The sequence below is a fragment of the Chanos chanos genome, chromosome 10 (genome assembly GCF_902362185.1).
Source record: "Chanos chanos chromosome 10, fChaCha1.1, whole genome shotgun sequence".
NCBI lineage: Eukaryota > Metazoa > Chordata > Actinopteri > Gonorynchiformes > Chanidae > Chanos > Chanos chanos.
Genome location: NC_044504.1, coordinates 37,629,237 through 37,690,184, shown reverse-complemented (window position 1 = coordinate 37,690,184; position 60,948 = coordinate 37,629,237). Strand labels below are relative to the sequence as shown.

Genomic DNA, 60,948 nt, shown 5'->3' with positions numbered 1-60,948 from the left:
ATGTTTAGTGAACACAATGTGCGATATGGCCTTGGAGGTCCATTATGTTCATTAAGCGAACATTCCGTCAATTAAACCCTAGTCCTTTCACACATTGCTCCATTGGAAATACAGTTGTATGTATCGGGCTTTTCTTGAGGACTAAAGTTCATGTTTTATTTTGTGCATGTGCAGATATATAACATTGCCAGTCACTTCACTGTCAGCTGTGCCTGTGTTTGTGTGCTGTATGTAATAGGTATGTAGCTACATGGTAGATTTCCTTTCAGTTCAGCAGAGTGCATGTGGTAGTTATACAGTTATATACCTTTCATCACTGAATGCGTTTATTTGATGTGTTTCATCGCTGAATGTATTTTCTTTTGAAACAGAAAGAAAGCGCGTGTATGCTTGATGAGAGATCTTACATCAGCATTCGCCACTCTGTCGACTGGTCCCTGTGTTCTATATGTAACAGTGACCGTTAATGAGCCTCAAAAGGTAAGTCCCGAGTTCTCTGTGTTTGATCAACTGATCCCCCTTAAATGTACTTAACCTAGACAAATGGTAAGTATGCACAAATATAAATAAATTCATAAATAATGTCAAATATCTATAAAGAAGACAAGGTCTTTTTGTCAGTGGCTTGGTCAAGGATGCTGTCAGGAGCACTAATCCTAGCATGCATGTCTTTGTGGTGGGAGGAAACCAGGGCACCCGGTGGAAAGCCACACAAACATGGGGAGAACATGCAAACTCCACACAGAAAGGACTCCTAGGACCGCAGGGATTTGAACCCAGGGCCTTCTTGCTGTGAGGCAACAGTGCTAACCACGGAGCCAACGCGATGCCCACTGTGAAGCTACCTGAGGTGACTCATACTCCTGATATGTGAATTCAAATCCCCAAGCTTCACTTCTGCTGATTGTAATCCAGTCCTCACATAAAATGAGATATAAGTATAAAATGACATTAACTGAAAATTACATTCTGGATTGCTGTAATATATCCAATGAGAGACTGCTCATGTTGACACCTTTTTACTGTGTCTCTTATTTGTATGTAATACCACTGAAAACCTAGCATTGTTCACGACCTCTCGCATCTACCCTCTCAATTTCCCCATGTTTTGTATTATCCGTCTCTGCTTTTGTATTAGGCCTATTTCAGGTTATGAGAACATTTCTGTCTTTTTCATCACTCACACTGTACGGTTTCATTCATGTTGGATCTCCTTTGCCCCTTTTTTATGAACCTGTTGTTTCTGAAGTAATACAGTTGATCTGTCCTCTCTTATATTGACCAATGAGACTGTGTTTGTCCAGCTCTGCAAACTGAACCAAATCTGTTTATGGATGATGGAGAATGTAAAGCTCATTGTTAACTGTCTGTCACAGCCTGCACCTCATTTTGGACTCTTGTTTTGATATGTCTTTGTGCTCCTGTTCTGTGTCTGTCTCCGCCCCTTACCTGATCCTGTTTGTCCCATTTATTAACCTCGTTACTTTGAACCAATCCTGTTTTGCCCTGTTTAGTTCTCCCTCTGTATTTAAGCCCTTGTGTTTGCCTTGTCCTTTGTCTATCGTTGTTTGTGTTTGTATACGTGCTGTTAGGCTGCACCTTTTTGTTACTGGCTTTTGTTCCTGTTTGCACCTGTTTATTTATCTTCATTTTGTAAGTAAAGTCCTCCTTTTTTGTCACCACCATCTTTGTGTCTTGTGCTTGGGTCCTGCACCACTCCGCTGTGACACTGTCAGAGGTGAAAAGTCTTGCCTGATGCCTATGTCACTTGCCCCCAGTTTTCTCTGCTGAATTGTGTGATGTTCTGATGTTATATTTTCTTGCTGCACTCAGAAAACTGGTTCACTCCTCCCTCTGGAAATTATTGACAGCTCCAGCATGGCAAGATGTTTCTCTACTAGTCATGGTGTCATACTCCCATCACCTATTCTATCTGGGTACAGTGCAGCATATGATAATACCCTGTGGATATCCTCGTGACCAACTACTTGTTTCTGTGCACTTCCCTCCATTATCAGCTAGAGTACCAGTTTCTCTGTATAATCTCTGCTGGTAAGTTCTGGAGAGCACCTGTATAATGGACTTTGTGTCAGCCATGCCTGTCTGTAATCTTGCTTTGATAATGAGGGCCAAATCATTTTACCGTTACAAATGCGCTATTAAAAATAGACAGTAAAAAACAAACCAGCCTAATTTAAGTCATCAAACCAGCCTAAGTCATCAAACCAGCCTAATTTAAGTCATCAAAAATGACTTAAATTAGGCCTAAATCATAAAATGATACACAGCACAAACATGCAGCCACAACTTTCAAATATATTTAGATGACTGAAAATTGATAGCCACATAGGGATGGTTACTACGATATGTTTTACAACCACCTTACACAATGAGATTAAGGCTGACCTGGCACAAATCTAAGGTCCACCACCTTGCTACAGCATGAGAAAAAACACTAGGGATGGTCTCACTAAGCTAAATTTAATGCTAATTCAATTTTAAAGTCCTTTATATTGAAAACACACTCAATATCCACTACTAAAATGATCAGGTCTGTAGATGGGTGAAAAAAGGACTCGTGTTCTGCAGTCACTAAACCCCACTTCAGAGGGATTTTACATTTCATATCAATTTTAATGAGTCATTGGTGTTTTTGCTAAAAGATGCTTTTAAGTGAATCTCTTAACAGATTAGTCCATAAAGCAATATGACAGTTTTAACAGATCAGTTAGGACAGATTAAACAGATCAGAGGTCAGTCATAGGTGTATCAGTCTCTGAAATAGAAAACCATACTTTGAGAAATGGTGTTGAAAGTCATGACCTTTAAGTGAGATGAGGAAAAGTTGGATCAGGAAGGGAAAAGTGGTGTGACATTAAAAGCACACTCACTGGCCAAAACAAGATTTACATCTCAGTTTACGTCTCAAAGAACCCGAGGCCTTTCCTTTTGAGAGGTAGTAGTTTTTAAATAGAAACAGTTTAAAATCAAGGCCAAGGGCAACTGTGACAGACTTACTTGTTGTCTTCCTGCACAGTTGTGTGTGCTCTATGTGTTTTTGTTTTTTCTCTCTTTGTTATGTGGCTGTAGACTCCTGTAGGTGGTGTTTGCCTGGCCTTTTTTTTTGTCCTGATTGAATGACAAAATAATTGAATGGGATACAACAGGTAGGATGATTTTCGACCACAGATATGAAATGTAATGAGCAAAACCATGCTTTTTCTTACTACAGCGCCCCCGAGTGGTAAAATGGGGCAAAACCAACTATATATATATATAGATATGTCCCATCATGACGGGCATCCTCTCTCTCCCCATACATGCTGCTTACACAAGTATTTATTTGGGGTCATTGTACTGGAGAGCATTCAGCATTTTATTCTTTGTGTGCACGCGTTTTAAAGTAGGTTAGATCAGCTGCTGTCCAGAAGACACACTGTATCTTTTGTTTTATTGGGACTGAGGTAAGATCTGCCCTTTGAGATGACAGATTTCACTTTTATTCTCAAAATATCAGCTTTAATGTAGAGGTCAACCTTGAGATTTAACTCAAAATTTCAAGAACAATGGTGGAACTGAATGTCAAGATTAAACCAGAAATTTCGAGAATAAACAGAGAATTCCAAGTTTAAAGCCAAAGTCCGAGAATAAAGCCGAAATTTTATTTTGAGAATAAAGTCTATGTCAAAAGGCAATTAAAGATTAAGGTTATTTAATCATTGAGATGATTAAACTGGAAATTTCGAGAATTAAAGCAAAAGTTTGAGTTAAATCTCAAAATACAATTGTATTTTTTCTCTCTAGGTGGCCTTATACTCTTCCTAAATAAACATCATAACTAGGATAGGACAAAACAATTTGTTTTCCGTGTGCCTGTGGTTGAATATCAGCAGCCAGTTGTATACCTATGATCCTGTGAGATTTGTGGGGTCCAGTTTTTGCCAGGGAACTGACATGTTCATTTTCTCTCTTTAAGTTAAGTCTCCGTGATTGCACACACACACACACTTTATAAGTGTTTTAAAAGGACACTTTAGATCCGTCCATGTCTGCAATTGAAAACTGCGATCTGTGTGATGTGACCCTTACTTGGTTTCAACAGATAACAGATCATCAGCAAGGTTTTTTGTTATACTTTTACTGTAATTTCATCAGTAATATTATAGGCATTATTCCTCAGAAAAGCTCAAATAAAACACCATAAACATTTTTGTTCTGATTTAAAGCAGAATGGTCATAAATCAATTAGTATATTCATTCATTAAATTTATTAGTTTAGTAAAAACAAGATTTTTTTAGACATTTGAGGGGTTTTTTTTCATAACTAATCAGAAAAGTTATCAGAAACACAAGCAAGACATTAGCCTCTAATTTGTGTTGCCATGTTTTTATCTAGCTATGTGGTCTCTGTACAGATATTCTAGACTTAACTCTAGACTTATACCCAAGTAATGCGCATTTTTTTGTCTAAATATTTTCCCCTCCATCCCAACACAAACATACTGTACACTTAAATAGCTATACTCACTTTACACAGCTGATGATTATACAGATGTGAGACCATGTGTTTGACATTTGGTCAGACAATCAAACCTACCAATTCATTGTTTTGAGGGCAGCGTTGTGTCAGAAAAGATGAGTTAATTGTCTCTTTCTGTTGTCTGTCTATGTATTCCATGGTTATGGGGCTACTAAGCGGGAGTGTGTGTTACTGTTTGGCCAAACCTTGTCTTCAAGGCCTTCAGAATCAAATCATGATTCTCCAGGGCAGAGGGGCAACCACACACAAAGTTCTGGATCAGACTGTAAACAAACCTTACGTTGTGACTAATATGAGACACGCGTGTGGTGTTTACACAAGACTGATAACACATGCTCACTTAGCATTTGAAATGATTTGTGAGTTATTTACAATAGTTTGACTTTATCTTAGTTCATTTAAAAATGGTTGATAATAAAAGTGTATTTGAAGGCCTTCAGGACTGTTATCCAAATTCTACTATTTGTATTACTGTTCTGCTGGGAGGGTTCAAAGCAAGTCAGTGCTTGTATAACTTGTAATAAATGTTTATGTGATGTGAAATAATTCATGAAGATTGGATTTGGTTAATCAATGATAGCCTCAGAGTTTACTGATTACCTTCCTTGTTTTTGCATCACAGTTATACGTGATGATGGTACATTACATAAAATGCTTCCATAACCAGACTTCATAACCAGCATTATGAGTATACATACCACTCAGGACATTAATGAGGAGTTGGAAATGGTTGCTTTTTTGTGCTGAAAATACTTTGGTACTGAGGCCTTCATACGTAATCTTATGTGGCTTTCCACCTATCCACACAAGAGCATAATCCACTTGCTAGAAACTTTCTCTCTTTCTTTCTTGGGCAGCCGTGGCCTAAAGGTTAGAGAACCAGGCTCCTGCCGGTTTGATTCCCAGAACCAACATCCATGGCTGTGTGCCCTTGGGCAAGGCACTTAACCCCAATGCTCCCCGGAGGTAAGGAATGCTGCCCACTGCTCCTGCGTCTGGTGTGTGTGTTCACTACTGGTGTGTTGGATGGGTTAAATGCAGAGGAAAAATTCAGTGCTCACTGTTCAGTGTGTGTGTGCAATCACAGAGATTTACATTAACATTCTTTCTTTCTTTCTTTCTTTCTTTCGTTTTGACCTTTAGACTGTTTGTTACAACGACACCATCTTGGCTCCCTGCCTCATCAGTTTATACCCAATAAAAATTCATATACAGGATTTGTCAAACTGTAAATTCATACAGCAATTGCCAAAGCAGTTCTGCCTGATTTCTAGTTTAATGACATAAGAAAATGGATTGACACAGTTTTACTGCATTTACGTATGACAAATTGGTTTTATTTTGCTTAATACACACATGTTATGTATGGAATGGTTTACCTAAAGAAGTTAGAGAGGCAAACTCTCTCAATTCCTTTAAAACAAAACTAAAGACTTATCTATTTTCTCGAACTTATGCATGATATAATTTTGATTTGACTTTTTTATAGACATGTAAAGCCCTTTGAGACTATAAATAGTGATATTGGGCTCTAAATAAATATTATTATTATTATTATTATTATTATTATGTTGGACTTGTTTTAGCCAATCATTTTATTGAATATTACTAAATAAAACTAAATCTTACTAAATGATTTTATTGTGCAGTGAATGAAAAAGGCCTTTCAAGTTTGTCCACTTTAAGGAGTACTTTACTGTTGGTCTTTATGGACAGGAGCTCTGTGGATATCTGTGAACACTTGCTGGCATCCCCAATGGCATGTGGCCACCTAAGTAGAGGAAAAACCCTTATCCTTACAAATGGTCATACTGCTGAAGTAGAGGTTACCTTTTAAAAACTCACTACATTAGAGATATGTTCATTTATAATAAAAGAAAAACAAAAATGCTTTATGGTGTTCAGAATTATAATTTTTTTTATGAGAATTCTTAAAGTGAAGGACAAACATGCAAAAAGTAATGGTCTATTGTCTTTTACTTTTTTTTTAGATATTATGATTCAATTTAGACTCAATACAATGTGTCCCTTTTTTTTGAAACACTGGTTCACACTGGCGTGAGCATCAAGGCTATAAGAAACAAAAACTATAACATGCGTGTGATGACTCTGAGGGACAACCATGAATCAACAGTATCTCCAAATGTTATGAACACTAATGTAGTGCACTGCTCAAAAATGCTGGTAGATTAGGATTCCATATCTGGTTTTGAGGTACTCTTTTACAGTAGAATGGCTGAAAATCAGCACAGGCTGGAAGCCAGACCCAGTCAGCTGCTGACAAGACATTTTGACAGTTAAAGCCATCATGCTTTGAAAGGCTCAGAGATCAGGTCTGGCTCTTTCGACAGCTATCACAGCAGTAGAGACACAATAAGAAGTGAGAAAGAACTCCTGTTAAAAGACCTCACTCCTTCATATTCCTCTGATGATTGCTGTGTGAGGTGAGCATAGTGCTTTAGCACAACTGCTTCTGATTTGACAGGAGGGCTGTGATTAAAACAAACAAACAAACAAACAAAAAACATAAAAGCAAAGTGGGAGACCACATGGTTGGATACAAACACAGCAAAGACAAAAACATAATTTTTCCTTGTCTTCACTGTGTATCTCAGCTTGTGGGATTCCTAAGACATGTCAGATTTCCCAGAGGAAATATGAACCAATATTAACCTTATATGAAGGTTTGCTTTCCTTGCCCTGTCTAGTTTTCCCTTTGACAGTGCCAAAGCAATATATCTTTTAAAAACTTGACATAGAAGTAGTAATGCCATCTTAATGAATTTAAAGTCTTCTGTGTCCTCATCTGCTAGGACTATTATATTCCTGATTTAATGTTTAAACCCATTTTGTATGTGATGTGTGAAAGTTGTGTGATAACCGACAACGAGTTGTTAACCTTAGGTTCAGAGTAGACTGGCCTAGATTTTCCTCGTGCTATCTTGAGCTGATTCTGAAAAGCTGATACGTGCCTTTATAACCCCAATTCCGTAGTGGTTCACCGGCATACTCTTGAGGAGAAAATAGCTCTACTGTAAAAATGTTAAATAATTCCTCACTGTAACTGTAAAGCCTTAAAGTCTGGGTGTGCTATGTAGACCATTGGGGGGTGGGGGCACCAACAACAACCAAAAACATTTAATTTCTAAATTTTTAAGTTAATTTTCTATTTAGTATATTTACACGCACAATGTTTACATTATTTTGGGCAGTACCACCTGGTTTGCCAAAGTAATAACTGCTGCACAGTGTCTAGGCTTCTAGATGAGCTTTTAGAGGCCTGTGACTAATGACGTAGGGTAGAGGGTCTGGACTGAGGCTGATGCCTGTGCAGAGGAGAGAGCATTTTCCACACCAAAACAAGACAGAGAAAGGCATCATTCTTTAGTAGAACCATAGTTTTTACAAGCTTTATGCTGTACTCTTACCTCATTCTTCTGTTCACGTGGTTTTAAGTTTGTTAATGAAGCGCTATTGTGTGTTCAAGTCAGGTGGTTTTCTACTACTCTGTGGCCTCTTTACAAATGTTTACAAACTTATCTATAGATTGTAACTGTCTTGGTAGAATCACATCCTATCAGTTGCTCTATACATAAACACTGTCCTCACTTCACTCCTTACTTACATAAGATCCATTTGCTGTGCCACTTGTCAATATTGCACCATACATCCAAACACAAGCATGCTGTGTCCTTTTAGTGCTATTCTCACTTTACACTGCAGATGCTACACGAGTGTGAAAGTGTGTTTGGAAATTGGTCAGACAAGCAACGCTATAAATTCTTCGTTATGGAGCAGCAACATGGCAGAGAAGATGAGATCCCACAAGTCACTTCCTCTTGGTTTTATATGTGTTTTATGGTTACAGAGAGACTGAGCGATGAGTCTATGTTACCTTTGAGTAAATGTTTGAGTCTATGTCACCTTTGAGTATATGTTTGAGTCTATGTTACATTTGAGTCTATGTTACCTTTGAGTATATGTTTGAGTCTATGTTACATTTGAGTCTATGTTACCTTTGAGTATATGTTTGAGTCAATGTTACATTTGAGTCTATGTCACCTTTGAGTATACGTTTCAGTCTATGTTACATTTGAGGCTATGTTACCTTTGAGTATATGTTTGAGTCTATGTTACATTTGAGGCTATGTTACCTTTGAGTATATGTTTGAGTCTATGTTACCTTTGAGTATATGTTACATTTGAGTTTATGTTACTTTTGAATCTACTTTACATTTGGCCAAACATTGTCTTCAACACATAATTCCTTCAGATACCCTCAAGACATGATTCCTTTAGATACCCACTTCAAGATACCCTCAGCTCCTTCTCATATTTGATACCGATAACTAACACGAGAACACGTGTGGTTTAGAGAACCGGGCTCGTGACCGGAGGGTTGCCGGTCGATTCCCAGAACCAACATCCATGTGTGCCCTTGGGCAAGGCACTTAACCCCAGAGCCCCCCGGGCGCAAGGAATGCTGCCCACTGCTCCTGTGTCTGGTGTGTGTGTTCACTACTGGTGTGTTGGATGGGTGAAGTGCAGAGGACAAATTCACTACTCACTGTTCACAGTGTGTGTGCGATCACAGAGATTTACATTACATTAAACATTCATTGTGACTGGCCACAGGACCCGTCTGGAGCAGCTTTCCAGAGTTTGGAAAGCAACCTCTGCTAGTGCTCCACTGCTATTCAACGAAATTCCTATTTCCAAAAACATATTAGGTTTGTGCATGAACCATACTAAAAACACCCTTAAGCTATTTTATCTGTATTTTTTAAATGAAACTGTAGCAGAAATGTCTTTATATTTGATGTATGCTGTATGCGATCTTATACTCGATTTAAACTGATGAGATAGTGCAGAAAGTGTCAGTCTTACATACAATACAGTATATCAAAGTGTGTAAATGAAAACAAAGTGCCTTCAGTTGCAGATAAGGTTTATTTTATATGTACAGAGTCACTTTTCTTCCCCTTCTGTGTCTTATTATAGGACAACAGCAGACAGATACAGATATCAGTACTTACACACTGACTTAGCACATGCTAATCACAAAGCAGCAACCACTTTCAACCCCATATCAAATTTTCAACCCCTCACCAATGCCACTGGCAACAGTAGCTTACTTTTATGTAATTTGTCATGAGAGATGATCATAGGTACAGTTAATGTAACCCGTCTCCCATCTCCATCATGTATTCATTTGATTCCTGTACATGAAAGATTAAACGATTCAGCTGACGTGTAAGAGTGATTATTGATTGACCAAATCTAATCTTCATGTATATAACACCTACACGATATAACAATCACTGACCTTCCCCTGAATCAGCTCCCAGCAAAGTGTTTTATGACCTGCTTTAAAAGACAATAAAAACATAAAAGACGTTTTATAAGATTTTCTTTAAAAAACAAAAAACAAAAAAAAACCTTTTGTTTCTTTGTGGCTTAAAGCAATCTAATAAAAATTATAATTACAACTCATTCAGGCAAAAAGAAAAAAAAAATCAAATATAATGACAACCATCTACCTTTCCTGTGAGTCCATACATGGCACGGATGGATCTTCCTGAGTGTGTCACTCAGCAGTTTCAGCTTTGGCTTTGTGCTTCATCAATTAAACCTCAAACAGACATGCTCTCATGGCTTTCAAATGCTCTGCTAACTACTATTACGATATCATGAGGGCTAATGTGTTTACTCGATAAGCAGTGGGCAGGGCTTTTACCTGGAGCTCACTGACAGTTGCATTTCAGATCTAAGACCATTATTCAGTTGAAATTCATTGTCATAGTTGTCATGTTAATTGCTTATAAGACGGTTCTACAACCTGGTGTAGGTTTATTTTAATCTGCTTGAACTAATATGTTCCCTCAGGTCTCTCTCTTCTCTATCTAATCACTCCCTTTTCATTCACTCCCAAACCTTGACGTCACTGCCACCATGTATTCATTATTACCAGTACTGACAGTACCACAACAGTAACAACTTGGTTGCCCACAACCTATTGTTTCAGTAATTTGAAAGTCAACTGGGAAAGAGATAAAACGAAGGAAAAAGCTGCCCTTATCATTAGAAATTTCACTGAAGGCAGTTACTGAAGAGCAGATGATGTTTGAGATCAGTTTCCTGAAAACATTCCGAGATTTAACGGTAAGGAAAGTCCTTAAATCACCTGTGACAGTTACAAGAAGATGTCGTCCTCCATGTCATGGCCTAGGATTCTGCCAGATGGAGAAAGCAAGAAGATCAGCGAGGCTGGACTGAGCTATTATCACAAGATGCACTGCTGGCTACTGATATTCGACCATAGGTACACCGAGACCAAATCAATTTTGTCCTTTTCAGTAGTCCTAATTAGTGTTGTAAAAGTGTTACTGCACACGGTGTGAAAAATGATTTCATCACAGAGTGGGGAGAGGAGGAAAAATGAAGGATAAAATATTACAGTCAGTATAAATTCGCTGATAAAATTAAAATAATGGAATGAATGTTGACCCAATAATGTATTTATATGTCTGTCTAATATCATTCTTCAGACTTCAGAAGGAGTTTTGTGATGACATGGAAAGTAATGAAGAGCATGTGTTCACAATTACATTTTTTTTTTTACCAGAGATAATTATCCCTCCTTATGCACAACCTAGTTTTATAGATGTTTTTTTCATTGTTCGTCAAATGATACAGTGATTTTGAGTAAGATGGAGTCTAAAGTCTAAATGCTACTTCTGAGGAAAGGAAAAGCGCATTCTACCAGCATTGTGTTTACAGAAAATATTTCAGCATTTAAAAATTACGTGGAAGAATCCATTAAATCCATTTTTTATGGTAGAGCTTCAGGAGAATCCACATAACACTGCCAGAGCTTTGGGCTTATCAGCACCTCTCTGAGATAACAGTGGTCTTGCCAAAGCAGTACAACATAGATGGAAAGGGAAACCCTGATCACTGTGACAGTGACTGTAATACAATAACCTTCTGTCAATTATTATTCACAATTTATTTGTGAATGTGTCACTATTTTTTATCAGCATAAACATTAAATCATTACTACCCTGTGTCCCATGAACAGATATTTACTGTTTTATTGACAAAGTGACCCGAATTTGGCTCCCACTTTGCTTTTATGAGAACCATCTTGCCTTGGCGGGACCCAAATATTATCAGCTGAACATTGACATAAAGTTATTGTAAGTTGGCAGAGTTTAGAATAGTTATAAAACCATGAAGCTACATGTTTGACATGTAGTTAGATAACCAAGTATATTCATTCATTGTTGGCAGAAATGTGACAGAAAGTTCACTGATTCATGTGGAATGTGTCCTTTGACCGACTGGAGTGGAGAGAAGCATTGGCACATAATTTCAATGTACAAAATCAGTACCCTCAAGTTCTTCTCAATTGTAAGGTTTTCAAAGGTGGTCAATCATGTATCCTATTAAGGCCTCATTACACGTTCACTTACAGAGGAGTGGCCACTGCTGCTGACTCCAAATGGCTTGAGAAACATCAGGAACATTATCAAAGAGTATGAATTCTATAATTTGTATTAAAGCAAACGGCCTGTTTTTGCATCATTTGAATGAAAATTCACTACTATGAAAACAGTACCACTGAGGACTTTTAGCGCTGCAGTCTAGCTTCAAGAGCTGTCATTCAATGGAAACTGCCCTGCTCATGCTTGCAGACAACCTGCATGCAGTCTCCAAGTTGTCAGTCCTCATTATACTGGACTTGTCGGTAGCTTTTAACACTGTTAATCATCTGATCCTCCTGGCCACTATCTGGCATCATGGGGACAGTGCTTAGATGGTTAGAGTCTTAACTCTCAGAGATATCCTACGCAGTGTCGTAGAGATGTGTAATATCCAAAACACACCTGGCTACAGATGGAGTGCCTCAGGGATCGTTGCTCGGACCTTTCCTCTTTTCAGTGTACACCACCTCATTGGGCTCCGTTATTCATTAGCACGGTTTCTCCTACCACTGCTATGCTGACTACACCCAGCTGTCTCGTACCTGTCCTTACCCCAAGAGGATATTTCAGCACACATCTCACTATCTCAGCACGCATTTCTGGATGCCTCACTGATATTGCAGCATGGATGAAGGAACACCACCTCCAACTCAGCCTGACAGAAATGAAACTCCTGGTCCTCCCAGTCAGTCTTTTGATTCATCGTAGTATTTTCTTTTCAGCTCACTTCTTCCTCGCTACTACTACTATCAACGTCTGCCAGAAACTTAGGAGTGATGGTAGACGACCAGTTGACTGTAACTGCGTCGCAGCAACCTCCTGATCCTGCAGATTTACTTTATACAACATAAGGAAAATGAAACCCTATTTGTCACAGTATGCAGTCCAAATCTATATCCAGGTACTTGTAATCTCAAAACTAGACTACTGCAACTCTCTCCTGGCAGGTCTACCAGCGTGTGCTTCCAAACCACCCCAAGTGATTCAAAATTTCACTGCATGTATGGTGTTCAATTAACCAAAGCAGGCCCATGTCACAGACATCTTCATCTCCCTTCACTGGATCACTGTATCTGCTCACATCAAGTTCAAGTTTCAGATGCTGGATCTCAGGTCAACCATTGGAACGTCTGGTCACTTATTAGGTCATATGTTCCATCCTGCCCGCTATGGTCTGCAAGGAAACGGCATTTGGCAATAACACCGCCATGCAGTAAAAATAACACACTAGCCTCCTTGCTTACATGATTCCTCAATGGTGGAATGAGTTGCTTAGTTCTATCTGGTCTGCTGCCTTCCTTGCAGTTTTCAAGAAGCACCTAAAGACTTCACCTTTTTCATGAAACCCTTCACTCCACAGCAAAACACAATCCCATCCCCCTTCACTTGACCCCCACATTCTGTTTTGATGGCTCAGACGCCCCAATGTATTACTTATCTTTCTATTATATATATTTCATGGCACTTCCTCATATATACTATAAATCTATGCAGATGCTTTAACTGTCATGTGAACTTTCTTTTATGGTGTAGATTTCCTTCCATGTATGATGGGTACTACTTAGTACTCATTTTGTTCTACTTTATGATGGAAGGTACACAACAGCTTTAGATGAATGAATGAATGAATGAATGAATAAATGTAAATGTAAGGGTACACATAGGCTATTCACCTCTGTTTAATAAATTCTACAAATGTTTATACTGTCCAATGCTGCTCAAAAGGCAGTTTAATATTGGTCAGTTTGCTGTGCATACTTTCTCATACCATCAGGCAATTTAAGATCATCAGTTCCTATTACAGTATTGTTATGACTGTGCTTAACCTCTAGTAACTGGAACATTACATACAATGTGTTACTTTTATTATTATTATTATTATTATTTTATCATTTTCAGATTTATGAGAAAATTCTTTTAGGGAAACTCATTATGAAAAAGAATGTAATACATGGTGATTTTAATCCTGATTTATTTTTTTAAGAGTACACATTGAGGTAACTGATGAACACACATGTCGCCCCCATTGCATAACTAACAGAACACTGTATCCCATCCCTTCTTTCCTCTACATTTTTCACTTTTTGCTGGTGGAGAGAAGGTGACTGCCTTGGGTTTCACTCCAGTTGAACTAATTCACAACGTTAAAAAAAAAAAAAAAAAGAATGCTGTTCCTTTGAATATAAGGAAAAGAAACAGAAGAACAGAAAAATTTTAACAGCTCTAAATGAAAAATAAATATCTTCCGGAACCAAAACAAAAATGTTGAGACCCAGGTGTGAGTTTTATAGTGTCCCTGTGTGTATTTTATTCTCTCTCTCCCATGTGGTTTCTCAGTTCAATTCATGAACACAATCTTATCTATCACTCCTACTCCATTGCAGCCTGTGGAAGATCACCACAAAGGACAGACACAACAAGAAAAACTAAATCTCACATCACAATGAATAATAATCGCTTTCAATCCTCCACTCATATTCTGACAGAACTAATTATTTCTGCTGTCTGTAGGGGTTAAATGACGCGAGCAACAAGGCTACCCCATGTGCCTGCTGCACTAGCATGCTAACCCTCAATTCACTATATATGAAGATATGTACAACCGTTCTTCTACCATTTACAAAACACCACTTCATGTCACAAGAACTTCAGCTGTTTTTCTTTTTTTAATATAGAATGTACAAGTCATGCACTTGTGTACATATAAAACATTCTGGCTTTCACAGCAACTTCCAACATTTCACAATTTCAGTCTTCCATCTGATGCACTGTTTTACACTTCTACACATTTTAATATGGCTAATTCACAGGGACTAGCCCTAATGATAAGTAATGATGATTCATCAGAGTTTTCCATCAAATAGTTGAAAATAAAGACATCTGAGGGAAATCCATTTCTTTTGGGGTAGTATCAGAATACCATCTGCTAATTTATCACGAGATCTTATATTTAAAGCCACTTTGAAACACTTCAAACAACTTTTCATTGGGAAGAGCTGAGCACCGCTTTTGCCCAAATAATATAACATGGATGAAGCAGAGAAACCTTGGTCATTCTTGAAGTGAAAAATGCCATGTAATTTCCTGTCTATTTAGGATGCCACCATTACTATCACATTTCAGCAACAAACGGCTGTGACAATGCCACAGCAGCCAGTGCTTTGGTTTGTGTTTGTTTCTGCCATAAAGATACTTACTGTTTTATCTACAAAATGACCCCACCTTACCCCCGTTCTGCTTTTATAAAGACCTTGCTATCCTGCTGGAATCAGGTATTATCAGTTGAACTGCAATAAAAAGCAACTTTCATCTGGCACAGTTCAGGCTGTATGATTATAAAAGTGTGAGGCCACGTGTTTGACATTTGGTCAGACAATCAAACCTATAAATTCCTTGTTTTGGGGCAGTATTATGACAGAGAAGATGAAGTCCCTAAGAGGTCTTTTTTGTCTGTTCCTGTTGATTGTTTGTGGGTGCCACAGTCATGGAGAACTTCATAGAAGGTATTTTATCTTTTAGCCGTTATCTTTTACTGTTACTTCCGACTTTCAATGTTTCCTTCTTATTGTTTAGGATTTGGGCAATGTTTCACTAACTGTGACATCTACTTACCTTAGTGGCGACGTTTCCCCAGCCTCGTATCAGACTGTGTGGGACAAATTCAGTTCCCAGTCGGCAGCTGAGCGGGACACATTCCTGAACGATGTTTTTCCTGGAGGGTTTCAATGGGCTGTTTCCAGTGAGTCTTTCAAAGTAGAGGGTGGCTGGTCTGAAGACGGGAAGGGTGAGACTATCTGGGATCACTTCGGTCATGAAGGTCATGCCTTTAACAACCAGACTGCTGATCTGGCCTGTGACAGCTACTACAAGGTGGACTATGATGCATACCTGCTTAGGGGTATACTAGCCAAAACCTATCAGTTCTCTATCTCTTGGGCCCGCATTTTCCCCAATGGTCGTAAAGAGAGCTTTCAAGAGAAGGGGGCTCAGTATTATGACAAGCTGATTGACACCCTCATTCAGTCTGGTGTTGAGCCTGTTGCCACCCTGTATCACTGGGATCTGCCTCAAGCCCTGCAAGATCTTGGAGGTTGGACCAGTGACACTATTGTGGAGGCTTTCAAAGACTTCGCTGACTTCTGCTTCTCCAGATATGGCTCAAGAGTCAAGACCTGGAACACCTTCAGCAGTCCCTGGGTAGTCAGCAATTATGGATATGGCACAGGGCAGCACCCTCCCAGCATCAAAGACCCTGTGGTTGCTTCTTTTCAAGTAAGTTTGCCATATTTTACATTTATATTTGATACTGAACAAATATGCATGGTCTAATTTTAAACCCTGCTCTCATAGGTGACTCACAACATACTGAAATCTCATGCAGAGGCCTGGCATATTTATAATGATAAATACCGAAAGCAGCAGGGTGGGAGAGTGGGCATTGCTCTCAACTCAGACTGGGCAGAGCCACGGGTCCCCGCAAATCAACAAGACGTAGTGGCAGCAGAGCGTTATCTTCAGTTCATGCTGGGCTGGTTTGCTCACCCAATATTTGTTGATGGAGATTACCCTGCAATTCTAAAGAGTCAGATCGATCTTAAGAAACAACAGTGCTCACCATCAGAAGTTGCCAGACTCCCTGTCTTCACAGATGCTGAGAAAACGCGAATCCAAGGAACAGCTGATTTCTTCGGTTTAAACCACTACACCTCCCGTCTGGTCAGCCACAGTACAGGCGGCTGTGTCCCTGGACCACACAGTGTGGGAGACTTTCAATCCCACGCAGACAGCAGCTGGAACACCACAGTTTCCGATGATGTCAGATATGTACCCTGGGGGCTTCGCCGTCTTCTGAACTATATTGCTACAGAGTACACATCTGCCAGAAAACTGCCCATCTTCATCACTGGAAATGGGATGCCCACAGAGTACGGAGGTGATGTGCTGCATGATAACCAGCGTGTAGAGTTCCTCAGAGGCTACATCAATGAAGCTCTGAAAGGTAGGTTAAGTGGCACCCTCTCTCACCAAGACAAGAGAGAAAATAGCATATTTTGAACTGTTGTACTGATACAAATGAGTGGCCTGTATATGGTTTGCATGTCTTTATCAATGAAATCTCCAGGTAAAGACATCATGGATTAATCTTAGGCACTTGATAGTCAGAATGGAACAGTGAATGTGATATTAGAAGCATTGTTTACAATCTCTGTGATCGCACACACACACACACATGCACTGTGAATAGTGAATTGGACCTCTGCATTTAGCCTATCCTATATAAACCGATTAAATGCTTTTATCATTCCAGCCTGCACCTCTGCAATCCCTTGTGTTTCAAAACATTTGCACTCCTATGTAAGACAGTAAAATTTACCTTCTGTGTGGTACACGTAATTATGGATCAACTCTTTGTTTTGAAAACATTTTATATTGACAACTTTGCTCTTTTTTGGCTTATTTGAAATGTTTCGTGGCATGTGACAAATAATAAGAGGATTCTAAGTTTTCTAATAAGATTTCAGCCATGCACAAAGATGCCAAAAAATAATTTGTTGCTCTTAAAAATGCTAATAAATTGTTTTCTCTCTAAAAGCTATACGTCTGGATGGTCTTGATGTGCAGAGGTTTACAGTGCAATCATTAATGGATGGATTTGAGGGTCCACAAGGCTATAACCATAGATTTGGTTTGCACTATGTGGACTTTGAAGACCTCAACAGACCCAGAACCCCAAAGAGGTCAGCATATGCCTACTCTGAGATCACTGAAGACAACGGTTTCCCAGTAGTCAAAGCAAGCAAAAAAATTCACGTCTCAGAGCAACAAAGCAAGAAGAGCCCTGCTCTGCCCCCATCTGAGGTTCCCTCTACATCCAAAGTGGTCTGGGAGAAGTTCTCACACCAGTCCCATTTTCAGAGAAGAATGTACCACTATGGGACCTTCCAAAATGGATTCCAGTGGGGCATTTCCTCCTCAGCATACCAGATTGAAGGTGGCTGGAACGCAGATGGGAAGGGACAAAGTATCTGGGACACCTTTACTCATGGCCCAAATACCATTCCTGAAGTTGCTAATGGTGATGTAGCATGTGATAGTTACAATAAAATAGATGAAGATCTCTACATGCTAAGAGCCATGAAAGTAAAGAGTTACAGGTTCTCCCTATCCTGGTCCAGGATTTTCCCCAATGGCTTAAGGGCTTCCCTTAACCAGAAAGGGGTTGACTATTACAACAGGCTCATTAATGGCCTCCTAGCATACAATATCACACCCATGGTGACACTCTACCACTGGGACCTCCCTCAGGCACTACAGGATGCAGGAGGTTGGGACAGTGTCAGCATGATTGACATCTTCAGTGACTATTGTGATTTCTGTTTTGCAACCTTTGGAGACAGAGTCAAGTTCTGGATAACATTCAATCAGCCCCACACCATTGCATGGTCAGGTTATGGAATAGGACAATTTCCTCCCAATGTCAAGAGCCCAGGAGATGCTCCATACAGGGTAGCACACAACCTTCTAAAAGCTCATGCCAAGGCTTATCACACCTATGATGAGAAATACAGGACATCTCAAGGTGGACTAGTATCAATCAGTCTCAACGCTGACTGGGTTGAGCCCAAAAATGTTGATGACCCTCGAGATGTGGTTGCTGCTGACCGTGCAATGCAGTTCCAGCTTGGCTGGTTTGCACATCCCATATTCAAAAATGGTGACTATCCAGATGCCATGAAGTGGCAAGTGGGCACTAAGAGTGAACTTCAGGGTCTTTCACAGACTAGGCTACCTTCTTTTACTGATGAGGAGAAAGCCTACATACAAGGCACAGCTGATGTGTTTTGCATAAACGCTTACACAACCAAAAAAGTGTATCATGCAAACACTGCTATCCAACCGCCGTCTTACGAGACTGATCAAGATATTGGGATAGAGGATCCAGACGAGTGGTACGGTACAGCGATCCTAGAACTTAAGGCTGTACCATATGGAATGAGGAGACTCCTAAACTGGATCAAAGAAGAGTATGGTGACCCTGAGATTTACGTCACAGAGAATGGGATGGCCTCAGACTTTTTAATCACCATTGATGACACAGACAGAAATTTCTTCTTTAAGATGTATATTGATGAGGTTCTAAAAGGTACCTTAGAGATAAGTCTTTCTTTGTAATCAGTATATATTAAAAATAAACATTTACTCAAAGTTCACATGTATATTAAAATGATCAAATATGTATTTGTTATTATCTCTAATTCATGCTATATCTTTTCCTTTAGCACATAACCTGGATGGAGTGAATGTTAAGGGTTACACAGCGTCGTCCCTCATGGACTCTTTTGAATGGCTAAATGGTTACATTAAGAGCTTTGGCCTCCACCATGTGGACTTCAAACACCCAAGCCGTCCAAGGACTCCAAAACGCTCTGCACATGAGTACTACCACATTATGATGGACAACGGTTTTCCTGAGACAGAGGTCGAAAAGATACTGTATGGACATTTCCCTGAAGGGTTTAAATGGAGTACTGCAACAGCATCTTATCAGGTAACCCACAGCACACACTAAAGTAAGCTTCTTATGAGTACAAAATATGCCATTTTTCAACTATGTCATTTTCATATTTGTGGTCTCTGTGTATGATAAGAGTGAAAGGCATATGTAATTACCCATCTACTATGTTTTATTCAATACCTGTGCATGTCAGACTGAGGGGGCCTGGAGAGCAGACGGGAAAGGACTGAGTATCTGGGATCAGTATTCACACACTCCTGGAAGGATCGCGAATCATGACACAGGAGATATTGCCTGCAACAGCTACGTTAAATTTCCCAGAGATGTGGAAATGCTCCAGAGTCTGAAACTGAAGAATTATCGCTTCTCAATATCATGGCCCAGGATCCTCCCTGATGGAACTCTGGAATCATTTAACCAAGCTGGAATTGATTTTTATAACCGTCTGGTGGATCAACTTCTAGCCGCAAATATCCAACCACAGGTATGCAACTGGTCAATATCCTTCATTATATTGCTGAGTTTAATGAAACACAAATACCTAAGAGCTAGTCAGTGATCCAGGAGTGAGCCAGTGCTCATAAATATGGTGATTTCTGAGTGTGTTTCCCCTTACCTCATATTTACAGGTTACTCTGTACCACTGGGACTTACCTCAGGCACTGCAAGATGTCGGTGGCTGGGAAAATGACACAATTATTGACAGGTTCAGGGACTATGCTAACGTCATGTTCCATTACCTTGGAGACAAAGTAAAGTTCTGGATCACCTTTAATGAGCCTTACATTATGACAATCTTAGGATATAATCATGGAGATCATGCTCCAGGTATTGTTTCATCCAAAAAAAAAATGAAAGATACTTTTGACTTTGTCATTAATTAAATTTGCCAGACAGAGTGTCTGTGAGGTGGATTAAGAAGTGGTACCATTGTTCTACAGGTGTCAAAGACCATACTGGCACCGTTACCTACAACGTGGGCCACAACATATTGAGAGCCCATGCCGAAGCCTGGCATCTCTACAATGACACCTATCGCGCCAAGCAGGGTGGCATCATCTCTATCACACTCAACTCTGACTGGGCATTTCCTCGCAGTCCCTACAAACAGGAGGATGTGTATGCAGCCTGGAGGTATTTACAGGTGAGTGTCACCTCTACACTTAGCAAACTCCCTGTAGATTCGTTTGTTGTTAAAATATGCCAAATACCACTAAACCTCCTTAATGAATATTATTAGAGATTTGCTCTAATTTATGTTACTTTCTGGAACAGTTTTTTACAGGGTGGTTTGCTCACCCTATCTTCAAAGGAGATTACCCTGAAGTGATGAAGACTGTAATTAAGGAAAGAAGCCTGGCTGTGGGACTTCCAAAGTCTCGGTAAGAAAAGCCCCTTCAGATGGGTCAAAATGATGAGTTTTTTTGTTTCTTCTGCTGAATCTTGTTGCTTTATTGTCTCAGAATTAGTAAGTATTTACAATTGGCTGTTATGTGGCAAAAGTGGTTGTTGAATGAGGCTTAACTAATGCAATGTGTGTTTGAACAGGCTCCCTGAATTTACCCCAGCTGAAATACAGAGGATCAAAGGTACACATGACTACTTTGGATTAAACCACTACACCTCTGTCCTGGTCTTCATGGTGAACCACAGTATTGATTACCAGGCCTACTATGGAGACAAGTAAGTATCTGACAGTTGGACCACTCACATGTTGCTAGTACATTGTCCTATAAAGTACTACCAGAACAATATATAACATTCACAATAAACGTTTCTTTGCAGGGGCACAGCTGTCGTCTCTGACTGGTCGTGGTTGGGATCTGGTTCATCCTGGTTGAAAGTGGTGCCACATGGGCTTAGAAATCTCCTGAAATTCATTAAAGATGAGTACGGAAACCCCCCAATTTATGTAACAGAGAACGGCATTTCAGAGCATGGTCCAGTGGACTTAAATGACATCCACAGACGTCACTTCTATGAAAACTACATTAATCAAGCCATGAAAGGTAATCATATTATTTAGCACAAAGTTAAATTCTGTAATTACTTGGTTTTTGTGTGTTTACTATGTATCACAAGTATTAAAGTCGCAGTTTTATTTTACTCCATGAAAGATTCGTAGAATCAGTCACTTGATATGCTGACAGCCGGAAAGTAACGTATATCTTTTTCAGCGGTCTTGATTGATGGAGTGGACCTTCGGGGATACACGGCATGGTCTCTCATGGACAACTTTGAGTGGGCTATGGGTTATCAAGAAAGATTTGGCTTCTTCTACGTGAACCGCTCAGATCCATCACTCCCCCGCACTCCCAAGGAATCAACCAAGTTTTACATGTCCGTTGTGAATTGCAACGGCTTCCCAGACCCTGCCCAGGGCCCCCATGAATGTCTCCTAACTGACCCTGAAGGTAAAGTAACCAGCATTTTTAAGAGCATCTGGATCTTGATGTAACAGTCTCACATATCCGTTTATATTTCTGTCACCAGATGTTACTCTTTTCCTTATAACATACCCACATCTCTGTGTTGCAATTTTGCATGCCTTTGCATCTCCACAGGAACAACTCCTCCTGAAACAACAACAACAACTGAAATAACCCCTTCTGCAAAAACAACTCCTGCTCCAAATCCAGATGACCTGGAAGTGAATTTCCTGGGTTTGGAAATATCTCCATCAGAAGCTGAGACTGGCCTCTACGTTCTTTTCGCTTTCCTCCTTGTCGTGGTACTTGGAGCTGCCATCATGACCTTCCTGTGTTACAAGGCCAAAAAAAATGTAGGAAAGAGCTATGTGGAAAGCATTAGCTTGGAGAAAAAATTGTGAGCACTAAAATTGAACTTGTCTGATCAATGATTTTAAAAGAATCACTTGTAAAATGGTTTCAGTGCTTACTGGTGCTCTTTAAATTATTCACAGTATTTATATTGTATGGAAACTTTCAAACTTGCATATGCTTGAATGCCATTACGCTGTGGAACAGCTGCTCTAACATTTTACTGATTCTGCTTGATAAGAATGCTTAATTCTTCATTTTTATTTGAGTTACAGGCAGTGTGCAATTGCATAAGGTTGTTGCAAAAATAGAATTTTATGTGGTATTTGTGTATGTTAAATGGGTTTTTTTGTGTTGTTGAATACACATATGTCTATAGTCATTGTTGGTGGAGATATCTGGGTGTGAATATGAGATCTGACCATTGTCTACTGTTCTCCACTAGATGGCAATGTGAGATTGAACCAACTACATGCTGAATTACATTTTTAGTGCCTTGTGAAATTGCCTTGTGTCCTGTACTGAATTGCCTATTTGAATATATCCTTATTTAAAAAAAGAAAAAAAGAGTAATTGGTGGTGACATTTTTTTTATTGTTGAGAAGGTTATGCATTTTGTTTTTTGTTATATAAATATGCACACAGCATAAAATAAACAGGAACTGACATATTAAGACACATCTTAAACATGAAATATTGATGCTACCCCTCACTTTCTGGAGCAATATTGGCTACTCCTGCTGCACATGTGTGTTTCACCAAATTTCAGGTTTGACTGGGACCTTCTCTTTAGTTTCTCTCCAGCCCATTTTCAAGCTGGGTATGACCCCTCATGGGCGTATATTACAGACTTACTTATGATATCAATAAGCAATGAGCAATTACATATATAACATTTTTACAGAGGTCTTGAAACACTTCTTAAGATGCTGTCCCTGGTTTATTGTTATTTTTCAATCATACTTTGCTGCCAGTTGTACAAAATGAAGTCATGTCGCTCAACATTTATGAAGGTTAAGAACTTTTTAACTGCAATGCACTGGTGACCTGTCCAGGGCATTTCCCACCGTCTTTCATCCAATGAGCGCCGAGATAGACTCCAGCGCCCCATAACCCCAATTAGGATAAGCGGCTTGGAAAATGAATGAATGAATGCACGAAAAAGACTTTTTTATAATGTGTCTCGGTTAATACTTCAATGAAACTATACTCACAGAAAAACCACTGTTTCAGCAATTCAGTCACATGCATAGAGGAGACACTGCACACAATAATACCTCTAACTGCACAAGCATCTGACTGTCAATGACGACCGACAAACATTGAAAGAGAGGGGTAGAGTTAGTGGGCTTACGTCCTTCCTATGGGCACACAGCCAGCTGCCCTCCCCTGAAACCCATATTGTTTTGCTCCCTCACAATGATACATGTCTCTGTCTTGCAAACTGACATGACTGACTGTGCAAATTTGTAAAATTCCTTAAATTTCACTCTCAACAAAGAAAACAATAGGCATTGATGGGGTTTTCACTGTGACGTGTCTTCATCATCTCTGAAGAATTAGGTGACTCATTTCTTCACTTTCCAAGTCCAAGCCTGAGGTCTACCCACGCAAAACACAGGAAAATAAAAACATCCTTATAAAGGAATGATGTGGGGTGGGAACTAAAGCCCTAAACTGGGGAGTGGATATTTTCACTTCAATGATCTGAACACGATATTAGGAAAATATGTCCAGCTGAAGTCCTGCCTTATTAAAAGCCAAACCACAAGTCAATCACTGAAAACTACCTGTCGCTCTATTGTTTTGTTAACAGAGTTAAATGTATATTCAGTATGGAAGGCCATTTATTTGATAAAGTATATCAACTCCAAAGTCTACTCTTCAGACAATAACCATTGAGTAAGTTCATGTGTTAGGGTTACTTTTATCCTTGTTCTGCTTTTACTAGAGACCACATAATGACAAATCTCACTCCTAAATCCCAAATCATAATTTTAATTTAAAATCATAAAAATTTGAGAAAGAAGTTGTTGGTACATCATTACTGATTTGTTTGAGTGTTCATTTCCTAAGAAAACAGAGGAGAAAAAAAGTTTGGTCAATGTTATAAACTGAGTTGTGACTCAGGGGCTAACACATCTATCATGTCTGAGATGACCTTTGATCATTTAGCTCAGAAATCACAACTGAGGCCATCAACAATGTCCAAATGGTGAAGTTGGAGGACACAATACAAATACAAAATACAATACAAAAAGGCAACAAAACACAGGACTGCCATCTCAGAATCAGGGCCACGAATTCAACGGGTGACAACTTGCTCTGCGGGTCAGTTGTAATTCACCCTTAGCTGATATTGCAAATTGAGAAGCAATTTGAGAAGAAGAACTGGGAAAGCTCAAAGGAAAACCAGTTCAAATACACAAAGAGAATGCACAGCCATACAGCAACATTACATCTCTCTGCACCCCGGTGTCTCCCATCTCAAACGTGCAGGAGGAGCTAAAATACATGGGAAAATGCAGCATAGTTCAGTGCGTGACAGGGACTGGTTCACAATGGAAAAGCCATCAGGAAAAATTAGAATGTGTCTTGACTAAAGAAAGTTTAACAAGAATGTTAAGAGATGGTGACTCATCCTCCCTGCGCTGGACAACTTCATGCTAGCTGGTAGCAAGTGCACTCTAGAAAATCACTCTGGATGCAAAGAGCGCCTTCGTGTTAGGTTTGGACCACAGACTTTTCTCAGAAAGATGCGTGAGCTTGTGATCAGCCATGAGGACATGACGGCGTATGTGGATTATATTTCTTTGTGTGGATCTAGAATGATGGGCATAATGAGAGGCTCAGCAAACATCTAGAGACAATCGGGACGTCCGGCTTCAAACTCAACCACCAGATGTACACAATGAGACAAACTCAGCAAAACCTCCCTGGCCAGATGATAATTGGAGAAGATATTACCTCTCACCTAAGTAGGGCGTCTGTTCTGACAGCTTTAATGATACCCCAGAACCAGACAGCACCATTGGAGCATTATAAGGGTCAGTAATGTTTAACCCACCAAGTTTTGCAATATAGCATTCATTGTTCATGGAATTAAAGTTCGCAGTGAATTCTGACGGCTTGAAATCTATGCTGTCGTTTTTGCTAATGCTTTTCCTGCCAACATGGCGTGTACTCCAAACGAGTCACGTGACGTCCGGAGCTCTACTCTCTATCGCTAAAGTCACGAAATATTACAAAAACGCATTGCATCACTAACTAGAGGAGCCAATCTGTCCCCAGGCCGAAATCCACTGTGACTGCCCGGTCATTTGATTGTTTTGCGATCGTTGTCAGTCACAAACGTTTGAATGGCAAAAAAGAGAAACTATAACATATTAACGCCGCAGTTAACAAGCTTGCCAATAGGCTATGCAGGGCACATTATGCTTAGCCCAGAGCCGTTGAGAGAGGCTCTGGCTTAGCCTAACTGGAGCTAGCTAGCTATTTCCAACATCAGTTCTCCTTACATGGTAGCCTGTTTGTCGAACATTGATGAAGCTGATGTCTAAGACAACCATTTCATAAGGTGCGTAGCATAATATTTACCTCATCTGGATGCAAACAGAGAGACCTCACCACATTTCAGTTTCGCGTTGTGTCACCGACTGCCGCCGGTGCATTTATGTCTGCTATCCGAAGACGTGATAGACGTTCAGAGGAAGACAGGACGTAAACTACGTGCCAAAATTATTGCATGCAGAAAATATTTTCATTTGTTGCAATAAATAAAAGAACAACAAAAATAACGTTATTAACCGGTTACCATCAAATAAACCTTTCTATTACAGCACATAAAAAAAACCATAAAGTTTCTGATTTCGTTTTTGTTCCTAGTGAAATATCAGTTGTTTCTGGTTTTCGTTTTCGTTCCTAGAGCTGGTTCAAAGCCTTGGTTTAAACATTGTGCGGTGATAAGTGAGCAGTAACATTTCATGTTCTGCACTGTGTATTTTATAACGTTAATTCATTTCACTATTTATTTTGAGTTGAGTCTAACGGCGTGCACGGACAGGAAGATTGTGAGAGAGAAGAGACGGCGAGCCCTGTCCACATGACTTGATGTTTGACCGCAGTGTCCCTCCGCACGCCGCAACTGAGTGGGAGCGATAGATAAGATTGAAACCTTTTTTTTTTTTGACTGCATAATTAATTTCTCATAATTATCATTCTAAACAAGTTTCATGTGTGATTCGTTGCCTTATTGCCCTCCTTATATGAACCTAGCTCATGGCATTACATCAGCACCATCCAGGAACCAGAGAGGAAGCCTGTGACAGAACAGGTCAAAACAGAGACGCAGAAGTAGCTCCAGCTCATCTTGGGAATCTGTCCAGAGAGGATGGCTAATTTACTCAGAAGGAATGCCAAAGTCTGCTTTTGAGTACTTCACAGAGAGAGGTTTTCTACGTCAGCTAAATGGAGAGGGAATCAAATAGACTTACCATTCAGTATGAGAGGTGAGTTGCTGGAGAGAATCTACCAGAGTCACTGTGTGCAGGCCCCAAATCAGTAAAGCAGCGAAAGGGAAGGTGCGATGGTGTTTCTTATTACAATTAGCGCGAGTCATGTCAGTGCTGAAAGTCACTCATCACCACACCACTGAACACCCGCGGCAGAAACCGGCAGCAGACTTGTGTGTGTGAGTGAAAGGGAGAAAATATTCCTAGTCATCACAGACTAGAACTACTAACAGTGCCCGGAGATACTTGCTCTCACAAAAACATCAAGTGAAGCAATTAAATGAGACTACAGAGTATCTTTGTTAGATCTGGAATCTCAGAAGAAGTCGTCTTGAACTATGGCACCACAGTTTACAAACTGTACGATCTGACAATGTAGAAGTAGAATGAGACGTCATGCACACAGTGTACTGCTCCAGAAAGGACATCGATGATCCATTCTGGGCACACTGTGAAGCCGATACATCAGGTTTATTTATTAGGTGGGGATATAGCAGACGAATGGACCACGGCAATCTCCTCTGTGTGGTAGTCAACCCATTACGCTTGGCTTAGGCTACAGCAGGTTTAAGAAGCAAGGTAACAGAGACAAAATAAAAGAGGTTGATGAGCAGGAATTAAAAATAAAAAAAGGTTTGAAATGTTTCAAGCCCTTGGTAAAAGAAAGGAGGGGGAATATAGTTCATTACCCTTACTGTATAGGGCAGTAAAAATGTGTTTTAAGCTTATACTGCCCCGTGTTCATTTACTTTTATGATGTTGTTGGCATTCTATGACAGGGATTACTGAGCACTTTGAGATATTCTATTTTCAATGACATGTTATAGTTTTATGTTGTTATTGCAGTTGTACAGCTGTGTAACTGATTATCGTTCTTAGTGTCCCAACTGTCAGCACTACTTTGTCCCCCACACTGGCCGTAAGCTTCTTCTATTGCATTTTTATAGCCTCTGTACATTAGTACTGTTTGTACCTACATCTGTGTGTAGTTTACTCTTTTATTCCCTTCAGCTTTTCTTAGACTTGTATCTGGTCAGTCATTAAACTGAGCTATGGCGCATATATCACAGCCAGCTCCTTAATTGCTGCATGCTTGGACTGTACTTTGTCTCACTTGTAAATCGCTTTAGATGAAAGTGTCTGCTAAATGAATGAACGTAAATGTAGAATGAATCATTTATATTCAATTCATGTCACCTGAATAAAACCCATTCCCTAATAAAATCAGAGAGATTTACTGAGACACCTGATACGTCAATACATGCCAGTCCAAAAAGGTTAATATACCTAATGTGGTCAGAGCACACACAGCTGGTGCTAAGCAACCGTTCTGTCAAGTTCAATAAAATATGTAGAGGAGGCTCAAATGTTGTATGTCCCCATTTTATCCATAGTAGATTTGTGTTAGTTATATGTAGGATTAGGCAAGGCCAGCTACATACTAGAGTTAACTCTACATATGCTGGCGAGTGACTGCCTGTTTTCCAGCATCCCCCTCCACTAATGGCTCAAGCACCAGATACTCCTCTCTGTTCACAGCCTTAACTGACACATACACACTGTTTCATTATTAGTGCTTAAACAAACATAATATATAATCAGTGATTTCTGCGTGATAGTAATAATGGTTTTACACCAGCCAGGAAATACTTCACACTTGAGAGCTTTCTGTAACAACAGTTCTGTAGTATCCACACTCGAACAGACCAGAGGACCAAAGGAGCGCTCGATAAATTACTGTGGTAGAGTGACCTCTGCTGGTGAGGTCTTGAAAGCACCGTGCGTAGGACGTCACACCGACAATGTCTCCTTTTAATGTTGCTTTTAAAGTGAGGAGAGTAAAACATTTTGCCTCAACAAATGTACCATTAAAAACATTATATCTAAAAAACACATTATAAAATGACCAAGTTATAAAATGCTATATGGCATAAATATGCGATGACAGCTTTGAAATATGTTCAGCTGAAGGAAAATTGATAGTCATTTAGGGATGGTTGCCAAGGATTTTTTTTTTTTTACAACCTTCAAATACAAAAGAATTAAGGCCCACCTGCCACAGAACAAGAAAAAATACTTTGGACAGTCATAATACACTTAATTTAATGCCAGTTCAACCCTGCAGACTTTTATATCGGCAAAAAAAAAAAAAAAACATTCAATGCCCACTACTAAACTGATCAGGTCTGTAAGTAGATGAATGGAACCAAGGTCACTTGGTACAAGTGAGGTGAAGCGCATGGGGTTGTACAGCAGCTGCATAGACAAACCAATGGGTACATCTAAGGACTCACACTCTGAAGTTACTAAATTGCAGTTTAAAAGGATTCAACATGTTTCATACAAATTGTAATATGTTTCTTCCATGAAAGACATTTTTAAGTCAATACTTAAATATGTTATTTTCAAAAGCAACAAGAGAGATCGAACAGTTCAATTACGAGGTCCACAGACGTGTCTCCATCGCTGTAATAAAACAATATGTCAATAGAAAGCATGTGGGAAATCGCAGTCTGTAAGTGAAATGAGGAAGAACTAGATCAGGAGAGAGAACATCAAAACAAGTCAAAGCTCAGTAATAGGGACACACAGACACTTGCTAAAACACAAAACAAGATGACCACAGAAATGAGTATGCTTTTTTCCAATCCAGTCCCAACAAACACTGTGCACACTGAGATTAACAAAGATAACAGGGCTGCTATTCCAAACCACTTTGAACCAAAACCAATCTACTCTGCATAGTAGGATTATGACTGCAAAACACAAAGCCATTTTAGGTACCCAGGTGCATTCAGTTTCTCAAGTTCCCATAGTTCAAGACAATAAAACCTGCACACACTGCTCCTCAGATTCAGAAGTGTTTTTCTGAACATCTGAATTATGTCAGTAGTCTTCCATCTCCGATGTCCAGATCCAAACAACGCTGAGCTGGGAATTTCTGGAATGTACAGGGTGGCGGATATTTCCACCTCCTTCATCTCTCAAAAGAAGTTTCCTCTTGAAAAGTGACTCACTAGAGACAATTTAACGCTGAAGCAAAGGGCAACTCAGAAGAAAATTAACATATCATTTGGTGTTTTTGATCATTTGTCTTTTCTCTGCATAGTAAGTGCTTCGTGTGATTTTCCATAGTGTGATTATGGAAGGTCTTAGCTTTGTTTACTTTGAGTGTTTTTAAGTTATTCATCTGTTTCTGCCAAAATAGCATCCATTTAACATTACGTTTTTTTCTTTGTAACTGAAGTGACTCAGTTTGGAGCAAATAGACGTTGATGGAGATGGAGAAATGGCTATGTACCAAACTATTTCACTCAGGCTGCAGCTCAGTGTCTCTGCTCTAATTTCACTTAGCAACAGACATGCACATGTGAAAATGGAGTTATTTATACACATTTTATCTTCCGATTCCTCTTGGCTTGTTGCTTTGTTGAATGCTTCTTTACAGCACTCAAACAAACGGCACAATCAAGGTAGAGAAGACCACTTGGGGGGGGGGGGGGGTGTTGCAGGGGGTGCTGGCAATACGCTGCTCTCCACAAAATGTAGGCTACATTCTTAGCAAGGGGTAGAGATTGCAATATATTACTAAAGAACTCAAAATACCAATTCAATTTTCAATTTTTCCACTACTAACCATTCCATCCTGCTGGGCCATTTTTTTTTTTTTTTTTGAGATATTAATACCTGTTGTGAGTCTTGGAGGTTTTATATATGTAGCCACTGAGCTGTCAACCACAAATTAACATAGCAGTAGAGTTTATGTCTTTTGCATCGCGGATTTTACAGGAAATCATAGCGGATGCACCGTATGTGATCCTCAGAGCTGAGAGAACTGACTGCAGGAACACACACAGCATGGATGACAACCCACTTCACTGAATTATTTCTGGATCCTCTTTCTTGTCATCCAATTAAAGCTGTACGTCCTGTCCGCTTACTGCGTAACCTACAGGTTGCCACTTCAGAGAACCTACCGGTATATTTGTAGCTGTGGAAACCACCACAAATAAATAGCACTGTTGTTCTCCTGTGATATTCCTTGCCCATCTGTAGAAGCTGTCAGTGACTCTTTGATTTTTGGAGAGTCTGAGAGCACGACATGAATTTTGTCAGCCTAAGAGGGTGATCTTTTCTCAGGTGTCGTTCGTCGTCAGACTCTGTGATCTCTTCTGGTGTTAAAGGTAAATCCATTACAACAACACTTTGTCATTGCGCAACTTGACAGAATGAACTTGCACCAAAAGTACATCACTACATTTTGGGAATATTAGCCCATTCCTTTGCCCATTCTATCCAAAAGTTTTTGGGAGTTCACTGCGTTGACTTAAAATCTGTAACTCTTTGAAAATCTTAATTAATCTCTGATCCTATTTAGTTAGACAGAGGGGTACGATTTTAAACATTAGCAGCAGGAAGGCTAACTATTTCATTTTAAGAGTTCCCTCCTCCTCCTCCTCGGGGCCCCAGAGATCCTTCCTGACAAAAGAACGTGATTAATGCAGAGAAGTTCTTTCATTTAACTGCAGGACTTAGAGCGAAGATGATTTCTTTCTCTTCCGTTAAATATGTAAATAGGATGATCTGATGTTAATTAGCGAATCTGAAAACGAGTGATTCAAAAGGATTAACATTTGCTCTTCACTCAGACTTTCTAGATCTGTGCTACCTCGCTTAACGCCATATGGAATGTTAAGTATGTGAGGTGGGTTTTTTTTTTTTTTTTTTTTTTTCCTTTCTCAGGAAAAAGTGCAGACAGCTTTCTCTTTTCTGTTCTTGGCAAGTCTGACATGTTGTCATCCTTTTCTTCAGAATATGCTGATGTTTTGTTTTTCGCACTCTCAGTTTTATAACGCAGTAGCAGCAAAGTTAGTTTTGAAACACATGGAACAAACTCTTCCATAACAAGGGCCCCTTCTCGCAGTTTTGGACAGTATCATTGTCCTACTTGTGTTTGTGGACAATTTGGGTCTGGTAAAACAAAACAAAACAAAAAAAGAATTAAAAGGCTTTAATAGTACGGTTAAACAATCACCCGTCAAAAGATGTGTGTGTGTGTGATGTAGGGATGTGGGCGCCCGGTCCTTGGTAGGCACAGGGTTCTTGTATCAGGCTCTCTGACTTACTCACAATGTCCCCAGGGTTCTCGACTACTCCTCTACGTCTCCTGTTACAGCTCAGCAACTTCACTGTAATATGACACCACAGTGCATGTGGAGCACTTCCATTTCTGGCCCCTGAACTGAACTGTCTTTGGAACTCAAAACCCACACATCACTGATTCCTGAACCATCCCATGAATAATTTAGTCCATTTAAGGCGTATGCGAATGATCGTTTTGGGGTTTACAGAAGGCTAACCGTTTATTTTTAACAGCCAAAATACATTTCGCTTCATGGTCCCCGGAATAAGCATTTTATTTTTAAGTCGGTATGAAATTTGTCAGAGGACGGAAAAAAAAAAAAAAAAAAACGCTCCTGAAGATCAGCGGTGGCGTATTTCTCATCTCTGTAACTTTGTGTATAATTATGAGCTGATGAGCTAAGAATGAAACAGTTCCTATCATTTTTACCCTCCTTTCCCTAATGTAAGTCCCCCGACTCCTCCAGCAGCTGCTCATTTTGTCGACTCCGTGTTTGCTGCTTTTACCCTCTTTGCTCTTGATAACAAGCCAAGCCATTGCCTGTTATTTCTGGCCTGACATAGATGTCAGACAAACCCCATTGAACTGGGCTTGTCATGTTGTAATTTATCTGTCAAAGGGAATGTCAACTCTCCTCCATATCACAAACAAGAGGAATCATGGATGTGTCACGTCAAAGTCAAGCTGAAACAATGCGCAAGTTGGCTGTTCGGAACAGCCTGCATCTGAAAGCCGTGACGATGGTGACGCTGTCAGAACACTGTCAGCCGCTCTGCTGCTCTGGGTAAAAATGACACTGATTTGATCAACTTCTGTCAGGCTTTTTAACGTCTCTTGCTTTGGTGTCTTCTAACTTTGAAAGGCCTCTTGTTCCTGTTGTGTTAAATCTTTTAGGTTCATTAAAATGTCACGATTTGATAAGTGATGCCCCTCGATAGTTAGGGCTTTGATGGCACAACACCTGTCGAAAAATAAAGGCTGAAAAGTCAAGGAGGATAATGACATCCTGGAGTAACGGCAGGGCCGGGATGACATTTACAATGGCGGGACCAAAGGTGGACCAAAAAATCAGACAAGCAGGGCAATCAAATTGTCAAATTGCGAAACAAGAAGGAAAAAAATAAATATATATACATAAAACCTTGGTTGACACACTAGCACAGTAGCACAGACCTGTTCAACTGGCGGGCCACAGGTTAAATTTGAGCTCGAGCATGGGCTCCAGTGGCCCAAAGGCAATCACAGTCAAATTACAAGTTAGAAAAACAAATAGTTCTGATGGAGTAATTTGATTGGTCAAGAGGCATTCCATGAGTGCTGATATATAAGTCAGAATAGGTTAGAATAGTCTGCTAAAAACAATAAATGAATAAAAATGAGACAATTTGCTTGTTTTTGTTTAAGATTTTAGACTCAGAGGTAAAAAGTTATGAAATGAAAGTTTATTGTTCCCATGACTACACCTTCATCAAGCTAGTACCTCTCATAAGAAGCCAAGGCTTTGCTATAACCTCACAGTCACTCATGTTACAAAGTATTAAAACTAAGCTTTACTCTGGGTTAGAATAGTCTTGCAGTATGTTTGCTTTCATGGATAGTTACCTAGCTATGTCTTGCATTATTTCCATGACAATAACAGAACAGGGGTATAGGGTTCAGAATTTGAAGAACTGTGCAGTGGAATGTATTGGTAGCACTTATTAAGAATTGCAAATAATAATAATAATGATAATAATAATAATAATAATAAATCAGTAGTAAGTGTTAGAAGAGGGTTGTTTAGTTTCAAATCAAACTCCTGTTTTTTTTTTAACACTGGGCAACATTGTTTGCAGTGTTTATCTGTACAATAAAGAGGCTGAGCTTCTGGGGAGTAGAAGTAAGATGTTAAACTTCATTATTTGGCACACTCCCTGTATACAGCTAATTTACCGAACCACTCCCTAATGGCTGTATACTGAATGGTTAATTTGGATGTGACTGCATCCCAGGTGTGAGCAATCACTGGTTATAGATTTCTTAATTTTTTCTTACCATAAACAAATGTATCTTAAAAACTGACAGGAATAAAAAGGTCATTAGATTTAACTATATTATATGTACAATTCTTTTTTTCTTTTTTTTTAATGTTTTAACCAAAGCGGGCCAAAGGAAAGAGTGAACGCACTCTGGAGACAAAAGAAGTCTGCAGCCCAGAAATTCCAACTCTAATTCTCCTCACTCACAGTTTTCCTATTCAGTGTCGTCACTGGTCACTTTGTGTTGCACTACTTGTTTCAATAATTAAGTTTATTAATCTTTTAAAGTCTGTTATGAGGAAGTATGCAAGGGATATTACATGGACATTACACATATTTTTGTACACTATTAAAACTAATAAATAAGTAAACAATGAGAAACAGAACATATGTCACAAAAAAAAAAAAAAAAACAGACATGCTTCCTCCTTATGTTAACCATCCTCTGTTCCAGTAAGAAAAACCACTGTGTGATTTTGTGTGTGTGTGTGCGTGTGTGTGTGTGTATGTGTGTGAAATTGTCTGGTTGCAGACCTAAGTGTGCTGCTGCCCGTGACTTGTCCTGTGTGGTGTGATGAGTCATCCAGTCACACATCCACAGAGGGACCACAGCTGTCCCCTTTCACCGCAGTGCTGAACCCACAAAGCCAATACTACCCTCCACTGAGTCCTGCTCTGATGTGCATATAGACTGATAATTACACTGATAGATGAAATCATGTTTTAGTCTGAGAAAGTATTTAAAAAAAAAAAGGGTCACCGTATTGGATTTTTTTTTTTTTTTTTAATTTCTCCCTGTGTTTGAAACATTTTCATTCCTTAGCACAACAACACTGTAATGTTTCTGGTGGAGAACTATTCCATTACACACATATCTCATATCGAGAGGTTTGGCTCATAAACTCCTTTAAATGTTTCAAACGTCTCTCAAACCAGCAGGGTCTGACTTTTTCTCTCAGTATGTTTTAGGTCATAACAAGCATATTATTATTACCCCGATGTGCCTGGTATGAGGAACTCTGGACTCTGAACTTCTGACATTTTTCTACACATTTTCTTTAATAAGTTCATCTCTATCAGATGACTTACTTAGGCACTTCATGACTGGCCAGACAGTACTGAGTATTGTTGGAGTTTCCTGGATGTGTGTGTTTATGTCCAAAAGCGTGAAAGGAAGGGTGGTAGTGCTGGTAGTTTACTTTCCAGGAATCGATTCTCATATTTTTGGCAGCTTTTGCATGTTTTTCTGGCAGAAAAAGTTGCGTAAGAAGAAAGACCTGCCTTTTTTTCTAAGCCAGGCAATGTTGCAGGTGCAGTTTCTCAAATTCTCCATGGCCTGTTCCCTGCCCTCCATCTTACCCCACCCTGCCCCACCACGCCCAAGTACAGGCTCTTAGCATCTCCTGTGGCTCCTCCAACCGTTTACTGCCAGCTGAAAACTGCCCCTCCTAGTGCCGAGAAGATAGCGCTGCGTAGAGATACAATACACTCTCTGCAGAAGTGTGTCATTAGCAAAGACTAACAGATGGCAGGTTTGGAAGGAGCCCAGTTACCACTTACCACTTACAAAAAAAAAAAAAAAAAAAAAAAAGATTGAGCAAGAGACGGGTACAGGCTAGCAACCAAACTGATAGTGCTTTGTTTTCTGTAATTTACCATGGCGCTCAGACTACACTTTGTTTTGTTTTGCTTTTTGTTTTTTCGCATTTTGCTTTTTTTGTCCCCTTGCGGGAGGTTGCGGCTGATGTGTGATGTTTACACAGTGAGTTTGTCTAGATTGCACTGAACGTCACTGCAGTCCTTCAATGATGACAACATCTTTGGTTTGAATTATGTTCAATGAACATGTTTTATTTGCTCAGCCATCACGTGACTGAACCTTGTACTTTTCCATCTCAGAGTCTCATATGAGTGGCGCAGTGGGTAGCACTGTCGCCTCACGGGCAAGAAGGTCTCGGGTTTGATTCCCGGCCGGGCGACCAGGGTCCTTTCTGTGTTCCGTGTTCTCCGTGTGGGTTTCCTCTGGGAATTTTCGATTTCCTCCCACAGTCCAAAGACATACAGGTCAGGTGAACTGGACACACTAAAGTGCAGTGGACTCTGCTGCTCATGACATGTCAGTCCTCCATGCTATGGACAAACAACTTATTCCCTCAGAATCTGTTCATCCTAACTACTTATATTCACTGCCAAGATGCTATTAAATAAATGGAAATTACAGCCAAGCTTTTCCTTGAAGTTCTCATTGAGGTGTTAAGTCAACATGTGGTAACAGTCAGGATTAATCATAAATTCTCCATTGGATTATCTCCAACTGCAAAAACTGGAAATTAGTTTAGATGAACAGATGATTAACATGAAACATCAAGTTCCATTGGCCATAAACAAAAAAAACTGTCGACTTGAACAATGACTCTCGTCTTTAAAAAAAAAAAAGGGGGGGGGGGGGTGATATAATTTACAGAGAGCAAACAAGTTATGACAGTATATATTTACAGGCCTCCAATGCCTTGAAGATACATCTTAGTTATAAAAAATCAATGTGCTCTGGTTCATCCTTTGGGCTTAAATGCACAAGCATGGTTATGTAAGACATGATAATCCTCTGTTACTATGGATACCACAGCCCCAACTGGCTATGAAAGTGCTGAAAGAAAGGTATGAATTTAAGCAGTTACTCTGACAAAGGCTCTTCCCTCTGGTGTCTCTGAATGACAGTGTTGTTGGTGGATTAGCAGGGTATTGTGTGGGAAGTGAAACGCCATAACCCCTGTGAACATGTGTCTCGTTCCCTTTTTGAAAATATCTTGAGGAGTATGCGTAGTTTGACTTCAAACAGGAGACTGGCGTATGTGCACGGCAGTGAGTTGGCATTTCGCCTCATGACTGGCACGATAGCTCCTGCCCTGTTGCTTCGTAAGGATTTCTTGTGGGAGTAGAGAATCAGTTTGTGGGGTTTTCATAAGAGCTTAAAATTTGTTTTTAAAGGCGAGTATTGAACGATGTTCCATCTTTGTGTAACCATACATTTTTCATCCAAAGAGGTTATGAGCGAAGAAGGCAAGTGAAAGGCTCCACATGTTAAACAAACACATTGACAGAATGTTGATTTCCTCTCATAGAACTAAGCTTTGCTTTGCTTCAAGCTTTTCAGCACACAGAATCTGAGGTTGTGCCTTAGCGTAACAGGCTTCTTTGCATATTGGCAGAGAGAGAGGATGTTTCATTATTCTGTGGTGGGGGGGGGGTGGGGGAGGGGAGGCAGAGATGAGGAGGTCTGAGCAGGTCAGAGACATGGCTTTGTTTTGTCCTGGGTCCCAGAGGGCAGCAGCCAAGCTGTCCTCCAGAGAGAGCCTGACAGGTGGAGCTGCTGGAGCTGGCCTCGGAGACAAAAGGTCACAAACAAAAGTAACTCATAAATTGTCTGAGTCTGCGTGCGTGTGTGTGTGTCTGTGTGTGTGTGACTATGTGTGTGTCTGTGCGTGTGTGTGTGCGTGTGCGTGTGTCTGTGTGACTATGTGTGTGTGTGTGCGTGTGTCTGTGTGACTATGTGTGTGTCTGTGCGTATGTGTGGGTGTGTGTGTGTGTGTGCATGCATGTGTCTGTGTGACTATGTGTGTGTCTGTGCGTGTGTGTGGGTGTGTGTGTGTATGTGCGTGTTTCTGTGTGTGTGTGTGGGTGTGTGTGTGTGTGTGTGTACGATGAGAGAGAGAGAGAGAGAGAGAGAGACACTGGGGCGGGGGCGTGTGTTCATTGTCAAGCATCAGGATTTTGCCACTATGAAGAGACATTTTATCATTTTGTTCGCACTTCATTGTAGCCTATTCCCCCATCTCTGCTGCAGTGTTTTCATGAGGGAACATTCAGCTTTTCTGTGCAGTGTCCTTGTTTAGATAACAAAACAAACAGAAATATGCGACTGCACCCCTCACACTCAAAATTTCGTTCTTGTTCTCTCCGTTTGTTCTCCTCTGCCGTAGGCGCTGGGCTGATTCTGGTTAGGAGCCTTACTGATTCTGACTGACCCTACTGAAGACAGCCGAGCTCGAGATCTGGAAATCCAATAGACAGAGTTAGATTACAGAGAGAGGATGAGAAGGAGGGTAGCTGGCAGTGGCACAGAGGAGGAGTCGAGATAAGGGCTTGCTGGGGAATACACAGGAGAACGGTTATGTGAGTGGGTGGGGTGAGTGTATGCTGGGGGGTGGGGTGTGTGGGTGTGTGGGGGGGGGGGGGGGGGGGGGCGTTATATGGGTTCTATAGCTTTTTGGAGAAACAGTGGGAGTGTGTGCCCTTATGTTGCTTCTTGATGTGTTTAACTGGATTGGCTGCTAGGATTGGGACACATCCCATTAATCTCCTCTCTCTCTTATCCAATTACAACACCTATGGCACAGTGAAGGAAGGGACCACCGCCAACCATTGGCAGCGCTCTCTCTCTCTCTCTCTCTCTCTCTCTCTCTCTCTCCCCCCTCTCTCTCTCTGTCTCTCTTCTCTCTCTAACTCTTCTGCCTTCAGCCAGAGAGTGTTCCTTATCACTCACTCACTCACTACCTTCAAACGCTGAGAAATTCTAAAATGCCCAATCGATAGAGTTGAGTGAGAGAATGTTTCACTGATAAAATTTAAATGCTTCTAAAGTGCTGTTGGCATTTGTAGGTGGTGTTTTACAGCAAACTGATCATGCCTCTGAATGAGAGAGTCTTACGGCCCTCAAATCCTGCTATAGAAGTATCAATGTAATCTCTCATGGACAGTTTTTTTTTTCACTCATTTCATAACTTTGGGGAAAAGTTGTATTAAATCAAGTGAGTCAGGAGCTACCAACACACTGTATGGGGTGGACTGGGAACTTTACATAGAGCTCAGAAAGTGAGTCAACTGACATTAACAGAGAGAGAGAGAGAGAGAGAGAGAGAGAGAGAGAGTGAGAGCGAGAGCGAGAGCGAGAGCGAGAGAGAGAAAGAGAGAGAGAGAGAGAGAGAGAAAGAGAGAGGAAGGTGCTTCACTCTCACTGTAGTAATGGTGTCACTGGTTGGATAATAGCATGAATGTGTGTCAAAAGGCCCAATTAAGATCCTCTCTCTCCCAGCAGAACAAGAGCCAAGGCAGTAATAAGGTTAACTGAATGCACAGGAACTTTGCTTGTTTTTTCTCTCCCCCCCCCCTTCTCTTTCTCTCTCCCCCAACTCTCTCTTTGAAATCTGAAATAAGATAATGGGAAAGAGGCTTTATTAAATTACTCTGCTACAAGAAAAGGAGTGTTGTTCAGAGGCAGTGATAGGCTGTTTTTTCGGGCTCAGAGTGGTGCATTTATTTGTTAATAGTGTATACACTCAGTGGCCATTTCCTCTGTTTACATTGGATTAGTCACAGCGTACAAATCTGCCAATGTCAACTTATCTTCTGAGAGATTGCACCTCTGTCTCAGGGGACATGCGTTATCATGCTGTACAAGAATTGATCTGACCGTCATAATGAGCAGGAAATTCAACAGTCGCTGTCAAAGCAATATTTCAGCAGTGTCTAAACCTTAAATAGCATTTCACAGTGTAATATCCAACCTTTTAGATCTAGTTTAATTTCTCTTGAAACAGTGTGAGAAGCCTGCTGATGTTTTTATGACTAAAACTGGGATGAAGAATGTTTTACAACAGCCTCTACATTTACAGCCAAGCCAAAGAAGTCTGAGTATATTTTCAGCGCAATTTTTCTCCATCAAAATACTGCATAATAAGCAGATAATTCTGAAACTTAGTCAGTGAAACTGTCCCAAAGCTAAACATTTTTTTAGGGGTCATAAGATTGAACAGATGGGAAAAGTCCTCCAAAGACTACTGTAATTTTGCCTTGTTTGTTGGTATCTTGTTTGTTTGTTTCCTTTTGAATGTCATCTAACATTGTAAATCTGTAAGGCTTCATGAAGTCAGCTCATACTGACAGTGTATAATGTCTCATAAAGACAGACCCTCCTTTAGACAAACCACTTCGCTGTTTATTGTTCACCCTTACTAGCAGACAGTGTGTCATATCTAGACTTGATGGTCTGAAGTACTCCATGTGGAAATTTCCAGGAAGGAAGCACTTCTATGCATGAAACTAATGATCACCTTGTTTGAGACAATACATTTACTCATTTAGTAGTTCTCTACTCCTTGAAGGTCCGTGAAAAATCAAGTGATACTTATTGCATTCACTCATTCGCCTGTTTGTTTATTTGTTTGTTCATTCATTCATTGCCTCTGGACAACCAAGTGTCCAACCTGACAGGCTGAATTGCTCAGACACATTCTCAGACAACGACTATAATAATCCAAGGCAGTGAACCATTATCTTCCAGGAGCTGTGCGTACGAGTCTTCTCTTACCATTGGTCGCCCTCTGTGCTAAGCCCTGCCCTGATGTTGGAGATGGCTTGTTCATAGGCTAATAGGTCTGCCAATTAATTCTCTTACATTACTAAAGCGTGCAAAAAACAAGAGACTGGGACTGCCAGGTATACGGAACAATCACACAAAATGCCACTGGCTGTGGGCTACATGCTGAAATAGGTGGCAGAATGGGCACTATGGAGAATTATCAGCAGTTATGGCTTAAACTGCAAAGTTACAGCAGTGACAAAATAAAAGCCTTCTCCGTAATGAAACACTGAAGTTTGACAAGATGTTGATTGATGGAATTCTATACAAAATGGGTGCATGTCGGTGAGGGAAGGGTTAAAGATTGCGTTAAAAAAGCGTGGCTAATATCCCAGTCCCTCTGATGAAGCGAGGGGAACACTGGATGCCTCTTCTCCACACCCTCTGCTTTTATTTCGTTTTTTTTGACCGGCACCACAGAAGAGGAGAAGAAATGCCAAAACAGCCTCCGCCGTTTTCTCTTCACAAGAGCAAATGATGTTGAGCAGGAGCACAGGCCTGCTCAGGTGCCAGCTCCTGGATACCACTGCTTACTGGTTCAATTTCCAGTCAGAATGCAGTTTGATTCCATTTTATGTAAGAAGCCAAAGTCTACTGCTCCATCAAAGCCAAATACTCTGTCTCTTTCCATATAATACAGTACTATCCCAAGGTATAATGGTCGATCTGTTAGTCAGTTAGGCTATTAGTTCTCCTGCGAAATGGCCTGAGGTTTGAGTGTATGGGCGCTGTGTGTATTAGCTATCACTCACTGGAACCCCAGTCTCAATTACAGCTCAGTGCCTTCACCACAGATCCCCTGCTCCATTGAGATAAACCCAACCGAACACTCAGTGGTTTATCAGCGCATACCACAATGTTTGTGTCTGTGTGTGTGTGTGTGTGTGTGCGCGTGCGTGCATGTGTGTTTTCTCTCACTGCTGTTGTTGAACTATGTGGCCGGATGTTCAAAGTTACCACAGCGGCCTTTGAAGTGATCACCCTCCATGAAGCTGACAGTTCCAGTGGTCGAGATTCATCAGCCTATTCTGTGTATATATTGGGTACTGCGGTGGAGCGTGTCTCAGTTTGGGGGGGCACGGGGGGGTGGGGTGGTGGGGGGGTGGGCGCTCTTCTCAGCTCTGGTACAGGGTACACAGTGTTCTGAGAGTGCAGAAGGGAGAGTAGCTTTGGTTAATTACAGTGACAAATGACAGCTGTGGCCCAAAAGCCGTCTGCACAATTGAAAAAGTGACAAGCTCATTTTTGGAATGTAAACAAATCCCGCTCTCGCTGTAATCTAATTACCACCTGGAACTCAGTGCCAAAGCTTGTGCCTGCCCTGTTCTCAGACAGAATGAGCCACAAAACTGTTCACTTGCTTTAAAAATCCTTTCTGAGCGAGAGAGAGAGAGAGAGAGAGAGAGAGTGTATTCACTTCTGTATGTATTTCCCCTGTGCATTATTGTTGTGGTATAAAGCCATCAGACTGCGAAACTGTGACATGATTGACTATGGAATTTACATCATAGTAACCAGCATGATGAACAAGTGAAATAAAGATGTCTGATAAATTACTTTTCTCTCTCTCTCTCTTTCTCTCTCTCTCTCTCTCTCTCTCTCTCTCTCTCTCTCTTCCTGCTCTACCCCTTATTATTTTGCAGCTTGATGTTATTTTTGTTTTGTCTTAGCAACAATTCACACGCATTTATCACACATTGGTTTTCTTTCTTTCTTTTATCTTCTCATGTCAAACATTATTTTGCTCTGTGTACAGTTACCAAGGGTGGTTTAAGCTAGCATTTACTATTTTAAAGGTGTCAGCATTAGAAAGTACTATGGTAAAACAAGAGACTGAATTCATGCCATGAGACCGATAGACTCTCTTGCCTCAGCCTGGGGGGGGGGGGGGGGGTTCTAATGTCACGTTGGTAAGATGAGTTCGGGAGAAAATATATGTCACGTGAATGAACCACACCTTGTCGACGACCTCTTGGAACAGGAGAGGTGTAGAGGGTGGGTGGGGCAGGTTGGTGGGGGAGTGGAGCTGCAGTGGATGGTCAGGATGAGCACCGTCAGTGTCTCTGGGTCTGTGTTCATTACAGTCATTGAAATGTCCTTCTCTCTCTCTTTTCCTTTGTCATTCCACTGCCATCCCTCCTGCTCAACTTTAATCCTGAAAAGACCCTCTGTTTATCAACAGGAGAGCTGGTTCTCTTTTATCAGCCTGCAACAGAATGTTTTTTCTCTTTTTGTGGAAAAGTGTGATCGGAAATTCTCCTGATGAAAAACAACTGTCTGGAAAAATATATATATATATATATATATATATATATATATATATATATATATAAATATATGTACAAAAACAAAGCTGTGTCTTTTCTCTCTCTCCCTCTCTCTCTCTCTCTCTCACTCAATTCTTAATTGATGCTTTTGGCTCCTTTTTTGTTTTCAGAGATAATATGTTGTTTTTGATGTTGGAACTTTGTGGTCTCCAGCAATTACCTCACCAGATAAAATTAAGTTTATTAATTCTGCTGGGAGATGATTATTATTGTCCCTGAACCAGTAAAATATCTTTGACTAGGGCTGCTAAACCGCAGACTTTCTGTGCTCAGTGGGAAGCACAGGCTACACATATAACACAGTTCTATCACAATCTGTTATGTGTTTTGGGCATTGAATTTAAAGGTTCAGAAGGATGACAGATATGCCAAGGTGTCTATGACCATCCCGTGACATTTCTCAATTAATTTCATACACAGGAACATACTCTTATCATTTTGTTACATCGCTGAATGTAAGCAGAATGCGGTATGGTGTGTCTAGGTGATTGTGTGCTTCACTGGACTCCAGGGCCATGAAGAGTGCTCTCTCTCTCTCTCTCTCTCTCTCTCTCTCTCTCTCTTTCCAGTAGGGTGTTGTCAAGGATCTGGCATCTGACTGGTGAACCAAGGGGTTGCCAAGTTTGTTAAAAGGGAAGAGGTGGACCTGAGGAGAGAGCTTCTGCCACTCCTGTTCTTGTTATCATTCCTGACATCCAGCCAATCACAGACTTGATGTTGGCACGTCAGGCTGGTTGTCTAGTAAATTTGCGTTTAGCTGTCTTTGGAAAGTATGAACCTCTCTTCTAGAGATAGTGAGTGTCTGCTTTAGTGCAGTGTAAACAGTTGTACATAATGTTTTCAAATTTGAGAGGTGCTGCAGAGTCCAGCAGACTTCTTCTTTTAGAGACTTTATGACTGTTTTTGGTACGAGAGGTAATCATTTTTATTTTTTTGATTTGGGACCGTCAGTTTATTGTTCTTCGCTTAGAGATGTTCTGTTTGTTGTTTCGGTCTCCCGTGATATTTAATTTATCTACCTGTCTCATTTTTAATAAAATCTCTGAGGACTGTTTAAGCTCTGAAGTTTTCATTTCTCCTTGCTCATGGTCAGCTTGGTGGCTCGGTGTCGCTGTTACGATCCGTTTGTCATACTTCTGCCTGTAGGACCGTAGGCTCTGGTTCCATTTGGGTCATAATGGTAGAGCTAAAGTGCCATCATTTCACTCAAATGACAGTGGTCCACACAAGGTTAGGGTTAGGGTTGGGGTTTTTTTCTGTCAAAGGCGTGGAAAATCTGGTTCTTCCTCCTTATTTCATTATTGAGTATCCCTCCAACTACAGTAATCCTTATCTTCACAGCTACTAACACAGAACACATGAGAAAATCATGAACATTTCGTCCTGCTGAACTGAAAATAACTCCTCTGTCATCCTCATAAAGGGCAACAACCTCCTATGACTCTTTAAGTTTCTTGACAGACTTGCAGGACTTGACACGGAGCCACAGTCACTGTGAACGGCATCAGTGAGGATGGTGCCACCCTACATACATAGAGAGGAACTGAAACTGCACACCACCCAACCTCATCCTTTGTCTGTATACTGTGGCTGTAGTGGTGCATTATATAATAGGAATGGGAGAGGTGCACATGATTTGCATTACTTGACATACAGTATCATCCGTGAGGCATTTTATCATGTGTAACACAACCACACCTGAAAATCAGTCATCAAATACAGAAGTACAGAGCTGATGAAATGACAACCAGTGTCCAGGGTTATGAAGCATGGTGCATGCGTGCATGCGTGTGTAAACACACAAAACTTATATATAGACTTATATAGGTTATTTGTGTTTTTATTGATTTATTTATTAAGATACTACCAATTTGTTACCAAAAGCTTATGCTCTGTTGAATTACAAAACAAAATAAAAAACCCTCCGTGTTTTGTTTTCAGATTACTCCAGCCTCGTCTGTGTCTGAATACATGCCATGTCAATGATTGTATATCCTTATTTATTTATTTCTCAATGTGAGGATCCTTTATGACTAAATGTCAGTGATTAATGTCACTGCTCTTAATGACACGGGTAACTTTTCGTTCTCTTTCTCTCGATTTTTCTTTCTATCGCAGAAATGTGTCTAGGTGGATCTGGCACCATTTATTGCTATTAGCTGTTCATACGCACGGTGGCATAATGGAGAGGAAATGCGTGAACATATCTGATCGGCTTTGTACTAGGCAACACCTTAAACCACAAGGAATGCTGCAGACAGATCTGAGTTGTATAATATGTTACAATAGCATAATATTCTGAGGCCGGCTCAGCCGAATAGCACTTTGCCATTCCCCACTGCTTAAAAAATAAGCGTTAAACACGTCATACCTACACCACGGACAGTTGGGATGCGGTAAGGGGCACACATCAGTGACATTATACTCGCCAAGGAAAAACAATGTAAACTAACTTGACACGTACAAATCCTGAACATGCCGTTTTATTATTATTATTTTTATTTATTTATTTATTTCATTTATTTATTTTTTTGAGATAACTCTTTGCCTACCTCCTCCACTTTAGTAACTCCGCCTCTGAAGGAAATGCAGGGACGAGACACGTGATCCTTTTTGCCAAAATCCAGTATGGCGGAATCTGTCGGCGAGTGATTCTATTGCTTGTACGTTCTCCAACGGGAATTAAGTACGTTGCGTTGTTCATAGTGGTGTTGCCGCCCCTGGAGACGGATAGGTGAGGACAAATTTGTGCCCGACAACATTTGATGGTGAAGATTCAGTTTACTGTCCGTAAACAACAACAACAACAACAACAAAACTTATAGATACTCATATCAAGAAGATGTAATCAAAACAATGTGGTTCTGTGGGTATCGTTAGTTCTATTGAATCGTAACATAGTGCTTCTTTTCTCTGTGGTCAAGTTCCCTCACGTTTCCTTTCCTCACCCGATTCGATACCAAAAACTTCAGCGTGTAGTTTATAACAGATGTAATGGATTTTTGAAGACTTCACGGGTATTTCGTGGACTGATTTTGAAACAGTAAGTTCTTATGATGTATTTCTGATTAAAAAATAGTTTATCTTATCTACAACCATTCATCTTAAACGATGTAGACGTTAGTTTGGCCTTTTCTTATTCTGAAACGGTTAAAGTTTGGAAGATGATAGAGGTGTTACAAAAAGGTACATTAGTGTTTCCGTTGCACCGCGTTTCTTGCAAAATGCTGGAAACTATCCGCAAACTATTGAGACTATGCAAACATTAAAATGGAAACAATTATGTGATTGTGTCAACAACACCTGAACATAACAGAATGTGTTTTGTGAATGAGAGAACGCCCATGCAGCTCAATTCAGGATGATTAAAGCAGTGTTTTGGTTCGGGTAACATTTTGAGTATTATCCTAGTTTTTTTTTTTAATTTGTTTCTGGGTTTTTTCTTCTTCACGCCGCTAGATACAGTCAGGCTCGCTAATGTACAGTTTCACGTACCGCTTAACCTTGTTTCGTATAATGCTTATAAATCTGGCACTGTGATTCTTTAAAAAAGTTCCATTGCTGACAGAGAGCATGAAACTCCTAGTCTGAAGGGTGCGTTTACTCAGTTTGCGCGGTGCTTCGCGTTTCAATTCAAACAAATGACGTTTGAACAATAGTTAGATAGCTTGGAAAATTAAAGAGCACGTCAAAGTAGTCAAAAATCACATTTTAATCGATTCCTGGCCGTTCGAATGTGAAGACATTTTTGCCATTAGTATGTCTCCACTGATTCGTAAGAATGAAACTGTTGCGCATATAACGAACATAAATAGATGAAGTACATATCTAAACATGTCGATCCCGCATAACAGTAGTGTTCTTTACTGGGCACGGCGGTTTGTTTGTGTGAATACAGGAATGCGTTGGAGGGATTGGGGATGACTTTATCATCCACATGAGATTAAAGTATCCTGTCAGAGGTGAAGGCTGTCGCACTTGTGTGATGTAGAGTTTAAACATTTTTTTCGTCTTGTGTCAAGACGTTTAAAATCCGTTCCTGTAACCGCAGCCTATCAGAGTCTAGCCCATCCGCATTTGAGCTCTCAAGGACCCATGTTTAGTCCTTGGAAATCGCGGGCCTCGCAGGAAAAAGAAGGTCAGAGCTGCCTTCGAAGAATTTGGCCGTTGCGACTTTACCCTAAATAACGACCCAACCTAGTGGATGTGACTAAATGGTGTCCTGTAGGCCCACGCTCTGTGTACTTGAGAATAACAATTTAAATCAGTTTGAAGCCCTCGCTAATCAATTTTACTCCTTAGGGTGCATAATTAACAGAGTTGGCTGATTCATGGCAGTTGCCAGATTGCACTGTGTGTTGTATCTGTGGCAGAGAGAGAGGGAGCTGGGCAGTAGCCAGCCTGACACACAGTGAGCAATGGGAGAGATCTGGTAATGTGATGCAGGGGTGGTGTGGTCGTAGGCCTGCGGACCCACGGCTCTGCCCCTGGTCTGAGGTTAGATGAAGCTGATGACTGCATGCTTGTTGGCTTGTTCTGGAGAATGGTGAGATCACTTTTTTTGTTTAGAGGTGGTATTCCGATCCCTTGGGTCTTTGGCTTTCCTCTAATTTGCTTGCAACTTAAAGCAGTTTGTGATGAATTCTGACTTGAAATCAGTCTGATTTCTGTGAGCCATATATGGGATTTTCTTCGCTGTGGAAATTTGGATTCCGTTTGTTCCAGTGAAATAGATTGCTCTCACACCAAAGTCACTCAGTTGGCCATTCATGGTTCTGTCTTAGAGCTTGGCCAGACTTGTGTTCACAAGGCAATCCGTAACTTCTAATAGTCCCTTAGAATCACATTTGCAGAGTTTGCTTGTTTACATAATTAGTATAGTGGTCCCTGTTTTTTTTTTTTTTTTATCCTTCATGGGGAGTTTATTGTGGCACGACCCTGCATGACCCCAGACATCAGCACAGAATGAACGGTGGTTGCCTTTGGCCTTTCACACGTCTGTGGGCTTGTTATCAGTCTGCGCTGTCTTGGGCTGAGTTCGAGGCGATAGGGTAGCGAGTGAAGGGGGAAAGGGAGTGAGCCACACGGAGGGAGCTTTGATTGCTGCTGTTCTCGTGGTCTAGACGCACATTCAGTAGACAGTGGGCACAGGGCTCATTTCCTGCTCTTTCTGTGTCCTAAAATAGACGGCTTTGGTGGAAACAGAGGCGCTCAGGGCCCTGTCTGCAGCCTGACTCCCAGCAGGTCGTTAATACTGACTAACTACCTTTTGTGAAAGTGTGCCGGGGAGGACAGACAGATGGGTTGTTTACAAATCGCTCGCTTGACAAATGAAACGTTGAGAATGCTCTAGCTTACTTTTATTAGTTTAAAATTGAGAAACTGAAAAAAGAAAAAGAACTTTGTTTGTGGAAAAGTTGCATGCCGTCCGGCCTGTCAGACTCTTCCAAATGTTTGGAGATAAATGACCCGACTTTGTTCAAAAATGAAGATAATCCCAAAATCTTGGCATCACCTTATTTCAAAACTGCAGTTGTATTAACATTCTGTTAAGAAATATTTGGCTACATTGGCATAGGGTTAGCTGAACTAATGGAAATTTTTTTCTTAGGATGTTGCACAGTGGTAAAAATATTCTTGCCACATACGGTTTGGATCAATGCTGTGTCTGGTGACACTTTTCGAAAGCATTGCCATGAAATGTTACTGAGTTCCAGTTCTACTTAGAGTTATGAATTGTTGTCAGTTCGAAGTTTTCGGTGGAATGCGACACAAATAACTTGCGTTGCGTTCCACAATAAAAAAAGAAAAAAGGTTTCACTGGGGCAGAAGCTAAACTGGGTTTATCAAGAGACAGCTTCACATACCCAAGTACCTTCTGCACTCGTCTGTTCCTCAGTGTTGGGCAGAATAACTCACTTTCATACCCTCTCTCCTCTGCAGTTCTTCTTTCTCTGGGCCAGTAAGGTAACCGATTACTGTTCAGTGGTGCTGCATTGGTCTTCAGTCAACTGAATAGCTTCCACATCTTTAATGGAGCATTCCTCTGATTTCCCCATTGAAACAGATAAGTGAAAGAAGATGTGAAGACGGTTCGACTGTCTCTGTCTTATGGGTAATGTGAGCTAGCACTGAGGAGGATGGCTGTCAACACGGAGCACAGCCTGTGTCGTGTCGGGTCAGAGTTCACTTTCCTGGCAATGCAGTATGCCACTGTTTTCACTGTCTGGTTAACAGTGCAGATGTACCCTCAGTTATAGTGCATTCAGGTATCCCAAGACTCAGACAAATAAATGTTTGTCTTACATGTTTACCCCCACTCCCTCCATGACTTCACTAGACCCTGTGGGTGCTTACAGTGCTTCAGTAAGTTTTGGGGATTTATTCACCACATAGCCTCTACCTGTTTGGGTTTCAGCTAATCCTTCTTCCTGTCTGAATTATTTTTATTTAATTGTGCATGAGAGAAAGCGGTTGTTTTACTAGTGAAATTCACGCTTTATGATGAACGTGTCTGAATATTCTATGGCCTAATTGTTGTTTGCCGCTCACGATTGCTATTTTAATGCTGTCATGATTATCCCGATATGTTTAAAAAAAAAGCACACAATGCTTCTGATTAAAATTAAGTGGGGGGGGTTGACTGTTTCACGCTTTGTGGATATATACGGGATCACAGACTAACATGGTCAGGCTGAAACTGTTGTCACGTAATCATCAGTGTGCCTTATAGCCCTGCTATAGCAGGCAGCAGGACCTGATTAACTGGAGCCCGCCTGCTGGTCCCTGTCTGTTGTCTCAGACTTACAGCCTAACAGTGTATGAGAGAAATAAATCGCTTTCTTCATAGTCACGCGTCTAGTCTCTTGTCTTTTCGGTTTTTGTCTTTTTTTTTGATAGAAAGGAATGAGTGGGGTGTGCATCGTGCTACTGATCTGTTACCAAATAGTTTATATCTCTTTATTTCTTTGGTTGTTTCTGAAAGACTTTTGTGCATGGAGTGTTTGGGGATTCATGTCAGTCGTTCTGTGACGCTACAGTAGCCGTGAAACCGGTGCCCTGAGAACGTGGCAAATTTAGCTGTGTGTGTAAAATGGACTCAGGGTACAAAGCGCTGTGCCGGCTTTATCCTCGTCGTTAATTTCCAGATCAAAGTGGCAGATAAGTGAGTGTAATTTAACTAGCGTTCGTGTTTTATTCGACACGACAGACGCAACGTTTTGCTGAGTTTGATGCAGGGCCACGTGACTGGAACGGCTTGAATAGTGAAACCGTCCTGGAGTTGTGTTTTGAGACAAAGCCTTGGCTGCAGTACAACACTGTGAAAACTGCTCCTACCTCTGCACCTGTTCATATGGCACTGTCCCTTCCTACCACTCATAGGTTAGGACTTAGAGGGTGTACACTTAGCTCATGAAGGATTTGCCCTACAAATCCACCACAACCCCATAGTGAGCAGGGGCTCTACTTGACCTCCTGTGAGCAGTTACAGTTAACATGTTTTGACATGTTCAAAATGTGAAGTCTAAATTTGTTCAAGACTGACTCTGTGATTAAAATAGGCCTGGGTAAGGGAGAGTAGCACAGTACACACACACACACACACACACACACACACACACACAGAGCGTGTTCCTTGCTTCTTGGCACGTCTAATGAAATGCGGGGGCATCAAACCCCTCCTCTCTGTTACCACACTGTTACCTAACGTTATGTCGGATGAAAGGTTTTCTTCAGGTCAAATCTATGCCGCTGTGATTCACACAGTTACTGTGATGTGATTTGGCTGGGTGACTGACTGTGGTTTGGGTTAGGGACTGCATGGTTAATCAAACATCACATCCTTAGATGCATCAGGTAACATCATGTCCCAGCTGTGAGCCGCCACAGAAACGACGCAAGTACTTTGCTTTGCTGTTGTTTATGGAGACCTGTTGAATGAGATATAAATATATATATATATATATATTTTTTTTTTAGATGATGGTTTGGGTATACACATAAATTAGAAGACATGTGTCAGTTTTGGGGTGAAATCATGCCAGCAGCCCAGGAATCAGACACTCAGAAACAAAACAGTTTTACACCGTATATTTTGTAACTTGCAGTGTTGAAGCCCAGCAGAGCGGGTTTAAAAATAGACGTGAACGTTGAACCCTCTCTGTTTTGAGACGTTTAGAGTCAGGAGTTCCAGTTGTGACAAAACTATGCAGCACCTGGCAATGTACAAAAAAAAAACCCAGACGACGTCTCCATCCTGTGTTTGGGTTCAGTTGAGTTATTACTGTCATAGCCCTCAGTGTTTGAAAACAGCGCTGACCTTTTACAAAACCCTTCAGGTTACCCGTAGCATCAGAGAGTGGTGTGGCGTAATGTGTGTGTGTGTGTTTGTGTGTATGTGTGTGTGGGTAGGCCAATGGGAGAGCAGGGAGCCGAGTGGGTGGTCCCTGAGAGGATACCTAGGTTACAGTATGCGTGAGCGTGTTTGTGTGCTCGTGCGTCGCCTTTCGGCTGCGCGCTCGTTTTGGCCCGTGGGCGATGGTAGTGACATCGGAAGCGTGGTGCGGTGGCGGGTGTGAAGAGCTTCGGGGATAGATGAGGCGAACGCCGGTCCACAGAATCTGAGACCGGCTTTGCCTTGAGCTGGAGGTCGAGGCGTCTCGTCTGGGCCGCTCCCTCCGTCCCCGAGGGTGTGCTGCGTTTAAAGCAGACATGCGTTTCTCTAAAGAAAACAGATTAATCCCACATTACATTTCTGCCCGGTTCTGACGCTGCTGATGTAACTCTTTTCTCTCAAGGACAAGACGTTCATGTTGGTTCTCTGGATTTTTGAAAGATTAGGGTCGCTTCTTGAAGAAACAAAATAACTTTTTTGCATGGTCACCCATTTTTTGCTCAGAAACGACCTGTTTTATAAGAATGAGACATCATTGCAAATCTTTATTCAGATGGTCCAGTTGTTTACGAAATTCGCATGTTTTCTTCTCACAGTGGAGCTGCTGTGAGTTGTGAGGAGATTACTTATGTATTTTTAAAATGACACATATCACTAGCTCTATGACTTCATTTGTCAGTTTCTCTATTTCATAGTGTACATGCCGATGTTGGGTGTTGGTATGCTCTGAGAAAGAGGGGTTTTTCAGAAAGGTCCTCTCCTTTTAGATTTGCTAAATGTGCTGTGTCTGATACAATAATGAGAAGCCTTTTACTGTACTGCAGGGAGACACATGCCCCTCAACCACGTCAGAATGTCCTTTGACCTGTTGTAGGGGTTTTGTTTGTTTGTTTGTTTGTTTGTTTTTTTTTAGTCTTTGGAATCTTTGACGGGAATCTTTTCTATGGCCTGATGTGGTAGACCAGACTGAGGTAATCTGGGATGAGGTGTAGCTGGCAGAGCAGAACAAGTCTTTGCCACTGTTACCAGAAAACATTGGAACATTACTCAATGCAAACATCTGTAGCTTTATTCCATTATGACTTTGCTCAAAGACAGGAGAAGAAAAAATGCTTTGAGGTTGCAGAAAAAGCGTAACTTTTGGGACATGGAAGTGGTGAATTTGTGCTCTGCCCGCAGAGGAAATGACAAGTGTAATTAACCCTTTGTTGTGAGGAGGAGTTTTGTAGTGGGAGTTTTCCGTGTGCTTCTGAGGAATAAAGACAAGCGTTTAAACGTAATATCCCAGGGAATGCATATGAGTTGGCTGTCGTGGCGTGCCCCCCCCCCCCCCCCCTTCCCGCTGCACTCCGAGATGATGTTTGTGGTTACATAACACAGCTCAGCTAAGCCCCACCAGAATATTAGTCCCTGAACAGAGAGAGAGAGACAGAGACAGACAGATGGAGAGAGAGAAAGCGAGCGAGAGAGAGAGAGAAGATCCAATCCACTCCACCCAGTGTTTAGTTTAGTGGATTGAAGAACTTGCGTGCGTGACCCTCCCATCTTTTTGTTTGTCTGACATGTCGCTTGTCATCGTGGGCTGCTCTAGGCTCACGCACGCCGACTCTACTAGAATAAGTCCTCAAATGGCCTAGGCGGCAGAAAGGGAGTGTGTGTGTGTGTGTGTGTGTGTGTGTCATTGCAGCAGATTGATGAGGGTGGCTTCAGCCTCAGGCATCACTCAGCGCGTCGGTGAAGTGTCACAGCTCCCTTATGGCTCTGGCTGTGTCACGTGTGTGTATGTGAGTATGTGTGTATGTGTGAGTGTGTGTGTGTGTGTGCGTGTGTGTGTGCGTGACTGTGTGTGCGTGACTGTGTGAGTGTGTGCGTGAATGTGTGAGTGTGTGCGTGACTGTGTGAGTGTGTGCGTGAGTGTGTGAGAGTGTGTGTGTGAGTATGTGACTGTGTGCGTGACTGTGTGTGTGTGCGTGTGTGTGTGCGTGACTGTGTGCGCGTGCGTGCGTGCGTGCGTGTGTGCGTGCGTGCGTGTGTGCGTGCGTGTGTGTGTGAGTATGTGACTGTGTGTGTGAGTATGTGTGTGTGCGTGACTGTGTGAGTGTGTGTGTGAGTGTGAGTGTGTGTGTGAGTGTGAGTGTGTGTGTGAGTGTGTGTGCGTGCGTGTGTGTGTGAGTATGTGTGTGTGTGTGTGTGAGTATGTGGCTGTGCGTGCGTGTGTGCGTGCGTGTGTGAGTGTGAGTATGTGTGTGAGTATGTGTGTGTGCGTGACTGTGCGTGACTGTGTGAGTGTGAGTGTGTGTGCGTGCGTGTGTGTGTGAGTGTGTGTGTGTGTGTGTGTGAGTATGTGGCTGTGCGTGCGTGTGTGTGTGAGTATGTGACTGTGTGTGTGTGAGTGTGTGTGTGTGTGTGTGTGCGTGCACACGCATGGATGTACCGACACCATGAACATGCTTGACTGACAGCATATCAATTAGCGAAAAACAAAACTCCAAGCAACGTTTATCGTCACTTAGTTATCGTGCCAACACGTCCCCAGTCAAGCTCTGAAATGAGTGGAATAGCTATGTGAAGGGTGACATCGAAGCACACACTGTTTACAGAGTTTGGTCATAAAAAATTTGGTGTGGTTACCGGGGGGGGTATATCTGGTATATCTAATGAACCTAGCTGTGAACATAGACTTTTCTGTGCCGTCTGCCTGTGAATAAGTGAAACAAAAGTGCCAGAAGTGTGTAGTCACTCAAGGTTATATTCTACCAAATTTCTTTTCTGTTTTTGTGTCAAACAGATCACCTGAAAGGTGAGGGACGAGTAGAACTGGATTACCCACCACAACAGGGGGGGGGGCGCGATGAACCCTTGACCCTTTCTCTCTCACTTCTCCCCTTGCTTGGTTTGTCCAGCGGTCCTTGGATGGTGTTTTCCTAACGCGCCTCCGAGGAGCAGTGAGGTACTCTCCGCACCCCTCATCTGCCCGGACACACTCTCTCCCCTCCCTCCCTCCCGTTAACCCCCCCCCCCTCCCCACCGTACTCCCAAGAGGACGTCGGCAAAAATGAGCTCCCACAGTCATCCAGGTAAGACCTGCCGCTGGTTCCTCGCCCACCATGTCTCTTCTCACTCTTAACCGAGAGAGACAGACAAGAGTCCTGAAAAAAAACACACTTTCACATCGTACATTACCTGCTCATAAAGCTACTGTTATCCTGAGTTCTCTCATTACGGGAATGTACGCCTGTTTCTATGTCTGTACCGTGTGTCTGTACTGTAGGAGCAGTATGGGACCTTCCTTATGCTCATGACTTTATCACTGTATGTCTGTAGGGCTATTGGAGCAGTATAGGACCTGCCTCAAAGTTATGACTTTTTCAGTGTGTCTGTAGGGCTATTGGAGCAGTATAGGACCTACCTTAAGGTTATGACTTTTTCAGTGTGTCTGTAGGGCTATTGGAGCAGTATAGGACCTACCTTAAGGTTATGACTTTTTCAGTGTGTCTGTAGGGCTATTGGAGCAGTATAGGACCTACCTTAAGGTTATGACTTTTTCAGTGTGTCTGTAGGGCTATTGGAGCAGTATAGGACCTACCTTAAGGTTACGACTTTTTCAGTGTGTCTGTAGGGCTATTGGAGCAGTATAGGACCTGCCTCAAAGTTATGACTTTTTCAGTGTGTCTGTAGGGCTATTGGAGCAGTATAGGACCTGCCTCAAAGTTATGACTTTTTCAGTGTGTCTGTATGTCTGTAGGGCTGTTGGATCAGATGTCTTAAGGTTTACACAGGTAGCCTTGATGTTCCAGGGGAGCAGTTAGAGTGGTACGTTGAATCTGATTCACGCATCTCCCGCAACTGTGCCTGCATCACCTACCCCTTCATAAACTGTCATCGACAGACAGGAGGGGTGGGGGAGGGGGGGCATTCTAAGAGCTAACGGCTAACACCTTCCCCTGTGGATTTGGACATTTTATTTCCCTCTTTTCATGGAAGGTTTCTCACTGTTAATATGGCTTAGTTTTTCACTCTGTGAACTGTATGTACTACAGTCATTATTCCTCCCACTAAGGCACAGCAGACTAAACGAGTGACTAAACGTTGTCCTGTACGCTCAGAGTGACTTTTTAATGCTCATTTGCGTTGGTCAGTTTGTCGCATGCGGTCAGTACACAACTACGCCGTGTGATGTCTCTCAAGTTTTGCCAGGAGCTCGGTCGCTCCTTGGCCTGTTTTTAATGCGCCGTTCAAGCGTGATTTGCAGTATCTTTTGGATGTAGACCCGTGTTTTGTCAGATTTTACGATAAAAGCCTGAAGGTTTATTGAGTCCAGAAATGGACTTGGCACCGCCCGGCAGCCCCGTGAGCAGCGCTGCCAAGGGAGAGATGAGGGAAAGGTGCTATCTCTCTGAGATTCGTTTTTCCTTCCCTGCCTGAGAACTACTGCAAACACAGCCCATCTCTTTTTTTTCAACTTCTGACGGTTAGCCTAAGTTAATCATTAATAGACACATGGCACGAATGCCAAGAACAGCCTTTTAAACATGTCCAAATCTGGGACATCATTATTTGTGCAAAGAACACCTTTTGACCTGCTAGAGCAAAGATAACCACACTTGGTTCAGATCTGTAAACCACCGTTTTTTTGAATGCATGCTAGGCTTGTTCCCATTCATTATGGGTTTATGATAAAGAGGTCTAGCTGACTTTTATGAAGTTTTCTTCCTCTATGTTGTCTTGTGCGTAATAAAAACGTTGTTCCTTAATTTATAACTGTCAAATCTCGTGTATTGGTCTTTTTTTCTTGGTGGATTTTACTCACGTCTCATCACAGCCTTCCGTAGATTAGGCACACAATGCTCCTTAGCTAGTCAGCTCCTCTCTTATCACTTCAGAGTGACGATACGGTTCTCGAGGATGCAACCGACTTAATCCCGGGTTGATCTAACAATGTAATGGGTTTTCCTCCCTTGAGCTGGAATCGAAACCCTTGAGCTGGCCTCTGTGTCACCTCTGGGGCTCTCTGACTTTTTATCAGCTTAAGCTTGATCCGAAAGAGCAATTTCAAGCAGGGATCACCAGCGTCAGTCTGCTGCAGGTTTCTTATCATGCAGGTCACGCTTCTGATCTTTCTCTCTCTCTCTCTCTCTCTCTCTCTCTCTCTCTCTCTCTCTCTCTCTCTCTCACTCTCACTCTCTCTCTCTCTCACTCTCACTCTCACTCTCTCTCTCTCTCTCTCTCTCTCTCTCTCTCTCCCTCCTTCCCTCCCTCTCTCCCTCTCTCTCACTCTCTCTCTCTCTCTCTCTCTCTTTCCCTCCCTCCCTCCCTCTCTCCCTCTCTCTCTCTCCCTCTCTCTCTCTCTCTTTCTCTCTCTCTCTCTCTCCCTCTCTCTCTCTCTCTCTCTCTCTCTCTCTCTCTCTCTCTCTTCTCTCCCTCTCTTTCTCTCCCTCTCTCTCTCTCTCTCTCTCTCTCTCTCTCTCTCTCTCTCTCTGTATTTTGCGTGAAGATTAGATCCTCTCAGTGTGTGTTCCTCTGGCTTTATTTTTATTTTATTTTTTTATTTTTATCAGCTCTAGATCGTTTTGGTAAGTTGCCCTTTGGAGCACAGCCCAAGCCAACTGATCCAGTTCCAAAAACGGATGACTAACCAGTCATGCAAACAACGTAACAGCCCACATTGAGACATCTTACCCCTAATTACTTATTTGTAACGTTGATTCAGAACCTGAGATCTCTGTTTATCACTGATTTCTGTGCTGTACAAATAGAGGAGGGTAGGATCTTGTTTTTGACTGAGCAGTCCCATGTCACAGAATTTTTACTTTTTTAAATTTTTTTTTCTTACAATTTTTCTAATACTCTTCTAGTACTCTAGTGATTGTGTGGTGAGGAGCAGTTTGCTGAATATAAACTACTTGATTCCTCTTCAAGCTTCCGTGTGCTCATTAAATTGAAGCAGTGAAATGGTTCCTTGTGTATGGACTGCAGCGTCTGATGCAGATAAAAGTGTGCCGAAGATGGTTGCCATGGAACAAACGCATAGACCTTATCTCCCCTTCTGAGTTGGTTCTCGCCTGTTTCTAGGAAAGGTTGTGCCTGTTAGGTGTTTTCTGTCCAGTGCAGGCAGTTTGCCTTGTTTGTAAACACCTTCAAAACCCATTTCTTTGTTAATTTATTTAGTTCAGAAGTGTCTGTTAGGTTGTCGTACGGGTCATAATGATGCGGTAGGTTTTTTGGCTCGCTGAACTGCTCTCTTCTCTACACGTTTGTGGTGAATTCCGTATCTTACAGCTCTTCTTGTTTCTTTCTGTGTGTTCACTTTGAAACATGGTCAAGGAACGATGATAACGAAATCCAAGGGCCGTTAGGCCTCTCTAGAGATGCCTCTTCACTCTGAGAAAAGCGTAGAGCCTCCTTGGTTTTGTATGAGACACTCCGATTTGCAGTATCCACAATGTACCCGTCAAATCATTATGCACAGACATTCTGCACTGTTTATTACCTTGTGACCATGTTCAGTGTGCTGTCCATATGCAGTTTGAGAGCAGAACCTTGCCCCTGCTGGGATATGTATGGCCCATACGTGTGCCCCTTGGTAAAGTAAACAGAGCTGAGATGGAAACGATGGCAGTTGTGTAAATTTGTAAACAGGCTGTCCTGTGCCTCCTTCCTGAAAGGACAGCGATGGGAGCAGGGTTCTCTATGGTTTATCCAGCTCTCTCTCTCTCTCTCCCTCTCTCTCTCTCTCTCTCTCTCTCTCTCTCTGCACCTGTAGTCCATATCTCCTGCTAATTGTTTTCCCAGGGATACCCCCTCCCCTCTGGTCTCTAAGCCCTTCCACCTCCAGGAACAGCCAAAATGCCTGCACACTATGCATAACTCCCCCCAGGGAGTGTGTGCCCCAGCGCCTCTCTGTGGAGATCAGAGATCAGGGAGGGAGGCCTCCTCATCTCCCTCCATCCTGCTCCAGTCTGGACGTAGTTCGACCAGTGATGGACCAGACACCTTCATAACCGTGAACGTGTAGACAACTATTTATTTGTTTATGCATCGAAAGCAAAGTGAAAGAATTTTTAAATCCTGTTTAACATTATATTGCACATACAAGTTCTGTGTAAGAAGTACACTAGAGAAGAAAGAAATTGTATCCACAAAATAAGTTTATATGTAATCTTGTGCTACAGATATGCAACCCCGCTAATTATTTCCAACAATTTAGTTAAAAAAAAAAAAATCAAAACAAAAAAAAAAAAATCCAGTGCATTTAAAAATTAAACACCAGTTGCCAATTTAGGATAAGCCTCAGCTCTTTAGGTTTGTAGGTGTCTCAGAAAACAAGACGTCAGAGTTTTATTGCGGGTGTTGTAGATGGCAAGATGTTTACACAAGGGTAGATGATTGTCGGTTCATGGAATCCATGCCCTTTACTGGTTTGAGGTAATATGTAATTTCACACATACACGGTGGAATCTGTTTCCTTTTAGCTGCGTAATACTTTTTCATTTATGCTCATCAAATGGCCTTGTCCCAGAAAACACACACACATCTGCCAAAGCTTTTGATTACCCCTGCTTCAGGAATGTTTACCATGTTTTCAGACTGTAGTTTAATGACACTACAGTTTTTTGCTATGGGTTCACCTCTACAGACTGAACTGAAACCATGGCTTCAGTTCACATGCCTTATCTTGTGAACAGGAGCGAAAGTGGGAGACCGTCACTCTCCAGTGAAAATGACTGGCAGTTTTTCAACGGTCTGCAGTATTGACCTCAGAGATATCTTTACTTCTTTCTGTTTACCAGCCAAAAACTGTTTGTAGGTCAAAAATCTGAACAGAGATCTTATCTTAACCGTTGAGTTAAAGGGTGATGAGCTGTAATCCTGGTGACTTTGGGAACGCAGGCCTCACCGGACCATAGCGTCTGCCATAGTTTTAGCTGAGGGTCTTTTCTCTGAAAGGCCTTTTACAAAAGACTACACAGCCCCTCCTGTCCGCACTCCTCTCTATTGGATGGCAAACCCTATTTTGTGTGTGTGTGTGTGTGTGTGTGTGTGTGTGTGTCTGTAAGAGTGGTCTACTTGGTGCAGTCCGTCAGGCTTACGTCAGCGCTGCTAATCTGCGTGTTTAAGAGCTCCAAACGGTTGGCATTAATGATGTCTTGGCCTGAGGGGAGACGGGGCAGGGAGTACAGCTGCAGATGCTAGTGTTCTGAAAGCAGGACGAAACCAGAAGCCTGGCTACCAAACCTCACACGGTCAATCACAGCCAGCCCGTGTCAGGACTGGTCCCTACGCTGTGACCTTACACTCCACAGTTGACTGTCTGCTGGACAGTGCGTAGTTGAAAGACCTCAGCGTGGTTTGTGTAGAAGTTACGGTCTGTTTGCATGTCAGTCTCTCTCTTCTCTTAAGTGCCAGTAATGCAGAGTTTAGCTGTTGTCGGAGTAATTCGGTCTTCCCACTCCTATCTGTCAGCTAAGCACAGGCTAACCGTTGTCGCTCTAATTCACGGTCTGTCTATCCCTGAGTGTCAGTGGTGCACAGTTTAACTTCTGTTAGCTCTAATGAGATTCAGCCAAAAGTTTTATTCTTTTATGCGAATTTCTTCTCACAGTTTTGTGTTGTTTATGTGGTTTGAACTTGCTTGGAATAAACCATCGCTATTCAGATGTCAGTGAAGTATTTACCAAATCCTGCTGGAATAAACAAAGGGAAAAAGTTTTGATCCTGGTAGTCTTCGGTATCGGATCGTTGTTTTGATTTGTAATAACTGGGAAGTGTTTTGAAAAAGACATCTTGTTGGAAAATATCACTCTGGTATGTGAGAAAGACTGAGAGGCGAAAGACACTCATTATCTGCAGAATCTACAGTACCTGACAACGCTGCATTCTCTCCAGTGCTGTTTTTTTTCTTTTTTTTAATATCAACACTACTAACCTGTTATATAAAATGTACACTTTTTTTGTTTTGTTTTGTTGGCCGCTTGTCTAAAGCTAATTTCTGTGTGAACAATGAATGGGGTATGAATGACAGAAAATGGACAGGAATTTGGAGGTTTAGAGTTAAGGACTAATTTTTTTTTGAACGTGTTGCACTGAGTTTGTCTTTGGATTGTTATTAAAAATGTTTCCAAAAGGGCCTGCGTGCGTGCGAGCCTGTTTTTCCAGTGACGTCCTTCGGGTCTCCACAGCGTACGAGATGAAACGGTGAGAAATGTTCAGTGAACGCGCGCGTCTTCACCGCAGTAACCGTATATGGGGGCTCACGTTTGAATCGCATGCATCGTACGATAAGCTCATATTCTCACCATCAGCGAGAAGGGTGTGTGTTCTGTTGCCACAGTGACTGTTTTGCTTGTAGTTTTTGGTTTGGCCTGGGCTGTTTTTCCTGCTGCAAGACATAAGGGAAGCCAGGCAATGGTAGACACGGAGCTATTTCGTAATATTTTCGGAGTCTGTTAAATTTCAGGTTGTTACAGCTCACTTCTCTAATCATTGTTTCCTTTCTAAAACTTCATTTTTGTTTTTCAAACTAGTCTCACTGGAAAATTTCCTTTTTTTTTTTTTTTTTTTTCATAAAATCCTGTCTCCTGCTCTGAAGAGTTTGTTACTACTGTTGCAGATCATGTGACCCAACAGTCAGATACACGACCTGACAGAATCGTGTGACCCAAAAGTCAGATACACAACCTGACAGAATCATGTGACCCAAAAGTCAGATACACGACCTGACAGAATCATGTGACCCAAAAGTCAGATACACGACCTGACAGAATCATGTGACCCAAAAGTCAGATGCACGAGCTGACAGAATCGTGTTACCCA

General features: G+C 41.4%; 2 protein-coding genes across 3 annotated transcripts in view; both read left to right on the top strand.

The window, feature by feature from the left end:
- The first annotated feature begins 10,743 nt into the window (after positions 1–10,743).
- On the top strand, positions 10,744–26,680 carry LOC115823578 (lactase-phlorizin hydrolase-like). The gene is made up of 15 exons (XM_030787639.1): positions 10,744–10,862; positions 15,645–16,299; positions 16,378–17,026; positions 17,621–19,171; positions 19,308–19,576; positions 19,737–20,027; positions 20,173–20,371; positions 20,485–20,687; positions 20,819–20,925; positions 21,092–21,226; positions 21,329–21,552; positions 21,721–21,957; positions 22,159–22,325; positions 25,151–25,227; positions 26,599–26,680. Exons 1-15 carry the CDS (start codon positions 10,744–10,746, stop codon positions 26,678–26,680), a joined length of 4,965 nt encoding a protein of 1,654 aa, XP_030643499.1.
- Positions 26,681–45,393: 18,713 nt separating this feature from the next.
- The window catches only part of hdac4 (histone deacetylase 4), a 143,288-nt gene continuing 127,733 nt past the window's right edge, over positions 45,394–60,948 (top strand). For both annotated transcript variants that reach the window (XM_030785792.1, XM_030785791.1), the window contains exons 1-2: positions 45,394–45,474; positions 53,924–54,212. In XM_030785792.1, coding sequence (XP_030641652.1) covers positions 54,191–54,212 — 22 coding nt within the window. In that variant the 5' untranslated portion in view covers positions 45,394–45,474; positions 53,924–54,190. The remainder of the gene's footprint in view (positions 45,475–53,923; positions 54,213–60,948) is intronic.

Excerpts from the sequence above, each read along its gene's own strand:
- LOC115823578 (XM_030787639.1), top strand. The coding sequence starts at position 10,744 with ATGTCGTCCTCCATGTCATGGCCTAGGATTCTGCCAGATGGAGAAAGC. Across the intron at positions 20,926-21,091 it reads GTGGGACTTCCAAAGTCTCG|GCTCCCTGAATTTACCCCAG; the intron begins GTAAGAAAAGCC and ends GTGTTTGAACAG. Across the intron at positions 25,228-26,598 it reads TTCAAACTCAACCACCAGAT|CTCATGGCATTACATCAGCA; the intron begins GTACACAATGAG and ends ATATGAACCTAG.